At 39.0% G+C, this 72,089-nt stretch overlaps 1 protein-coding gene across 1 annotated transcript; it reads left to right on the top strand.

Moving 5' to 3' along the window:
• The first annotated feature begins 14,332 nt into the window (after positions 1–14,332).
• Positions 14,333–48,626, top strand: TRHR (thyrotropin releasing hormone receptor). The gene is made up of 2 exons (XM_046641620.1): positions 14,333–15,121; positions 48,219–48,626. Exons 1-2 carry the CDS (start codon positions 14,333–14,335, stop codon positions 48,624–48,626), a joined length of 1,197 nt encoding a protein of 398 aa, XP_046497576.1.
• The last annotated feature ends 23,463 nt before the right edge of the window (positions 48,627–72,089 follow it).

Raw genomic sequence — 72,089 nt, 5'->3', positions numbered from 1 at the left:
AAGTGTTGTCAGTGGGCTTCATTACAAAATTCTCCAATTTGACACCTGGCTTTCCCTAAGTTAGACAGAATATTCGGTGCAGCATTCCTTCTTGTGGCTTGTATCCTCAAAATAAAATGGATTAAGATTTTGATTTGGCCTCCCTTGAGAAAACTGATTTGAAAGATTTGAAATCAATCATCAAAAAAGCAAGCAAATTATCAAGAAGATAACCTCTAGATATTTTCAAAATTCCTCCAAGGAAGCACATGTATTCTATATCCTCCACACTTTCCCTCAAAAAAATGCTCCTCAGCTCTAATCTCCCCTAAATGACCAGGAACCGGAAGTAAATGGGAACAGTTAAATGAGGAGAGAAAACAACAAGCATCATAAAGAGCTTTGCATTTTCGCAGACAGCTCTGGGAGGGCAGTTCTCTGCTGCTCAACAGCTGCGTAATGTTCAGCAAAAATTTGCCTCTCTGGATTTATGAGGTATAAAAAATGGCCATCATAAGATGTGAAAATGATGAGACCAGTCCTGAAACCACTGTGTCAACACGTAGAAAGTGCAGTGGAAGGCAAATAAAAATGATTAAGTTTTGTATGACAGAAGGTGGCAGCGCACAGAGCACAAGTACCATTTCCGTGGGGAAACATTTGTCATAAGCGGAACATAGGTGGTGGTCGGGAGCAGGAAGCCAGGGGCAGGTGGGCGAAAGGCAGCCTCTATTGCTTTGGTGACTGCAAAAGGAAGGAAGCAGGGTATATTCACTCTAAGTCACACTGGCTTTTTCCATGGATATCAAATCTTGCTACCGTAGTCCGATCCCATGACTACAGAGCATCTCCCGCAGTGCTCTGAGGCCCTCTGTGGATGGTAATTACTCCTATTAGTGAGCACTTACTATTTAAACCTTAAAAACTCCCTGAGTAGGTACTATTACAAACTTCGCTGTACACATGAGGAAATCAACTCACAGAGAAATTAATTGCCCAGGGTAAAACAGATAGAAAGGAAGAATCCAGAATTCAGGGAGAGACAATCTCAGCACAGATTCCATCCTCTTAACATTCTCTGCCAGAGGTCAGCAAACAGCAGCCTGCTGGCCAGACCAGCCCACTGACTGTTAATTTAATGGCTCATGAACCAAGAATAGTTTTTACATTTTTAAATGGTTGGGGAAAAAAAAAATCAAAAGAAGAGTAATATTTTGTGACAAATGAAAATGACATGAGATTCAGATTTCATTGTTTATAAACAAAGTGTGACGGGAACCCAGCCATGCTTTATTCGTTTCCATATTGTCTATGACTGCTTTTGTGCTGCAACGGCGAGAGGGAGCAGTTACAACAGAGGTGGTGTGGCCTGAAAGCCAAGAAGATTTCTTCTTTGGCTTATTACGAAAAAGTTTCCTGGTGTCTGGTCCATGCAATACTGAGCAAGAGCTGAGGAAGGTTCTCCAAATTTGCTGCACCCCAGTGATGATCTGTCCTTACACTGTTGTCCAGGCAAACCTTCCATTCCACCCACCCCCACCATTTTCATTCTCATATCTTTGCTCCTGTGTGTGAACGTGACACAGTAGCAAATTTCTGACCTACCACCAATAGGTTAGTTATTTTGTCTTGAAAGGGGTGGATCAAAATTTAAGTATGCTAGACCAGCAAATGTGGATAAGGGCATTCTACAAAATGGAACTAGAAACAAAACCAAATTTCCAAAGTATAGTTATTGTGATTTTTAAAATATTTGGGAGGCCGGCCCGGTGGCACAGTGGTTAAGTTCACATGCTCTGCTATGGCAGCCCCGGATTTGTGGGTTCAGATCCTGGGCGTGGACCTACCCATCGCTCAGTAAGCCATGTTGTAGCAGCATCCAACATATAAATAGAGGAAGATTCACACAGATGTTAGCTCAGGGCCAATCTTCCTGACTAAAAAATTACATATATGTTTGGAGCAGTGTTTAAGTGGCAGGGGAAAGAAGTATTTAAAATCTCTTTTTAATTAGACTGCTCCCATCAAAGAAGAGAAGGTTAAGCTGTTGCCCAGTCTCTTCAGCGGATCCAGTCACTTAACTGCCTTCAGTGCGTGGCTTGGCAATTCTCACCCGAGAATAAGAAAATGCAAGTGAGTCACCCTTGCTGAAGGGTGGAAACAGCAATCAACAAGGAAAAGGCAAAGGTAATTGGGAAAGTAGTGCTTCAGCCTCCCTTATCACTGGATTTCAAATATTTTAATAAATGAATTAAAATCCACTTTTAATTTAAACATTAGTTTGATAAAAATTTCACCTGAATGCTTCATGCCTGGCTTTTATCACTCAGGAATCGCTATAGCAACAGCACAGGAGCAGGATTTGTCATTTCCTTAACCACAGGTAAGGGCGTAACTAATGAAAGAACAAAAGAACCATAGAATATACATCATTAGACCAGTAGGACTCTGGTTTTCCCTTGCATTAATATGCATTCCATAAGAACAGAAAGCAAGAAGGGAAATACAATTATCTCCAGAGAGGAGATAATACCCTGCTCTCTCAAGGAGACTCATCTGCATATGTACAGTGGGTTTAAAGGCCCTCGAGAGCTTGATTCTTTGACATCATGTGGGTTTCTCTGCTCTGTTCCCTTACGCAGCTCTTAGCCTCCACAGGCTCTGGGAGCTAATGGTGTTAAGTCTGTGATGCGCAAGAGCTTTGGGCCTTTTCCACGCTGCAGGTAAACCAACACAGGAGAGCAAAAGAGCAGCCTTGTAGGCTGTCAGTAAATGTAGGCGGTGTGGTTTCACAGGTGTGATGAAATCCCAGAGGTATAACCAGAGGGTCCCATTCCCACCGTAGGTCCAGAAGACAGTTTTGTTCACCTTCAGAGGAAACAGACTTCTTCAATGTTGGTTCCCTCGAGATGCTGGGGTAGGAGAGATGCTATGGCATGGCTCTGTACTACCTGAATCTTAAACACCTTTTCTCTTGTTTCTCAAGAAGAGCCTAAAATACTCTCAAAATCAAACATTTAAAACCAGAACATGTCAATTATCCCAACACTCTCATTTTATAGATGAGGAAACTGAGGCTCAGAGAATTGAAGCAAGTTCTTGCCCAAGGTCATCCAGCTAATTTATGGGATATTCAAGTCTTTTATATGTCACATACACATTGGCTCCATGCTCTTCCAAGAATGGAACTAATTATTTTAAAAAATGACACTCGGGGACAGCCCAGTGGTGTAGTGATTAAGTTCGTGAGTTCCGCTTCTGCGGTCCAGGGTTCACCAGTTCAGATCCTGGGTGAGGACCTCATCAAGCCTTGCTGTGGTGTCATCCCACATAGAAGAACTAGAAGGACTTACAACTAGGATATATAGGATATAAAACTATGTACTGGGATTTGGGGGAGGAAAAAAAAAACACAAGAGGAAGATTGGCAACAGATGTTAGCTCAGGGCCAATCTTCCTCACCAAAAAAAAAAGCATACTAAAAAAAATAACACTAGATCACTACACATTATAGTGAACTCTGGGTTGTCAAAAGCTAATGTTGCTTGTTGAAACACGTTGTTAAAAGCATGTGTCTAGAATGAGGAGAAGATATTCTCATGGCTTGCTCTGCCCTGGAGAGGTGGTGAACACTTGAACTTGACATAATCTAATTGAGACAAGCAAGGAAAGTTTAAAGTTGCTGCCTGCAGCATCTCCCCTGAAAAGCAGTCAATCCATCAATAGAAAGTGTTTTGATCTTTGAAGTACAGTAACCCCTTAGGTAAGCCGATTCCACCAGAATTTATTAGGGACAAGCATAAGATTGTAGAAATTTTCTTTTTCCAGCTGCACTAGTATTCAATTACACGTACTCAATAGAGCCTAGGAGAATGCAGCTATTTTGGCAAGGTTCAGCATTTCTTCGGTTATTAAGATGTTGTAGAGAAATACAGAATGTTTATTTCCAAAGATATTCCCATTACTAGGAAATGTGGCAGTGAGTAAGTTGGAACAACCCATAGATCCATAAACATGCTCACCCTCCCACTCCTTCACTTTATTACATGCATTCTTCCCTCAGCCTGAAATACCTGCTCCTCTCTCTACTCTCAAGATTCAGGTCAAGGACTAGCTCCTCCTCGAGTTTTTTTGATCCTCTAGGCCAAGTTGGTGGCCACTCTTACTTACAACTGAGGAGCTCACTGCATGTCTTCACATTTCTATCATTGAACCTACGAGGTCATATTGTAACTCATAGTTTGTGTTTGCTTGTTTCTCCCATTGGACTGTTAGCTATCTGAGAACAAGGGATCCTGTTTTATCTTTGCTCCTCACAATACTTGGAATATGTAGGTGCACAGTATTTATTTTCTGAAATGATGTTTTGTGAGTGATACTAGCTGAAGTTTTTATGAACTGTACATTCCAGGAGTTCACCATTTTCTCTTCCTAAAAGCATGCCCTTGAAGACTTTGACATCTTACTCTTTCACATACACTTTCATTCCTCTTTTATTCTTAAATTGATTAAGTCACTTGGCGAAAACTCAGAAGTAACTTGAACATTAACACAGCTGTGATTGCCAACACAGTGGAATGTCTGCAAAGAAAGTTCACTTGCTTAGAGATGTTGGGATGGTGGGAGTTGCACATCTTCTCTTCATCAAAGTGGCTTTCAAATTCTTTTGACCCAGACCCATAGTAAAATGCACACTTTATATTATAACCACATATGTCATAGCTTATAGAGCCAGACTTCCAGGTGTGCACCCTGGCTCTACAATAGATCAACTCTGTCCTTGTAAGCTGTTTAACCCCTGGGTTTCCTCATCTGCAAGATGGAGCTGGTAATAAGCTCTATCTCCTAGGATTGTTGTGAGAGTTAGCTGAGTTACTACACATAAAGCTCTTAGGACAGTGTAAGGCACCACAGCAATGTCAGCCCTTATATTGTTACTTATAAGAGTTAAATGAAACTGGGAATTTATGAAATAATACTTACCCATATTATCTGCAATCTAAAAAAGCATTTGTCATGAAATTTTAATTTGATTTCAAAACCCAATATTGGGTCTGAATCTGCAGTTGGAAAATAACAATGCTTAGCTTTCATTCTCTTTTTGAAATATTCCTTTACTGGAGTTTGATAAATACGAGTTGCTTTTGGAAATCCCTATAAAACAGGCGGAAGGACTAGAAAGCTTCAATCAGAAGAAGTCGTAAGAACGGGCACTCCAGTCTGCCTAATGCACTGCAAGAATTTATTCAGCAAAAAAAGACCTACACTATCCATTCCTTTCATCATTAAATAGATTTGAATCCTGTCTTCTCTCTGTTAATTCTCTGCAATACCGATGAGCATCCAGCTTCCAGAGATGGCCCTGCCACTTCTTGAAACCGGTAAGCAGTTAGCTTGGTACAACCTCAGAAGCCCATGCCTCAAAAATCAGCAGAATTAGAAAACAATCTTTTCTTCTACTCTAAGTATGGTAACTGTTAACATTTTTTCAGTCCAAGCTTTGTGGGGACATAAATCTAATAATTTTAACGTATTATTTCATTTAATCCTAAAAAAAGACTCACAACCCTATGAGATAGCTACTATTATTATTCCTACTTTACAAAGGAAGATATTGAGGTGCAGAAAAGTTAAACAACTTGCCAAAGTCACACAGGCAGTAGGTGAGCTGGGACTGAAGACCCGTCAGTCAGAGTCAAGGACCACGGGTTTAGGATATGCCTTTGCGATAGGGCCCCTCATCCAAGGATGGGGGAGTCAGGCGCTGCGTGGGTTATGGAGCAATGGTCACCACTGGGCAGCCTCAGAGAGAGAAGAGGCACCTAGTGCTACTCTCCACTGAGAGAATTTGTTATGTACACAATTATGGTAAATGAACAAATGCTTGGATTTTTGTTAATTAGTTAAAATGACTGAGGCATGGAAACATTTAATGTTATACTCAGTTCTAGAAGAGTGATATGACACTAGGATCTCCATAAAGATATATCTCCAAACCACTAAATAACTCCATTGGATACAGCAAGACATATTTCATAACTTAGATATTTAAAGGTAGTTACATGGAGTTTTAGCAAGTTTAATAATATCAGTTTTATATTTGATAAACACATTTTGTTTGGAGAATAGTGAAGATAAACTTTTATTATGTGCCAAGCACTGAACTGAGAGCTTGATCTGTATTGTGTCACTTACCCATCACATCTATCCTATGAATTATATTTCCAGTCAATCATTTGGGGAAATTAACTCACACATTTCTAGAACAAATTTGTATTTTACACAAACTACACAAACTGCCTTCTCTGTGTACTCTGTATTCTGTCTGCTGCCTGCTGGGGAACACAAAAATTCTTAAAGTAGAGTTCACCCTAAACATATGCGGTTACTTTCTGCTTTGAATTTTCTGTATGTAGGCATTATGTAGATTTGTACGAAAACAAAATATTATGTAGATTTGTATGAAAATGGTGCAATCATTTTGGAAAACATTTTGCAGTTTCTTAAATATTTGTATACTAAATTTATGTCCCAATAATTTCACTCTTAGGTGATTTAGTAATTCTTACCCCAAGAAAAATGAGAAAATAGTTCCACAAACATTGTATTTGCATGCATATTAACAGAAGTTTTATTCATAATAGCCAAAACGTGAAAATAATTGAAATGTCCACCAATAGGTGAATGTATAAACAAAATATGATCTATCCATATATCTATGCAGTGGAATACTATGCAGCAATGAAAGAGAACAGACCACTGATTCATGTAGCAAAATGGATAAATATAAAAAACATTGTGCTGATTTAAAGAAGCCAGACATGTAAGAGCACATACGGTATGATTCCACTTCTATGAAACTCTTCACAAGATAAACATAATCTAGAGAAGGAGAGCTCGACAGCATTTACCCGAACACAGAATTGTTGGGGGATAGAGAATTGACTGGAAAGGAACATAGGGAACATTTGAAGATGATGGAAGTTGTCTGTATCTTAATTGTCCTGGTGGCTACAAAGTTTTATGTATTTGTAAAAATTCGTAAAACTCTACACTTAAGTGAAATCTTTTAAATTCACATGAGTGGTACCTCAATAAAATTAATTTTTAAAAAGATGATATATACATATCTGGGAAGCAGTGCTTTTGTTTGTTTGTTTGTTTTTTAAGGAAGATTAGCCCTGAGCTAACATCTGCTGCCAATCCTCCTCTTTTTTTTTTGCTGAGGAAGACTGGCCCTGAGCTAACATGCATGCCCATCTTCCTCTACTTTATATGTGGGACACCTACCACAGCATGGCTTGCCAAGTGGTGCTATGTCTGCACCCGGATCCGAACCAGCGGACCATGGGCTGCTGAAGCAGAATGTGTGCACTTTGCTGCTCCAACAGGCCAGCCCCTGGGAAGCAGTGTTATTTGTCTGCATTTGTGTGTATGACACAATAAAAAAAAAGAAGAACAGAAGAGGAACTGAAGGTCAAACACTAAGTTGATAGATTTAGTAAGCAAAAAAAACATTTTGTTGGTAAGGCCTTGCACAACTGTTCACGTAAGTATACATATTTGGATTTGAGATTCCTAGCATCCAGAGTAAAGAATAAAACATGATCAGTTTTGGGGGCTGGCCTGGTGGCATAGTGGTTGAGTTTGAGTACTACATTGCAGCGGCCCAGTGTTCACAGGTTCAGATCCCAGGTGCAGACATAGCACCACTCGTCAAGCCATGCTGTGGCAGCATCCCCCATAAAACAGAGGAAGATTGGCAACGGATATTAGCTCAGGGCCAATCTTCCTAAAAAAAACAAGAAAACATATACATGATCAGCTTACAAAATTAAATTTTAGAATAACTTAATTACAATAACATTTTTGGATTATATGATTTTTTAAAAATAAGTTTAGACAGTGTTTCCTAAAACATGCAATAAATCAAGATAAACCCAAGCTCAGAAGTGAGACGTTTTGATTAAAATTCCTGCTCTTTCATCTTTTGTGTAGATCTTGTCCAGTTACACTTTGGGGAAACTTTTGTAAATGGTGTTAACCCTTGTGGGACGTGTTTCACCTGACCAGATAACAGACGGGACCAACTGCAGAGGGGGAGGAGCTGTGTGTGTGTTTATACTTTTTCATTTTTAAATATTTTGAGGTAGAGTTCTACTGCACTTTGTTTTTAAATCTAAGATCCTATTTTCTCCACAAAAGTGGACACCAGGAAATATAAAAGGATATACAGTAGAGAAATAGGAAGGAAGGGCAGCTTGTACCCAAAATACACAATATTACTGTATGGCTTATTTTACCTTTCAGAGTAAACAAGATTTCATGCCTTTTCCAATAAGCACAAATACAACTTCATAATCCCATTACATAAAGTATTTTCCTTTGTTGATCAACAGCCAACAATTTTCTCTAGCTGTAAATTACAGCAAAAATGGACTTTGACATTTTTTCTATAAAGTTTGCCAAATGCCGCATTCTACTCCAGGCTCTGTGATGAAATTTACACCTGAACAGAGGAAATTGAAGGATCTTGAGCTCAGTATCTTGGTGACTCAGCATCAAATGCATTGACTTTGTTTTCTTCTTCCAGAACCCAGACCATATATCCCAATTGCAGTGACCAAGTCTTCGCCATAGTTTCTGAGTCTGAATCTTAACTGATAGATGACACCACACTCAGCAATTCAAAACCTAGAAACCTGCGTAGTTATACAACTTCTCTCAACAACAGAGTCTTATGCCAGCTTTCGGTTGCCAAAGTTTTCTGATGTTGTCACCTTTCTGAATCTTTCCAGGTTACTTGCATCCAGTTTATTTCACCTCCTTGGCCTTTCTGCTGCCTGGGCTACCACATATCACCAATCCCTCATTTCTAGAGACCAGCATTTGTTGGTGTAGCTCAGTGGTTCTTGACCATCATCGTACCTACCAAAGCTTAGGCTTCACTTCTTGACTAATTAAATAAGAATACCTGGGAGAGAGACCTAAGTATCTGTATTTTTAGAATCTCTCTGGATGATTCTGAAATTCAGCCAGGGATGAGAAGGCAGGGAATAGGGTGAGGCAAGGGAGGGTACAAAATTTAAGGGGCTCCAAAAAACCAGTAATCAAGACACAACATTAATGTACTATTTTTAAAAAATCAAATCGAATGCAAAATAATCCATAATAAGCAAAATATCAAAATTTTAAATAAAGGATCAGTACTTGGAGCCTGAGAAAATGGAAAATTCATAATATTGCTATTGTCTTTATTTAAAATTTTGATAGTTTATTCATCAAAGACTTTTTGCATTAACTTTAATTTTTTAAAAATACTGCATTATATATTGATTACATTAATCGCTGAGGTTTTTTGGTGCCTCCTTAAATTTTGCCCTCTCCTCACCCTGGTCTGGATCCTGCAAACCACTGCGTCCTAGCTGGATGCTCTACACTTTCTCTGACCCTAGTGCTGCTTGCCTGTAGGGAGCATAGATATTCTCTTTCCCAACAATGCCCCAGCTGCCAAGCCAAGCTCCAGTTATGACAGCACAAGATAGAGAGTGATATACACTTAGGAGAAGAACAAGTCAATTGCTTTTATCGAGGGTCCCAATTTCTTTCTCAAGCCCTAGTCCAATCCTAGGAAACACACTGAAACCCAAAATATCTAGAAGGGCTAAACTAGCATGTACATTTTTGAAACTCTCTCTAGGTGATTCATCATTGCTCCCCACCTCCCACACCAAAACCATTGAACTAGATCATATCGTATAGTGTTACTCAAAGCATTGTCCACAAGCCAGGAGCATCAGCACTGCCAGGAGTTTACAGGAAATGCATAGACTCAGGTCCATCCAAGTGCTACCAAAACAGCAATTTGAGGACAGTTTTATCAAGGTTTTAACAAGCTCTCCAGGAGAATTAGATGCATGCTAAAGTTTGAGAAATGCTGATAGCATAAATAATCATCTGTCTACTGTGTCCATGAAAACCACTGGACAGCCACCTACTACCTAGTAGCTAAGATTCTCTAGAGATAAGGGTAGGGCTTGCCTGAATTCCTCTTGTGTAGAGACAGGCAGGCCCAGCAGGTGGCTATCATGTCAGCCACTGTGTCCCAGTGACAGAGACTTGGCCAAGCGCATGGTTTCCTGGGGTAGCCAGGGAAGGGAAAGCCAGATACTGAGAGCATGCCATCTGATTGGGAATGCAAAGGCAGGGAAGCAGAAGTGCCAAATCTTCCCACCAGCTCAAGGGGCAAATCTGAGGCCAGACCCAAAAAAACAGTCTCAGCTAAGAGTCCAAGGACATTCTTATAAAGGAGCCTGTGAAGTCTGATGCTCGTTTTTATTGATGCTAGCCAAGTGGCACATAGTGAGAAGGCCTGGCTGTAGGCATAAAGTCAGAGGAAACAGGGCAAGACTGAAGGTGGGCAAGAGAAGTGTGTGCAGCGTTTGGGGTTTGCCGTCTACACTGCCGTGGCCATGACTTACCAACCTTTTTTCAAAACGATGCCACTGGACTTTCGCAAAGGCTGCATTTGTCCCAGTGAAAGGTAGTCAAAAGATATAAAAGCCGCAGTTGGTTAGAACTTAAGATACTGTGAGAAAAAAATCTCAACCCAAATGTAAAGTTTATTCTAATTATACTCTATTTTTGTGCAGTTCTTTACACATAGGGAGCATTTATTAGATATTATCTGATTGAGGCTTACAAGTTAAAAAAAAATCTTACCTTATGAAATCATAGTTATTTTGAAAACATAATTTTGCAAAATGCATGAATTTGACTGAGAACAGATAAGACCATAGTGAACAGGCAAGTCTGAGATAATGAAGTCAGAAGTTGGGACTCTCCCGGGGGAGAGGAGGAGGAATCAAGGATGGTCTGAGTCAGAGCAGAAGGGAGGGCTCCTTACTAGAAAAGCTGCCTGGTGGTCATCAGTAGTTGTCTCAACAGCTCAAACTCCTCGTGGCCAAAGCAGGACCATAAAATTGCTCGCTTGCCCCCCAAAATCCTTGCCATTTTACACAGTTGGGCTTTATATATCCTATCATCTCCAGTCAGAATATATTCACTCTTGCCACGTACCAAAAGGAAACTACTTTTCTTCAAGACTATTCTAAGAGGTCAGCTTGCCTCTGAAGCCCTCCCTGGTCCCTCAGTCCATTGCCCCCACCACCCATGAATGCCTTCCCCTCCACAACCTACAGCCTCTCAACATACATTTTTAGTGCATATCTCCATGTAACTGTTTATAACTGCTTCTCCCAATAGATCATAACCTATGTGAAGATAAAAATGAAATTGTATATACTAGGCGCCTGGTACATAGTAGAAGCTTAACAATTGTGTGCTAAAAGAATGCATAGAGACACAAAAAGGAGACTAAGGATGATGACCTCGCATAGTAATGCTGAAGAAGGTGATAAGAAAACATTTGTCATGGAGGTGGAATTGCCAGAGCAGATAACATTCTGGATGTTCTCTCCCCTCATCTTTACTACCCAAGTAGAAGACTTGAAGTAACGTCTTTTTAGGAGGCCTGAAAGCTAAAATCCTGGAGAGAATTAGAGGTTAAAGGGCCGTTATGAAGTATGACTTTTCAAGAGGTATTTTTGGTTGGAGGTGGTGGGGTTGAGATGGAGTAGGGAGGCAATGCCTTTACCTTAGAAAGCATTTTTCATTCCAAAATAAAGAAAACTAGGCAAGAAATGAGGTGTTCAGAGTAATCTCTGTCATGTAGGCCAGCAAGAGATGTAAAGTGGGCATCGATTGCCCAGTCTGCTAAACCATTTGGGAGAACAAAATAGAACAGGGGCAGAAATCCTACTCAGGGTAAAAGAATTTGCACTTCGCTGCTACCCTCCATTGTCTCTCTCAGGAACTCTCGTGTGATACAGAGGTCAAAACTCAAATGGCTACAGAGGCCAGGTATGTACAATTACTGAGTGAACTTGGCACGTGTGACAGATGAGAGGGAGGTAACATGGAGTGAGGAAAGTAAGAGAGGGCCCATCCTGTATCAAGGACCCTCACAAACTGCTACCTACAACCACTACTCAGCTTCGGATGGTAATTTCTAGGCAGGAATATGGGTCCATGATTGCCAGACCTTTCTAATTTTTATGAGAGGCAGAAATCCAGGTTTAGTATATAATTTCTCAATTTTGAAAGGTAGACAATAATCAAACTGTTTTAAATCACACTTGAGCCTACATTGTGCAGATCAAACAATACATGTCTGAAAGCTGAATCTGGGTCATAGCTCATCAATTTCTAACTTCAGATGATTTGGAAGAAGTAGATATTCAATTAGCCCTCCATGGTTCAGAGGGTAGAGTTCTCCAATATGATCCAGAACTTTGCCTTCGTCTCATTGTTATCCAGCCTTGAACATGGTTTTGATACCTCCAAGGTCCTGTAACTTCTCAAAATCTATTCTTTCACTGACATCTTGTAGAAGGATGAACATCTAACTTTCTTAAAATAGAGAAGTAACCAGTTCACCTTATAGGGAATTCAGTGAAGGGCTGGTTTTCTTTGTCATTTAGTAAAATACAAGTGGACAAACATTAACATTCGGTGGAGTCGGTTAGCGTCTGGAGAAAGGAGACATGTTTTCTGAGTTTCCATAAAAAAAGTATAAAGATTTGCCTACAGGCTCCTTTAGAGAATTAAAAATCAAGGTGAAGTGCACTTTTCTAAAAAAAAAAAAGATGGGTCTATAAAGTTTTGTTTTGGAGATGTGGTACCAGAACGGCACTGGCCTAGACTTCCACTGGATGAGTTTTCACCTAGAAATAAATCGACAAGAACAATTGCTGGGCGGTACGTGTGGCTGGTGGTCCAGAAGATGGACGAAGAGGGAAGAGGCACCCAGAGCAGCCGGAGAAGCTCTATAAAGTGGTGCAGAGCCAGAGCTGAAAAGCAAACTTAACAGATCATACGCAGGTTTAAACTGATGTTCTTAGCTCAGACAGTTTTTTAAAAAAAATAATAATAATAATATCTTTATAAGCCTCAGAAGATTGCAGCTGAAATAGTTTCAAATCAATTTTAACTCATTTTCTCTTCATGTAATATGAAAAGAGGGAGCCACTTTTACTGATTTGCTGGAGAAGTGGCTCGGGGTTTCCATAGTAGAGAAAGAAGTTGATTTCAGCTCAGACAGATATTTCAAGCTTCAAGGGACTGGAAGTCTGGACTGAGAAGGATTTACTCTCCCCAAAGTCCTATTAAACAGGGAGTGGACCTATATTTCAGGGTCCCTCAATACTGGGGTTCCTGCAGAACTTACACTATAAGCACCTGCAAGACCAGCTGCCTCTGGACCTCTTGCCTGTGATTTTCAGCCTTCCAGATTGAGGGCTGTATCATCAGCACCTTTAAAAGTCAATCCTTCAAGGGGAGAGAATTAAGCATCAGTGAAGACTGGCATTTGTGAGTGTGAGCGTGCGTGAATATGTGTCTGTGTGTGAGAGAGCGAGCGAGCCAGAGCGCGCGTGTTCTCATTAGGGGACGATCTATGATTTGACAGCCTCACGGCTGCTGCTCCTGCTGCTGCTGCTGCGGCTGTATGGTTTGTCATCAGTTGCAAAGGGCTGCGAGGGTTTAGAGGAACTGCAGCTCTGAAGGCTGAGCACTGCTCAGTGGCCTCGCTCTTAAGTTAAGTGGAGGAGATTTTCTCCAGGATTGGAAACTTGGACTTACTACTGCTTCATCTACCCGGAAAAGCAGGCAGCGCTACAGAGGAAAGGTAAGAGGCGAAATGGCTCTCTATAGAGCTTGTAGGGCAGGGGGCACGGGGAGAGGCAGCAAAGGGATCTCCCCCTCTGGAAACAAAGGTGGCAAAGGCTAAATGCCTACCCAGCTGGATCTTTGAGCCTCTTGGCTTTTCCCCTGGTGCCTTTTCTTCTTTATCATACTTTTCCCAAGCTTCTGAGAGATTTCTTTGTATTTATTTTTCAGTTAGCAGTTATGGTTTAGTTTTTCCCATTGGACACTCTTTCAAAACAGGGAGCTTTTTCTGTTTCTCTTTTCTTAAGCGTTTTTCTCCATTAAGAGGAAACGGGTCCCTCTTATCATAAGCTAGTCAAAACAGTTACTCCATCCCACACTAGAACTGCAATAAAAGGAGTTTTCAGAAGTACTTGTGAGCCCTAGTACTGCAGAAAACTAGGAGGTGAAAGGAGAGGATGTGAGAATTACCTGTAAGTGACTGTGAGTTGATCTGAAATGGTGACACTGTGAATGAACGTGGACTGTACCTCTTCACAGGGAGACAGAAGCACTGTGATAAAGGCAGGGCACTGGAAAGAAGATGTTCTAAGAAGTGTTTTAGAGAAACTTCAAGCCCCTGAAGATGGAAAACGAGACAGTAAGTGAACTGAACCAAACCCAGCTCCAGCCACGGGCAGTCGTGGCCCTAGAATACCAAGTGGTCACCATCCTACTTGTGCTCATTATTTGTGGTCTGGGCATCGTGGGCAACATCATGGTGGTCCTGGTGGTCATGAGAACCAAGCACATGAGGACACCCACAAACTGCTACCTGGTGAGTCTGGCAGTAGCCGATCTCATGGTCCTGGTGGCTGCAGGCCTCCCCAACATAACAGACAGTATCTACGGTTCCTGGGTCTATGGCTATGTTGGATGCCTCTGCATTACTTACCTCCAGTACTTGGGCATCAATGCATCCTCTTGTTCAATCACAGCCTTTACCATTGAGAGGTACATAGCGATCTGTCACCCCATCAAAGCCCAGTTTCTCTGCACATTTTCCAGAGCCAAAAAGATCATCATCTTTGTCTGGGCTTTCACATCCATTTACTGTATGCTCTGGTTCTTCTTGCTGGATCTCAATATTAGCACCTACAAAGATGCTATTGTGGTGTCCTGTGGCTACAAGATCTCCAGGAATTACTACTCACCTATTTACCTAATGGATTTTGGTGTCTTTTATGTTGTGCCGATGATCCTGGCCACTGTCCTCTATGGGTTCATAGCTAGGATCCTCTTCTTAAACCCCATTCCTTCAGATCCTAAAGAAAACTCTAAGACATGGAAAAATGACTCAACCCATAAGAACAAGAATTTGAATTCAAAAACCTCTAATAGAGGTTTCAACAGCACAGTATCTTCAAGGAAGCAGGTAAGCAAATCTGAACCTCCAAGTCCACAGAGGAAATGTGGGATAGAGCTCCTTGTGAGATGGGATCAGCTTTGCCCTGCTTAGCTGATGTCAAAACCAAAATACAATCGTGCAAATGTTTCACAGTATCAGCTTCTGCTTTACATATTAAATTCATCTCTAAAGCAACTGAAGATCTAAAAATAGCTGGGGAAAATTTGATGTCACATCATGGGCAGGTCCCGGTTCAGGTGCTATTAAGATGTAAGGAAATAGAAGCAGAAACTCTAGAAGTTCACTTTTATAATGTTTGTGCTTCTCTAGAAAATACTACCAAAATATTTAGACCATTTCTGGCTTCTGTAGGGAGCAGCTGGGTATCTTTAAGAGTTATATTGCATGAAAAAGATTTAACAAGGTAGTTTGAGAAAAGATGAGTCAAAACAATAATGAAACTTTTCTTACCATTCATCCTATAGTTGCTCACAACTGAGACACCTAACTGAGAGGCGTTCCTGGACTTAGTTTTTAAACTTAGTGGAGAAAGATTCCACCACCCTCTCCCCCAGCTCTCTACACAGTGCCCCGCATGTAGAAGCTAAAAATGCACTGTGCTCAGGAAATGTTTTGACAAAAAGGCTAACAGCAAGCTCAATTTCTTACAAGAAATGATTGATTTTTTAAAATGCCTGTTTTTCCCGCTAAGCATAACTAAAACATCTCTTTATGCTTTCAGGTCACCTGAATATCCATGCAGTTACAGTTAAACAATGGTTTTCCTAGTAAATGAAGTGCAGCTTTGATACAGTAGATATGGTGTATAAGACAATATAGGAACAAAATATTTTTATATCAATATAAATTGTCGATATTTATACAATCTAAGTTGATCTAAGTTACTTATGAACTTAACTTTCAGTTCCTTTTCCTTCTTTGCTAAACAGAATAAACACACGGTAAACATTTATTCTCAAAGCTGAAAAAGAAAACTTGAAATCAATAATACTGGCTCTTTCAAATGAGTTGAAATTTCTTTTCTTTTTTTTTAACTACAGGGAATACAGTTATTCCTATGTGCATAAGTAGAAACTGAGTCTACTTTTTAAATTATGCATATGGACCATCCACGCTGTCCCTTCCTAAACTCTAGGTAGCTGATATGTGAAGAATTGTAATTGGACATTTAGCCACACAGTGAAATAAGCTACTAATCAATGTAGGCATTTTAGCTATGCATGAAATGAACAATGGACTGCAATGAAAAAGAAATATATATCTCATTTTAAATGATACTGTGATACTTGATTTATATAAGGTTTTCTACTAAAGATGCCTGGATGATAGAAAGGGAAGGTCTGAGCAAGTATTGCCAGCTCTTAGATTTCTGTGGATCTAGCAGTGCTACCTAATACAAGGCATATTTGGCCATCTATTACCCAGAACTTGGCTAAAGGAAATTTAGAGAGATCTATTGGCCATTTGCCAAGACAAACATTAACAAGTACAATAAGAGAGTAAAGAATGTATAGATCTCAATTAGAGCCCAAACATGGGTTAATGTCTGCAGCAAAGGTCAGCAAGTAAATTCATTCATTAGACTCCAATATAAATTCTTGTGATAAATTCTACAAACTTGTTTGTCTGGTCTAACGTGCTTCCTTTCAATTACAATCATTACTACCTATCAGCATTAATAATGTGCTTTAGACTGCTAATTGTGTTACATGTTCACAGTCATTTCAAAGCTGTTACAGATAGGCTGTCTTTATAGAGGCTGTGTAGTAAAAGAAAAAGCCAAAGATTTGGCTCCAAACAACCCTGGGCTTTTAAATGCCTGGGTTCAAATCAAGCTTTGGATAAGCAGAACTCTCTGAGCCTCAGTTTCCCCATCTATATGAAGATAAATATCAAATCCAGGGTTGGTGTGAAGGTTCAATGAAATATCTTATGAAAGACACCTAAAATGGCGTGGTGATTAACACTTGAGTGTTAATTAATCTCTTTCTTAGTTTTTTAATATGTCGACAAGTGTAAGGGAAATACAGATTTATCTTTAAAATATACATTCACCATTTAAACGAAGATTATTTGCTGAACAGGTGTGTATATGGTATAGCAACTTCTCCAAGGAACTTTTTAATCATTAGGGCAATTGTAAATGTATATTCAGAGCATTTGGGGCCATCACTGTCAGTTAGCAGCAGGAACCAGGGATGCCAAATGTCCTGAAATGTGCAAGACAGTCCTGCACAATGAATGCCCTGTTACAAATGCCAATAACACCCTCATCGAGAAACATGAGATGACACATAATTCAGTAAGAGTGCATTTAAGTAATATGTCATGTAATTCAGTCTTGATTATAGATAGAATGAGACTTCAGAGAAAAGAAAGGACATTATGGGGCTAGAGGGATCAAAGAAGGCTTCGTGGAAGAGGTGGTATTTGAGAAGGCTCTGGAAAGATGGGGATAATTTGGAAAGTAAAAGTCAAGAGGGACAGAACTTCACACAGAAAAGATGTGGCTGGAATGAGAATGGTAAGGGGTTGTAGAGAAGGCAAGGAGGGGCACGTAGAGTGGGGTTTTTATGTGTGTGTGTGTGTGTGTGAGAGAGAGAGAGAGAGAGAGAGAGAGAGAGAGAGAGAGAGAAATAGAGAAAGGGCCGTGGAGGAATCCAACTATGAGGCAGAACTTAGTGTGGAAGCAACAGAGACAGTGAGTGGTGAGCAGGGAGCAGCAATGAGCAATGTGGTGTTTCGGTAACAAATCCGACAGTTGTGGAGAAGGCAGATTTGGAGGGTGAGGGACTGGTGGCAGAAAGACCACTTTGGAAGTTGTTGGTAGTGATTCAGACATAAGGTATTAACATTCCTAGCAGGAGAATTTAAAGTAAGGTGTGAATCAGAGAGATGTTTCAAATAAAGGGTGAGATATGAACAGATTCGAGACAAAGGATGAAGAGAGGACAATTCAGCGTGGCACATGTGTTCTCAGTCTAGAAGAACAGTAGTGCCCTTGATGAATGGGAATTATAGACATAAAGGGGAGCCAAGCTCATCCCAAATCAGAGGCGCTAGATCTGGCTTTTTCCTCTTCTGAGATAGTTCTTTTCTTAAATCTTCTAAAGGTTCAAACTTCCACTTCCTATAACCCAAAGACTTCTCTGTTAATGTTTTCTCTGCATTCTTTTTCTTTCAGGCAAGTTTAATTTACATTTTAATAAATATTCTGTCTGAGCCAGGACTTTCTAACCAAGTTTTTAAAGTCAAGTGTGCATAGCCTAAAAGAACTACATTTAAAAAGGAAATACAAGAGCATTTGTATGTAAGGGACAAATTATTTTTGTCCCTTTTTTGTTTGTTTGTTTTTAACTTTTATCCCCTTTTCAGAAAATCCAGGCCAGAATCTTTTTCTTCCTATGATTCAGAGATTCAATTGTATTTTAGGAAGCCAACTAAATATTTGGTAAATTCAATGAAATAAATTACTCAAACTAATGGCTTGGAATTGTGTAGACAAAAGAATTATCTGATTGACTGAATCTTTTGCTTTACAATTGATTATTTTGATATTGAGGAGACACCATTTAAATTGTCACCTTTGTCACTTTCAGCTCTGTCTACACAGTGCCAAAAGATTCTCTCAGTTCCATCAATTCAGGTGTTCAGCATTGTGTAGATAAAATCTCTCTACTATTGATTGTAGATTTCAAAGGAATTGATTGGATTTTTTGGTATTTTGGGGGCACAGAAACATCTTGGTAAAAGACTAGAATGTGAACAAACACATTCAATTCAAATATTTGCTTTCTGCAGGATGCAGGGTGTGCAAAATATTTTACAGATCAGGCTACCAGTTTTGCTTTCAGTTGAGTCACACTCTAATGTACTTTTCTTTTCTTACAGTATAACTGGTGGCAAAATTGTGGGACATAGTCCAAATCAAAGCACCAAAAGTTTATGGCAAAATTTTCATTATGGGTTTTATTTGACCAAACAAGCCTTTAAAATACCAAACAGTCTTTGTTTCCATAAACGTCTAAAAGCCTTCTACCTTACTAGAGGAATGTTGGCAGCCCAGGAAACAATAGCAGTTTTCCTTTTTAAAGCCATACACGCCTTTTGTTGTTGTTGCTATTGACAATATGAAAGTAATCATGCGTATTATGGAAAACACAGAAAACTAGGAATAAGAAAAAAGGCATCCCTTACCCCACCTGTCAAAATCACAATTTATTATCATTTAGTTATATTCTTTTTCTTATGTTTTCACTTAATCTTTTGTATATAATTATAGTCAAATATATATGTAATTTTATATCCTGCTTTCACACAAAATGTTGAAATTAATATTCTCGAGAAGAATAGCACAAACCAAAAGAAAATGGATAAGATTGTGAGTCAGTTTCTCTCACCCTCAGTTTTCTCATCAATAAAATGGGAATAACAATTACGCATAGAGTTGTTGTTCAAATCGAATGAGACACACTAGACAAAATTCATCTTTTCTCTCCTCCCACCTGTTCCATCAGCTGCGCTACCCTCACTCCTATCCTTCTCAGAGATCTCCATCCCCCTAGGCCACCTCCTATCTCTCTCTTAAGCAATCTCCGGTAATATGACGTGCTCATGAAAATCAAGAACATGGATAAAGAAAAGGCTTAAATGTGTCTTTTCTCTTCTCCTCCTGCCTCCCTCCAACTCCTGCTTCAAATGCTATTTACTTTGCAATGAAGAAATCGTGAACAAGGAAAAACCTTTAAGACACGAAAGAAAGGAGGCATAATGGTGGAATGTCAGACAGCAGGGCTGATATTTAGGAGCATGAGTCCCTTAAGTTGTGTGCGTAGCTGAATCAGTGATTAACCTTACAAGGCAAATTAATGATACTAAACTTTTCAGCATTAGACCCAAATCAGAGGTTTCTCAAGTTCACTGGGACTGTTTACATAGTGTTCTCACAGGCTCATCTTCCATTTCTAATTGTTTTATTTGTTATACTTGTCTGGGTTCAACCATATCCTTAATAGTATAAAGTCCTCTAAGTTGGAAAAAAAGTACAATTCTTGTCACTTAGCACACAGATGTCTAAGTGCACCATCATATTTTTATCATTAAAGAATAGCTTTCCATTTTCCAATCTGCATCCTGTATAAGGAAAGACTACACATCCCATAAATTGACTAAGTGACAATCCTCTGCAGTTAAGTGCTTTGTGTCCTTTAGTTAGATGAACACACATTGTTCATTTTCAATTATATACTTTCAGCTTTGAGCCATAATTTTGCCAGTAGAGAAAAATAAAGTTTTTATACGTCTCCACTCCTATAGAATTCTCAATTTGGCCACACAAAAAAAGACCTTAAAGTCACTTCAGCTTGAATGACAAACTATTTTATACTTTTTCATAGTGCCTCTTCTGAATTCTTCAAACTGCAAACAGATATTCCCAGTTGCAGACAGGTGAAGGCTGGGCTGTAACTATGCTCTCAGTCACCTTTATTCTTTTTTTATAAGTTTGGGGTAAAGCTAGAGCTAGGTCAACATTAAACAAAATTTTGCAGTCAGTCATTTTATAATCAATATCCTCCTCGATTTAATGAAACATTCACTCATAGTCCAAAAACAGCTAGCACTGTCCTAGGTGTGGAGGCTACAGGGATATAGAAAGATAAACTCTGTGTCTTCAAGGAGCTCACTGTCGGCCATGTACACAAACAATCCTGAGCAGACCATTATGTTCCATATAGAGGACATAGCATCAGTGAGGAGAGAAGCAAAATGGGGGAGATGAAGGAAGGCTTTGTGGAGTACATGGGCCTGTAAATGTCGGCATAATGTCTAAGAGCCACAATAAGGACACAGGGAGAAAAGGAAGAAAGACAGTTCAACACAAAGAGAGGATAGGAGATGACTGGGCACAAACAGGGAGAGAAGAGTCTAGCATTGCAGAAGTGGGGTGACGGAAGGAAACTGTCAAGTGACTGTAGTCCTACTACCTCTAACTCCTGTCTCTCCTCCTCAGCCCTGCCCTTTGTCATTCTATCTACTTTTATCCATACCCATGGTTACAGCTACCACCTGTGAGTCTCCAGTACACAGCTCTAGCTAAGACATTTCCTTATCCATAGACTTAGTTGAGTTCGGACATCATATAAGAACATCAAATCCGATATGTGTACAATTAAACCCCATATTTTCCCTCATAAACCTCTACCTCATTTTTCCCTCCTATTTTAGGTTCCCAAACCGGAAATCTGAGGGGCCTTCTAAGTGCCTAGCTGTACTACACACCCACCCCCAAAACCTCAGCATTAGCCAAATCCTAGTGCTTCTAGCTCATAACTCTCATATCTGACCTACTCCACTCACACCACATTGTCCTTGTCCACCGTTGCTCACCTGCTCTATTTGAGTACACAGCTCACCAACTGCTCCAACTCCCATTGTACTCGCCCCCAAATCATTCTGCACATTGCTTAGTAAGAGATCTCTCTAACTCACAGATATGTTGTCAAGATGATGTTTATAGTTCCCTGAGGCCTAGCATTCAAACTCTTTGGCATAACAAACAAGATCCTGGCTCCTTCCTATGTTTTCAGCTCATCTCTTGTGGCTCTCCTAAGTTATACTTGATGCTCCAGTAATACTGAATTATGTGTAGTTCTCTGAACTTGCTGTGTTATCTCAGCTAGAACACCCTTCATTTGGCAAACTCCCAATTATCTTCCAAGTCTGAGAACAAACGATGCTCCCACAAACTGCATCAAGCCTTCCCTGAACTTCTCAGGCAGATTCATATAGCTGAATGCCTACCTATAACTATGTATGTTAGGTGTTCTATCTATGTTTCCATAGTACTTTGCATATACGTCTGGTTTAGTCGTTCTTAAGTATCGTGATTGCTAGCCTGTCTGCCTTCCCACTACCACCAACATCCTTAAGAGTAGGGCCCTGTATGCCCAGTGCCCTCAGCACCACATCTAGCATATAGCAGCCTCCCAAAAGTGTGTGTATGCAGTCACGTGTTAGAGCCAAATGGTACAGGCTTTGCAAGAGCAGGTTATTAGAATCTCTTCCCAATTCTGCATTCAGTGACATCACATTGGTTGCTTAAAATTGGCATGGTTGGAGTTTCTGACGCCACAGAAATCAGCAAATATGACAATTCAGTCCTTCCACCATTTTCGTGGAGAGCCAACTGTTAAATATTTATCAGCACACTTCTGTGTATGTGTGTGTGTGTATCATATATAATTTTACACATAAAAAATGAAAGTCTAAAAGAATACATGCATGCACACTTCAGGGGCTCAGTCAATTCCAACACTCTATTTTGCTCCTTGAAAAATTATTGTTTATTTATGCCATATCCTTCTCCAATTTTAATTAAAATTTCCTTGTCTTTTATTGGATCTCTTTTGAATTCCTAAGTAGCCAAACCAGCCACTAGCTAGTATGATGGTAAGTTTGTTAGTAGATGAGACATTTTAGGAAGATTTCTTCCTTCCTGACGGGACAGGCTGACTTAAAAACAATAGCAGACTCAAATAACAATTTGTCTTTATACAAAATCCTGTTGGCTCTCCAACGAGCCTTTAAAATGCCATCCACAATGAGAGAACTTCGTTAGACAGAACGGGCAGAGATGGCAACTCAGGGAAGGAAAACAATGTGAGAAGAGATGAGAGTAAATGTACTTGAGTGCTCCTATGTGACCAATTTTCCTAAAACAATTTGCACACAGCATCTTCTTTCAAAAAGATGTATCTCCAATCTCCTCTTACTGGTTTTCAAAACCCTCTAAAATCTGACCTTTTCATCATTTTTCTGGCTTTGCTCATCCATTATTTCTTTAATTCAATAAACAATTATTCAGCACCAATTTCATGCCAGGCATTGCTCTGGAGAACCAACAATAGCCACTATCTTATGGAACTTTCAGTAAAATACAACAGATGGCTATTAAAAAGCAATTGGAAAATCCAAGGTTAGACTGTACATTGTGCAGAAGAGGCAACAAGGAAGGAGTAAACACTGTACTTAAGGCTGGAGATCAAGTCCCCAGCAGAGTAAGAGTCACTTCCACTCTTAAACAATGAGTAGGCATTCACCAGGCCATCATGAAAAACAGGTAGTCATTTATGTAACCAAGTCGAACCCAGGGTAAAACCATGGAAGGCCCTGCATGTCATCTGAGGGCATCTGAACTTGATTCTGAGGCACCAGAAAACCATTGAAGGTTTCTAACAATGAGAGTGGCAAATAGGGTTTGACTTTGGGAACTTTGCTCATAAAATTGCACAATGAAGCCAGCCCAGAACCAGGGAAACAGAAATGAGTCCACTGCGACCCAGGTAAGAAGCAGAGATGGCTTGAGTTAGGAGATAACAGGAGGGAAGACTGGGAAGGGATATATATATGAGTTAAATCAGTGAGATTTAACTACCACTTTGGCAGATAAAGAAGAGAGAAGTTCCTAAAGGGAGTCTCAGATTCTGAGCTGGGGTGACTGGACAGGCAGTGGTGTTATTAAGCATGGCACAGAATACAAGAGGAAGAGCAGTCTCATCTATATTTATTCCTGGCCCATAGATTCAGGTGTTTTGCACCAGATTCTCCCACACATACCAAGCTCATTTATACTTTGCAACCCTGCTTATGCAATTTTTTCCCACATGTAAAACCCTCGTCACTCTTGACACTTCTCCACCAACAAGCAAAGCTCAAACTCCCAATTCAGGCTGCAGTTAGATCAACAGGTCCCATATGTTGAACATATGCTGGAAGGCAGATGAGCATGAGCTCTAGAGTCGAGAAAACATAAGTTCAAATCCCAGCTCTTCTACTTATTATCTCTATAACTCCGGATAAGTTATTTTACTTCTTGATACTTCCATTTGTTCATATGTAAAATGGGATACTAATGATACCCACTCATAGGGTTGCCGTGAGGGAATGCCTACTATATAATAAGTACTCAATAATTCTTATTTACTATATTTAAATTATATATTAGGGGCTGGCCCGGTGGCACAGTCGTTAAGTTCGCAAGTTCTGCTTCTCTGAGGCCCGGGGTGCGCTGGTTCGGATCCCGGGTGCGGATATGGCACTGCTTGGCACGCCATGCTGTGGTAGGTGTCCCACATATAAAGTAGAGGAAGATGGGAATGGATGTTAGCTCAGGGCCAGGCTTCCTCAGCAAAAAGAGGAGAACTGGCAGTAGTTAGCTCAGGGCTAATCTTCCTCAAAAGAAAAAATTATACATTATATTTAAAATGTCATTTTTTCCCTCCTTATGCATGAAATAGCAGAAACATAGAATAGTAATTCTTTGCTGAAGAAGACAAAGTTTAGAGGTTATAATAGAGGTAGATCTTCCAGGGTCATCTAAAAGCCTATTTGTAAGATCGAGTTAGTAAATACTTCTTGAGCTCATACTATGAGCTCGAGAAAAATACCATAAGTACAAAACAAAATCACACACATAACAGAAGCTAAGTGTTATTGACTTTTTATTATGTGGTCTGTACTGTTCTAAGCGTTTTACATGAACTAATTCAATAAACCCTCACAGCATTCATGGGAAGTAGGAACTAATTTAGAAGAGAATTTGGAAACTTAGGGATGCTAAGTGACCTCCTCTGTGTCACACAGTTAGGTGTAACAAAAAGAGGATTTGAACTCAACACTCCTGCTCCACAGTTTATATAATATCAACCACAAGGGCAAGAGAAAATCAAATAAAGGTGAAATTGGTGGAGGTTAAAGTAAGTTTCCTGGAGCTGGTAAGATGAAGAGGTCTAGATGTTTGGGGAGGGTTAGTTAGACAATGAGAGAAGACAGCTCATTCTAGATAAAGGAGGGTGAAGGGAAGGATTTATACAACAGAATTATCAACATGAGAAAAAAGGCCAGGGTTTAAAAGTCCATGTTCCGTCTGAGGAACAGTGATGAGATTAGCCAGATGTGAGCCAAAGGTTCATAGGAGGGAGACATGGGAAATAAATCTGAAGGAGATACAGGCTGGGGCTGGATCAATGAGGCTGGGAAACCAAGCACAGGATCACCACTACCACCTGTCTTCTCAGGTCCCTCATCATGCTATTGAGCAAAGCCAGGGAAAAGTCACATGCCATAGAGAGCACATACTTCACCCTTGGAGTTTCCATTCCAATGGGCCCTCAACGACATCTGTCTATCCATTTACAGGGCCATAATCACTTCTCCCTTTTCATGCCTTAAGTGCCTTTTTTGAAACTCCCTACTCTCCTCAAGTCTCTATACCTGGAATGTTTTTCCTCTGAAATCCCTCCCACATCCAACCTCTCCTTCCATTCTATTTCTTCTTCTCCAGTCTCATCCTTTCGTCTCTGCACTGTAGACAAAATCATATTCATGCATACTGGGACATTTATGATCTGCCCCCTGCTTACTTTCCCAAACTCATCTTCTCCCTGTCCCCAACATACCATTCTACAAGCAGTTTCCTCAACTGGCCACATCCTATCACGCCTCCAAGCCAGCGGGCATGCTCCCCCAGCCTCAAGCAGTCTGCAGACCCTCATTTGACGTGTTACTTCTAATCTACCCTGTCTGGGTCACCCCTGAGAGCAGGCCTTCCTGACCTCCACTGGCAGGGTGTGGTGTTTCTCCCTTCCCTTTGTAGCACTTTGTTCTTGCATCTATACAGCATACCATGTTGCTGTAGTCACACGTAGACATTGTGCAAATGTCTCTCCTATCAGATGCTGCATCCCACAATGGCAGAAACGTTATCCTGCTCATTTTTGTGTCCACAGTGTCATGGTGCCTAGGGACATGTTGATAAATGACCAAACTAATAAAGACAGGATACAAAGGAAGAGGCAGGAGGAAAGGATCAAATATGACTCTAAAGTTTTTTTCAGGAGATTGAAAATGGTGGAATTGTTCAAAGACATGTTGAGGGAGAGATCTTAAACTGTCAGAAATCTTCAGTTAAGAAGAGGATTTGGAAATTTTAGATGGTAAGTGAGTGGTCCCGATCAGATATGTGAATCTGGGAATCATTAAAATAATAGAAAGGTGTGACCAAGGTTGAATTTAAAAAGAGGGAAGGACAGACCAGCAAATACTGAGTTCTGGAGGAATCTTTACATTTAGGAGGCTAGAAGAAGACTGGAGTCTTTGCTAGAGATAAAGACCTATTTACCTCTCTTGGAACATGGCCAGAGGGCCAAAGACAGAGTTTCAGTGAATGCTCCCAGTTGGAAGGGAAAGTAAAGAAAGAAGAATGAGCAAGGAGAGAGAGAAGGCTCAGTTAAAAGAATAAGAGGATTGAATATATTCCTTGATGAGTATGTTCATCCATCATTCAACAAATACATTCTGTGTTAAACTTTAACAGCAAATAACTCTACAAACAGAAAATATGAAAAAAGCAAAAATGCTTATATGTAAGCCATTAAAATCTGTTTTCTTTTCAAAGTGAAAAAAATAATAAGTGGGTTTATGTAAAACTGAGAAGACATAGCCTTGCCTCTAGAGTGAAACAGCTCTTCAGAGCTGCATGGGAGGCACAGGAGAACTTGGACAAACTAAAAATTAAATTAGCTCTGAAAATTAAATGAGGCTGAATACATGCGCACATGAAATAGGATGAATAATGTAAAATATATGACAGTCATATTTAGTTGAAATAAAAGCAGGTAACATTCTTTTGGAAAAGAAAATACTGCGACCTTTCATAATAACACTGGGGACTTTTGACCATACCCCTTGGATAGATTGCCTGAACATAATTGTATAGTAGCTGTAAGTAAGTAAAGCATCTTATGCCTCTCCATGCTGTACCTTTGTTGTTTGAGTTTTATGGGGATTTATGACTGTGGAAGAATTCAGCATATTTTCTGCAGGCAGCAGCTCTTAGCTTAGAAAATAAAAAAAATGACTCAGTGACTGAGGTGGCAACATCGGGGGAGCGAGAGAGGACAGAGGCAGGGTAAATGCAGAGTACTCCGTGAATTTTTAAAGATCATTTATAAAGTCAAGTGACTCAAACCCCCAGCAACGTGCAGGACTGACACCTCGTGATGTTTCCTCTGATACGAGTTGGGATTTGTGACTGATTCGAACTTGGCAAACATTTGAAAGATTATGCACACAGAAAATCTGGGTGGGAGAGGGTGGGAGAAAAGAGTGCACTGAGATATTTTCTGCTCTACCAGGAAAAATAGGAATAGCCTCAGGTTCAGAGTGAATCTACAGGAGAAATATTTAACTAGAGATTATAAAATGCTAGGATGGACCTCCAGGCATTTGTTTATGAATCGATTAGACAGCTCTCTGAATAAGTTAAGAGCAACCAAGTCAGTACTTTTGTATAAACAACTGCTGTGCACATTGCAGTTGCTATCATGGAATTAAAGATGGCCTTGCTAAGTTATTACAGTCCATTCCAGTGCATTATCATATGGAATGGGAAAATAGTGAAAGTAAGGATGGATTTGCACCTACTCATCTATGTTTTCATTGGAAACCTCTATATATGAGGCACTGCGTTAGACAGTAGGACACACAGATGAACAAGACAAAGTACTTGCTCACAAATTAGACTGATTACAGTCTAATCAGAAAAACAGGAAAATAAGCTAATAATTAAAGCTGTAAAGAAATGAGTTATTGTGGGAAAAAGCACAGATTAGTGTTACCTGACCTAGATGGCTTGGGAAGAGGTGAGGACCAGAAAGGCCTTCTGGAAAAGAGGACTCCTAAACTAAGCCTTGCAAATTAATAGAAGTTTTGTAGGTGAGGAAGGAAAGGAAGAGGGTTTGTGCAGTGGGAACTATACAGGTGAAGGCCAGGAGTCCAGAAAGAACACGATCAGTCCAGAGACCTGCAAGTGGCTCAGTAAGGCTGAGCAACAAAAGATGAGACGAAGGAGGTAAGCAGGGACGAGGAAAGAAAGTCTTAATCTAGGATATCGTGGGATTTGGACAATATTCTAAAGGCTATGGAAGTCATTAGTAGATTGCAAGGCAAGGTATATCGTAATCAGATTTATGCTTGAGGAAGATGACTGTTTTCAATGTAGGCAAAGGATTGGACCAAAGTCAAGGACTTTAGTTAGGAGAGTGATGCAACAATATGGGCAAGATAATCTGAATAATTCTGCAAAGGCCTAACATGATAAGGTAAATAGCAATAAGAATAGAAAGAAATAGATAAGTTTGGGATAGAATCAATAGACTTGGTGTGAGTAGATGGATGTGCAGAAAGGGGGAGAGAAAGGAGTCAAAGGTAACTCACTAGAACCATTGAGATAGGGGTGTGAGAATTGAGAGCCTGCATTCTGGAATCTCATGCCCTGAGGTGAGAGCCAGTGTTGGCCACTGAATATGTGATGTGAGCATGTTAATTTGACTCAGTTTGCAAAAAGGATGCTGTAAAAAGGATGCTAATAATAGTATCAATCTCTCAAGGTGGTTATTAGGATTTAAAACAAAAATCCATACAGAGTACTGTGCATGGTGCCTGGAACATGGAAATAATCAATGTTAGCTATTTTTATTATTATTGGATAGTGTAATTTGCCTAAATGAGGACAATTAGTGGAGGAAGACATTTCAGTAGGGTGAGCATGTTAAGGTCAGTTTTGCCCATGTTGTATCTGAAGTGTCTATAGAACACAAGGGTACAGTTAGAAATATAGAATTCGAGCTCAGAAGAAACATCTGGCCTGGAGAAACAGATGTGGGAGCAGTCAGTATACAAATGGTTTGTTGAAGACTCTGGAGTAGACTGATTATTGAAGGAAATTTTGTGGCATAGAAAAGAAACACTGAAGTAGGTATAATTCTGGGGAGAATGGGATGAAGAGCTTGCAAAATAAACAGAAAGAACTGCCAGAGAGGGAGGGGGGAAACTAGGAGAGAGTAGAGACACAAAAACCAAAGGAAAACTTTCAATAGTGGTCAATAGAAAGAGGTAAAGATAAGAACTGAAAAAGCACCCCAAACAGGCATTGGTAACCTTGAGTGCAGTTTCCCTAAAGTGTTGGAGGGAATAGATTGGATTTTATGGAGCTGGAGGATAAATTGATGGGGGGAATACTGGAAAGCAAGTAAGAGTAGAAAGTTGTTTCTACAAACTTGATTATGAGAGAGAGAGAACAGTAATGACAGGGAGAAATAAAGCAGAGTATTTTTGTTGTTTTATTTTGTTTTACTTCTTAAGACAGAAGAAACCCAAGCCTGTTTAAATCCTGATGGGAAAGAGCTAGGAGAGTGGGAGGAATTACTAGTAGATACACAAGCAAGACTCAGTACTGATAGGGCACTGTTCCCGAGGAGGCAAGAAGCAATACCATCATGAGCATAGGCAAAGTGAGGACCTTGGAAAGGAAAAGGAGCATCTTTCTTTTCTTGCCAGCAGGGGTTGTGTGTTTCACTGATCCATTTGCAGCACCTGGCACTGTAACTGGCACATAAAAGTATCCAATAAAGGTCAAATAAATAAATGAATTAAAGAAGGAGTAAGATACAAGGAAAAGAGATAAGGATGATCACGGTTGCAGACCAATTTTAGGTTATGAGGCAGGAAGCAGTGAGCTCTCACAAGCTGGTCTCTATTTTCTCAGTGAAATAGAATGGAAAGTCATAGAATGAGAATGAGGAGGGCATGGCAGAGAGAAGGGACACAAATAGAAGCATGACAGTTCATTATGGGAAATGGGAAAGGTAGATGACAGGTAGAATGATAACAGGATTAAGTCCCATTCATGTTTAGAAAAGATGAACTGGTGCAGTATTACAAGTGATCTGAATTTCTTAGTGACATCTAAACACTTTGCAGTGGGCTTGTTCTGGGACTTATTCCCAATAAACATCTTTTCAAGCCAATTAGGAAAATGTATCCCTTTGTTTGAAGAATCAGAGGGACTGATCCCGAAGGTCTTTACACATGGTGTCCTATTTAGACGAGCCATTGCATTGTCCTCAAGCTTGTTTCTTTTTCTCTTGCAGCAGCTGACACACCCATAAACAGTACAATTTCACATTTAGCACTTCTTTCTCCTTCTCTGAGTCAAGGATCTTATGATAAAAGGCCAGACTGGATCCAATTTGATGCATTACCACAGGGCAGAGATTTCTACATTTGCCAAAAAGTTCCCTCTGAACCCTGCCTCCAAAGCAATGAAGCCAGGTGCCTCAGTAAATTCCTTACTCAAAAACATTGTGAACTAGACCAGTTTATGGGCAATCACTCTGTCCTCACCATCTTGAGCCCAGCCTCTCTTTTTTCAGCATCTCCAGTTGATACGTTTGGTGTTAACAGTCTGTTTTTCCTTCCCCCAAACATCTTGGCTTTTTCCACTTTATCTTTGAAAGATTCTGGAAACACACGTGAAAGCAATTAGTCTTGTGACAAAAGCAACACACTCCTTTTTGTACGCAGTTCTTGAGTTGACTTTGCTACTGACTATCTCAAAGAAAAATGGTATCATGAGATAGAAATATTATTAACAAACAGGGATTGACACAGTCAAGGGTGCTTGACTCTTCTCATTCGTATACAAGCATACTGGGGTTTTGTGCCTCCCCAAGACCCTTGAGAAATAAAGGCAAAAGCCAGAGAGGCTCCACGTAATAACATTTTCTTATCAGTGCACCACTCTTCACCCTTCAGCATCACACAAAATGTTTGTTTATTCTTTAGGGAGCTCTCCCAACTCAAGGAGTCTGTGCCAGGCACTTAAAATCCAATGCAGACCCAAAATTCAGACAGGTGGAAAACAGCTATTATTGAGCATGGCTTTTAAGCTAATGAATAACAATTTCTGTTGTTGGCCCCTCCCCAACTCCACCCATTTCCTCGGAATAGCTAATCAAGAGAGCTTATTAAACCACATCAGGCTTATTGTCCCCATCTTAAACATGTTTCAAAATCATTTAAAATAGACAGTTATCCAGGCATTTACCACAAGTAGAAAAAGCAGTCTTGAATTTTTTTTTTAAATCATGAAGACAGAGGCACCAAAAAAAAAAACTCATGTTCCTATTACCCCCAGTTAGTCAAAAGACAGAAACTTCTGAGCTGTGACAGTATGAATTATTTTCTCAAATGATTTTGAATAGTCATTAAGAGTTCTTGGTAGAATTTAAGGAAGGTACACTAATTTTTACAAACTGATACCTAAACATAAGCCCACATTCAGACAATGCTGCTGTCTTTTAAAGAGTTACAGAGTAAAGCTATTATAATTAGAATCTTATTTATTTGGTAAGGTCACCTTTCTGCTTCAGCTAAACTGACCCAATGTGGTCTCAATATTAAGGATAGAATCAAGGTATTCAGTAACACTGAGGAATACAAAGTATTCTCTCAAAAACACCAATAATTTATCATAAAGATAACTTGAAGTACAATGATTAACAAGGATAAAATTCACAAAACCATTTTTCCCTAAAGAGAAACAGAAGTGTCTGCTTTCGGAAGTAAAGCATCTTGGTAACTGTTGTACAGTAGTGCGAGGGGAAATGCTCTGCACCAGAGCCTCTGGAACAAGTCATGATTTCCTTATACACTAACTAGCCAGTATTTCGTATAGATGCCACATTTATGGTCATCATAAAGGCTTAACATATTATATCTTAGTAATGTAATGTGAATTTATCAACTTTCATTTCACTCCAAACTCCCTGAGGAGTGAGACCATTTCCCCTCGAGTAGCAGAAGCACATTCCAACACAAATTCTACAGGGGAGGCAACACTGCCCATTCTCCAGAAGTATGGAGAGTTTTCAAAATTCCAAGAGATTCTTACAACCCTCTTCAAAGCCCCTGCCCCCCTTCCCAGTTCAAGTCACTGTTGAAATATTCTAACTTAGATCCTTCAGTTGATATCATGCACCAGTCAGGCTGCTTGTCTGGTTTTCATCCTACCAATGCAACCTGGAAAATTGTCTGTCCCACTTGCACAGGTGTCAGTCGTGTATTAACCTTTCTGATAGGTAATCTTATTGAGCTCTTACTATGCGCCAGGCATAGTGCTCTGGGATTTTCACACATCATCTCATTTGCACCGATGACATAGGAATGCTTTGTCATCTCAGTTTTAAAGATGAGGAGTTTGAGATTTAGCAACATGAAGCTCAAGGTCACCCAATCAAAAAATGGAAGAGCAAGGAGTCTAATCCTAGCATCTAATGCAAAGCCTCTGACAGCAACACGACACTCTACATCCTCATACACTTGACCATGGTACTCATGTCTCGGAGATGAGGTACGATATTATCTCAGAGTGGCTGTATCTGACTAAGAAAAAGGGAACTTCTTCCTGTGTATGTGACAATCAAATAGATTCGTTCATTCCACAAAATGTGTTGAACACCTGCTTCAGTGTTCTGAGCACTGCTTTAGACCCTGGGAACACAGTCATGAACAAATATGACAAAAACCCCTGCCCTGTGGAGCTTACATTCTAAGGAGGAGGCAGAAACAGGGAATAAATGCACACGGTATATGAACAGATACACATAGTAGATCAGGTTGTGACTTCTCAGATTGTGGAGAAAAATTAAGCAATAAGAAGGATGTGAAATGCTGGGGTAGGATGAGTACAATTTTAAATAGAGTAGTCAGAAATATCAAATAAATAGCCCATTTTCCGAGTGCAGAGGTATTTTGATTCTATATGCAGGCACTAGCAAACGTCATTTGTAAGTCAATGCGTAACACAACAGGATTTTTCCCATTGAGGAAATGTTAAAACATCAGGCTTGCCTACATAAGTCATTTGGCTTTCAACACAGGAAGTATAGCATTAGTGTCAAAATTCAATTATATTTCATAAATGTTTATAAGACTTATTCTAAAAGAAAATACACTCTACGTTCTAATTCAGAGCTGAAACCTTTCCCAGTGGCAGGAATAGGGACCTCGAGGTAGGTCAGAGATTGAGAGAGGATTGTGACAAATGTTCCCTTACCCAAATACAGAGTTAGCTCTCTTCATTTTGTAAGAGAAAGCATGACCATCTCTCCCTAGGTCTTCACTCCTGGGGAATAAGAAACACTTGCTTTTTTAGGGACAGATGAGACAAGAGACTTCCATCTTTTCAGTGGCAGCCAGAGTGCTTAAAGCACAGACTGGGGCAAACTGCCTGGATCAAATCCATTTTACCACTTGGAGGTGGAATATGGGTTCCTTCAAGTGTAAAATGGCAATATCGATAGTACCTTCCTCACGAAGCTATTGTCGAGATAAACTGAGCTAATATGTAAATGAAGCACTTAGAACAGGGCTTGGTGCACAGTGAGCAATGAGTGTTTTCTATTATTAGTTTGAAAATAGCTTTCGCTTTTCTAGAACTCACTATACTCCAAGCACTTGCATAAGCACTTCATATACATCATCTCATTTATCCACACAGCCACCCTGGAAGATAGGTAGGATTCCTTTTACCATTGTACTGAAGAGGAAACTGAGACTCAGAAATAGTAACTGGTCCAAAGTCCAACAGCTGGTAAGTGCTGGAACCAGGATACCACACAGAGTGACTGCTGTAAAGACGAGTCTCTGACATTGGTAAATTGGAAGAAATTACCAAAAGCAAGAAAGTTCAAGCTTATCACAAGCAACCTAAACTAATAGCTAGTGTAGCCCCTGCCTTCATCTTGACTCTATATCCCCTAAAGAAAATTATATGAGAGAATCCTTGATTTCAGTGGGCTCCGAAAGTACAAATTTAAGATGCAGAGCAACATCTAGAGAAATGGTTTTCTGCAGTGCTGTGAGTCATAGAGAAGCCACAGATAATTAAATGTGACAGCAGACAGATAGGAAGGATGCCTGTCAAAAGTGAGGTTTGTGTCTGTTGGACGCTAACCCGACCTTACGTCGGTCTATATTAACATAGTGTCAATCAACATCCAGCACTGGGAAATGAACTCAGCATAAACTATATTGAATTAGCATCTTCTTAGCTCTTTACATTTCCTAAGTTCTTCGTAAGAATATATGAAAGAATTCTTTACTTCTACAGAATAACAGACTGTTCCCCAGAAAGTTTTCTTCACCATAATTCCAGTCTGATCTATCATGCCCCTTTTTAAGATTGAATCTTAACACACTGATTTTAATTTTTAACTTGAGGTATTTTTTGATGCCAAACTCTGTTTCAGGGGCTAGTGATAAAAATATGCATACACATTACTCCTGCCATCAAGGTCTTACATATCAGAAAAGAAATCAGACCCAAAATAACAATGGCATTTGTGATTAGGGTTGGAAGTATCAAGCAAGCACACGGAACTACACAGCGGAAGCAAAATTTAGAACAACATTATTGAATGGTTTCTTTATTCAATCATTCATTCATTTATGCATTTTGTGAATATTCATTGCACCCACCAGATGCCAGGCCTACATGTTGCTCCTTGCACGCAGGGTAGGGCAAGGATCGTCAAGGAGTCATCACTCTAGGGATGAAAGAGAGACAATAACAGGTAAACAAACGAAGCAACAAGATCCTTTCAGAATGTGACCATTAGTACAAACAAAACATATAGAGAGACATGAGAGAAAGTAACTTGGGGAAGAGTTAGTACCCATCACTCTCTCTAGAATGTTAACTCCTCTGGGGCTCTTTCTCTTAGCCTATTAAATGAAGAACATACCTACTTCATAAATACTGTAAAAATTAAATAATTCAATAAAGTCCCTAGTACTATGTTTAAGACATATGAAGTGTTCAATAAGGTATTATTGTTATTATTGTCAAAGGCTTCCCTGTCATTTGGTTAAATCCTCCACATTTTCCCACAGGATGGGAAACCTTACCACTCTAAATGTAAAATCAGCTGTCGTTTATTGAAGACTATACTCTATGCTGGTGCTTTACATAACTTACCCCATTTATTTTTTATGCTTGCTCCTACTTCACAGATGAATATACTGAGACTTAGAAGGGCGAGATGTCTTGCCCAATGCCATGCAGCTAGTAAGAGGCAGCATCAACATTAGAATCCAGCTATGTCTGGCTCCATAGTCTGTTCCCTTATCCGCTATACTAATACTACAAAGCAACCTGGACAGTATCATCAAAAAGAGACTCTGGTGACTTAATAATCTGTGGTGAAATCACAGGCCTCATAGCAAAGGGCCAGCATGCCATGGTTTACATCACACACCTTGTAGATTCATATAGGTTTCTAGTCAAACAGGTGAAAAACAGATAAATGTGGGGACCAGCCCAGTGGCATAGGGGTTAAGTTTGTGTGCTCTGCTTTGGCGGCCCGGGGTTCACAGTTTCGAATCCTAGGCATGGATCTACACACCACTCATCAAGCCATGCTGTGGCAGTGTCCCGCATACAAAGTAGAAGAGAACTGGCACAGATGTTAGCTCAGCAACAATCTTCCTCAAGCAAAAAGAGGAAGATGAATAACACATGTTAGCTTGGGGCCAATCTTCCTCACCGAGAAAAAAAAGCAGATAAATGCAAAGAAGCTTGATTCAATCTGTTGGATTAACACAGGGATATAAACACTCCTTACCAAGGATGCAGATTTCAAGACAGGATAAGGAATAAAACATCCCCTTATATTAGAAAGGTATAGCGTGTGTTACAACATGCTTTCACGTCTTCCTTTCAATTAATCTTCAAACATATTTTTTTCCCATATTACACACAGACACCAAGGCTCAGAAGGCTTTGAGTGGTAATGAGTGGTAAAATTGAGATTTCAGATCAAGTCTTCTGATTCTGAGTCCCATGTTTAGCACATTGGAAAGCTTAAATCAGTGAAAGATGCTGAATTTATGGCTTGCTGAAGGAAAGAAACATATCTTCTCCATTTGGGCTGTCTCTGTGAGTTCTTTGGGGACAGCTAGAAAATCAGCTCTGTAACTCCAGACAGACCCCAGCGTGGAACAGGCCATCTCTCCTGGGAGAGACACAGGTCAGGAAGGAGTTGGCTGCATCTCAGGTGCTCTCAGCCCCATGAGAAGGGAATTTGTCCAAGACATTTAGAAGCAAGGCAACTAAATGCCAAGGAAAAATTTGGCAGCCCTGAGAGCTTGGACTTCTATTTAGAGATGACCTCCCCACTCCTCCATCATTCACATTTTACATTTTAAAATATTCTCATTGATTTCCCATCTCCTGCTGCGTGAGCAGCTGAGGGATCACTCATCTGTATGACAGTCTACAACGTCACCCTTACCGAGCTGTGTAGCCAGAGAAGCACAGTGGAGAGAGGAGATTGGGGAACACCTCCCTCAGAAAGGATCAAGGTCTTCATACAAGTGTTACAGCTAGCAACTGGATTCCCAGCCAAGATGCTTCATTCACAATTTCCGAAGCCTGGTTCTAAATAGAAAAACGACCAGGAGAAGTAAACATAACCTAGAAAGCAAAGATAATAAAACTAAAGCCAGAAGTGTTAGGTAAGCTTTTCCACATGCTTAGCTATTCACCAATAATTTACCTGGAAGAGAGAACACTAAGAAAAGGCTAAATAGCTCACTCAACCCACGGCAGATGAACTATAGCATTGTTCCAGCATGGCTCATGAAAGAATTTAGAATGACATTTTGTTTTCTAAATTGAGATGTTGTTAGAATTTGAATCCCAATTCTGCCAGCTGAGTTTTTCCCTTCCCAGCATGTTTCCAAATATTCTCCTCCTGTGAACAAGAAAACATCATCCAAGCAACAGGAGGAAGCCAGCCTTTCATCAGGCAGCATTATCAGACTCTGCGATCAATACCAAAAACTCCACACCACAATAGTTTCCAGTGTTGTGGAAAGTTTTGCATCTAATCCTCAAGTCTAGCTGCAAATATTACCCAGCACACAATTGTTTTGCACTCTTAGCAGAACAACCCTGAAATCAGAAACATTCAAAAGATTTGTTCCATCAGGACTTAGTATCAGAGTGTGAACAGAAATATCTTTGTTAGGTGCGGAGGCAGAAACCCTTGGGTAGAAACAAGAATTGTTTTTTCATTATCTCTGCTCCACTCTCAAAAACAGCCTTCACCAATTCCAACCTTTAAACCCAAGTTTTGTTTTTTGGTTTTGCAAACTTCAGAAAAAATATTTCTTCCCCAAATTCATTTATTATAGTAAAGAGCATAAGAAGACTTTGGAGACAAGTATATACATCCTTTAAGCGAGGATTTCATTTATTAGCATATAACTTTTCTCAGCCTCAGTCTTTGCCTCATAAAATGTAGATAAAGTAGGGCTGTCCTGAAGAAAATACAAAGTGCATTGCCTAGTGCATAGTAGACAGTTCATATATCCATCGTAATTCTCTTCCTCTCTTTCACCTGTTAATTCTGATTGCTAGATTGGAATACATTCCATTTGCATCCCATTTTCCTCATTCTATATTGAAACACATTATGAAATACTGCACAGTCCCCATCTAACATAGACTCTCAGAGATTCTCAGATAGTAAGACTTACAACCACTCAGAGCCTCTCCTACTTTGGGAGGTTTTGGTATATTGATCCCTGATCTCTAGTTCCACTAACCAGGAGAGTTCACTGTTCCATCATTTTTTTTTTTAACTCTTCATGTGTTGGTGACTCTCTCTAACTTTACTCTTGAAAGAAAGTACAGGCTTTGAGGGCTCATCCCAGATCAGACTTGGAGGCAGAGCTCTGTCCATTTTCCACAAGAAGTGCCTCACATTTAGTATTTGGTGATGCTTAGTAATTTTACTGGAATAATTTACTGGAGTAATTTTACTAGAGGCATCACAGAGGAAGGGTCACATCGTGTTCTACACAGATGTGTCATCCTGTAACTCCAGCTCTCATCTCTGCTCTTGTATGTTACCAACAGCAGTGCCAACTCGTGATTCTATTGGCACATGCAGCCCTCTTGGGATATAGAGTCCAGTTTCTTGTCCCCACAAATATCTCACTCAGGAAACTGCTTTGCTTGGCAAGTCTATCTTCCTCAGACTTGTGGAGAATTGTGGAGAAAAGTTTTTTGGCAATTTCACTGGATACACCACACTTAAAAATTTACACTTACAAAATCTTTTCTCACTGTTGTTTCTCTTAATCCCTACTTTTCTCTTAATCACTACTTCTCTCCCAAGTATCATCAAATACAACAAAAGCTTCTCTACTGTGAGTCTCTGCTAATATTTTCATGGACATTTTTAATTAGAGTGGAGCCCCGACAACACTCAGTAATCCTTGCTGGAATGGCTATTCTGAAAGGAGCATTGAGACATAGCACTTCACAGGTGGAGTCAAGAACCCATCTACTAGCATCCCTGGGTGGCCTCTTGTCAAGAAATTTATAAGCAATCCACAGGCAAGCTGTGACAGCTCGTGATCTCTTCACCATGAATCACCACTCAGACTTTATTCACTTTTAATATACTTTAACTGACTTTGAGTTGATTCCAAGCCCTTTTCCAGCCCCATCTTTCAATTTAAATCCCACCAATGATCTCACTCCAAGATGTAAAGCACCTCACCTTGATTATAACTGTCTTTTAATAACAGTATGTCCAGACACTTAGTCAAAATAAAGCAGAACAATCTGCAAGAGGAAAATCCCAGAGCCCCCAGTCAGTGTAGAAGCTCGGCTAAATTCAGATTTATAGAATTGTCTAGTCAAGTTTATCCTTCAATTGGCTCAATCAATGTAACAAAATGAAAAGGATCATTGATCACTTTGCCGAAGGCCATCTGAGAGCAAAATATTTTCAGTAACAGAACACTTTGTTAATTTGCTGCAAGGCAGGAGAACATGAACAGGCTCCAAACAGAACGTACTGTTACCCTTCAAAGAATCGTGTTTGAATATTAAAGGATAACCGTTTTATATTCATTAACCAAGAAAAAGTGCCCAGAAGGAAGTACACTTCTGAAAATGGGAATATTTCAGCCAAGAAGTACAAGAACTAGAGCACTTTGCTAATTTAAATGGCCCTAAACCCATACATACCCCCACAATTATATTTTAACACTTGCAAAAAATAAGTGTTTACTCAATAATAATTCAACTGTGCATTGAGCATTTATTACATGACAGGATATGTACTAAGGATTTTTCCCAACTTACTGTGCAGTAGAGGTCCAATAAAAGTTGATTGTTGACGTACGTTGTTCGTGAAGCCAAACAGAGAGCTTTGGCATTATAGAATGTGAGATCCAAAATTGCCCAAGAGCCTATTCACAAGTTAAAGTTACTCACTAGGATGCTCTTGAAGACCATTCATTATAAAAGTGGTAGATGTTCTTCAAATACCAGTTTACTGATGAGTCTGTCACCTCCTGTTTTATGGCTTTGCCTTTTTAGTCCTAAGAAAGCTTTTTCAGTATTTAAAATTGCCCTGAAATTTAGATATTCTGCTATTAAATGACAGCCATACATTTGAATGAGCCCTGGTATATTTTATTAAATAATTTTTGTCTGACCATTCCTTTTAAAACATCTGTAGATTCGGTCTTTAAATTGACAGTGTTCCTTAAAAAGGATTCAATTATTTGCTTTCTTCTCTAAATGATACCTCTATACCTTTCTATAACTCCATTTCTTCAAAACAACATTTCAGTTATAATGAACTTTAAAAGAGAAAATAATAGCAGGTCGAGAAGCCAGGTCCGGGGTCTAGAGATGGACCATGTTCTTAGTTAGATACAGAAAATTAAACTGAATTCTAGTAATGTCTTCAGCACTTCAGAAAAATGCATCCCCTCTGTGAATGCAGAAATTAAGATAATTACTGACAATCACTGGGATTAGGAACCAAATCTATTTCTCTAGTTTATGAGCACCTTGAGCGATACGTATTCTGCAGGTACTATTTCTCTTTGCCTGGCCTTGTAACCCCCAAGTAACAAAATCCACTTATGTGAAAATGATCACAAACATGTCTGAATATTGTGTTATCCTTAGTAACATACAAGTTAGATGTTCTCAGAATGCTCAAACTGAAGAGACTTTTGAAAGGAATCCAGATGGTGCATTTACTGACTATGGAAAATGAGGTTCAGACATAAGTCATGTGACCCGCCCAATTTGCTCAGAGTCAGAGATGGATTGTGAAACCACTAGGCTGGACACCAATTCCAGCTCTTTCTTCTCTAGCCGCCACACTTTGCCATTCACTGACATATAGAAGCTCTATGCCACAATTTTTATTTCCCAAGGAAGAATGCCCAGAAAATAGCAAGACACATGACAGTGCACAGAATTTTTTCTGAATCATACATAAAATCAAAAATCAGAATTTTCTTCTGAATCAGTACAAGAACTCCAACTAAGTCTCTCAGAGAACTGAGGTATCAATCAACTCCCTACGACCTGCTAGGCAGACTAATAAACTAATTTGTGATAATTAATCAAAATGTCCCCAGATCTCATGTAACCAGATATTCATAAATGACATGCTATTCACTGGGCTGTGATCCAAAAAACAGAAGTTTCCATTGTCTCTTTTTATTCCATTTTATTACTTTTGCATTTTTAATTTTCTTTATTTTTCCCTAGCAAATAGATTGGTGTGAAGGATTCCTATCTGCCTTGTTATGACAACTTTCTTCTCCCTAGACAGTACTTTCTAAATGTAGCACTCCAATTTGGGGCAAAAAATACCACATGTGATTCCAGGGCTACCAATGTTTCCTGCCAACAATATTATCCTTTCCAAATATTTCATAAACTTTATTTATAGCAATTAGAAGTCTTTAACTCACTATGTATGTTGAGTTTTGCAATTATCCAGAAAGAAAACTAGATTTAGAGTCAAGTGACCTTAGTTCAATAACTACTTTGCTAGTAACATACGAGCTGTATGACTTTATTTCTCTGCTTCTCTGAGCTCAGTTTCCATTTCCTCATCAATGAAATGGAAAGAAGAATAATACCTGTCCCACAGATGTCACATGGCTATGAACACAAAATGATTTGATGACAATGAAAGTACCAATGTAATGAAAGTCCAAGGAATTAAGCAATTACCTGCTATTGGGACTCCATTCAGGATTCAGGATATTGACCCAAAAAGAGGCATTTTTCTCCTGCATTGTCTTGAGCTCTTAGATCAAGTATGGCTAAGAAAAAAGGGGCAGATATGGAAAAAGTAATTCTGTGCATACGCTTATGAAGAGGCCAACTCGCCCACTTGTGCACTGGATGCTGTTCCCTAGCCAAGAACATAGTTCCTCCAATTGTCTCCTTCCTGTCTCTCCTGGATCATAAATTTCCCCCTCTCGATAGGATTATTTCCTAAGCAAACAAAGATGCTGTTATATCGTCCATCTTTAAAAAAAATAGACTCTTCATCCCCATCTGGCAATCCTTCTATCTTACTACTTCTTTTTCCAGCCAAACTCTCAAAAGACATATCTGTAATTGCTATCCACTTCTATTTCTCTTACATTCATTCCAAAGAGGCTTACCCAATAAACGAAAGTTTTATTGGTACAAATAAATAATAATTTTCCCCCAAAATACCTGTTTCCTCTTACTTATGTTTTTCAGCCTTGTAGTTATTCTCCAGTTTTCAAGAGCAGCCTAAGAATGTGTTTCAACTCTTTTAGTTTTGTCTTTATTCTGTATCTTTCTTGAGTCCTAATATGCCTATAAAATCAGTTGGCGCTTTTTACTAGGTATTATAGTAATAATTGTCTCTCCGAATTGTTCCAGATTAAATGCTTAATATTCTTGAATGCTTTGTAACTTAAAAAGCAATATGCAACTCAGCAATTCCATTCCCAGGTGTATACTCAAGAAAAATAAAAACATGCATTCACATAAATGTTCAGAGCAGTATTATTCATTATAGGCAAAAAGTGGAAGCCACTCAAATAAATAGATAAGTAAAATATGGTATGTACATAGGATGAAATATTACTCAGCAATAAAAAGAAATGAAGTACTGATACATGCCACAACATGGATGAAGCTTAAAAACATTATGCTAAGTGAAAGAAGCCAGTCATACACAAAAGAATGCATGATTCCATTCATATGAGGTGTTCAGAACAGACAGATCTATGGAGAAATAAAGTAGACTAGTGGCTGCCTAGGGCTAGGGAAGGTGGGGAGAAGGGAGAAAGTGATTGTTAATGGGCATGGAGTTTCTTTTCAGGATGATGAAAATGTTCTAAAATTAAGTTGTGATAAGGGTTGCACAACTCTGTGAATATACTAAAACCCTTGAACTGTACACTTTAAGTTGATGAATTTAATTATATGTAAATTATATCTCAATAAAGCAATATACGAGGTTAACATCATTAGTCATAAGTCAAGTTGATAGAATGCACTCTTGATAGATTGTTTTGAGAATGACATTCACCTCTGAGGCCTTTCTCCCCCAAATCCACAACTTCATTCTAACCATGAGAAAAGCATCACCTACATTCAAATTAAGGGATATTCTATAAAATATCTAACCAGTACTCCTGAAATCTATCAAGGCCATCAAAAAATAAGGAAAGTTAGAGAAATTCTCACAGCCCAGAGAAATATAGCAAGATGTGATTACTAAATATAATGTGGTACTTTGGCTGGGACCCTGGAGCAGTAAAAGGAAATTAGGAAAAAACTAATGAAATCTGAATAAAGAATGGAGTTAACTAACTCTATATAAAAATTATCAATATTGGTTCATTAATCAGGACAAATGCACCGTACTAATGTAAGATGTTAATAACGGGGACTTTGGTGTTGGATAGATAGAAACTTTCGGTGTTATCTTTGCAACTTTTCTATAAATCTAACACTATTTTTTTAAAAAAGCAATGTACAAACATTAGTTAGTTTTAGAACTTGTAGTAAAAGTCATAGTGCTAGTAACATCGATAATAGTTAGTGGTACAAGGTTCCTCAGCAGGCCAGAATAGAGAACCTAATTAACCTCTCTTTTTTCACATGCAGCACACACAGACAGAGCTGAGCTTGCGCTCACTCAAGGAACCATAATCTCAACTTTAACAATCACATAGAAATCTATCCAGTTCACATTTTGAAAAGGGGGGAAGAAAAGAAATCCCTGAATAGGGTCTTTGTCTAGAGGTTTCACAAAGATTATGAAAGGAGGTGTTGAGAAGGACTGAATCCAAACTCTCTTATGAGAGCTATATGCCACTTGTTCCACATAATTAAATACAGTGAAGAGTAAAATATATATGGTGGGGCATGATTTAAAAAGTTTAAGCTGATCTTCATGAAAAAGATAACCTTTCACCATGTTGGCCAAAGACAGAGCTTAGACCCTGCTGTTCCAACCCTGCTCTTCCCCTCAAACCATCTTTGCATGAATTCTCTTTAAACACTAAATTTTAATCAACTGATTTTTACAGCCTCCTTTCCTTGCCCTCAATGCAAAATTGGCTGCCTACTTCCTCATTGACTAAAACGGCCCCACGGAACTGACGTTTTCAGAACTCAACACTCTGTATCTCCTTTGGCAGCTCCATCCCTCCTTCTGTCCTAGCAATGGCAAGCCAAGCATCTCACAGAGTGTGACATCACCTCATCATAGTCATACAAAAATGATGACTTTTATAAAATGGTTTTCACAAGCTTCCTAGAGAAAGAGATCACTCCACTTCTCTACATGGTCTGCAACCAGAACTTGCATACTTCTGGTCCCCATGATATGCCCCTCTATCTCATGCCTCTAGATCATTACACACACCTAATCTCTGCAGGAGTACACATCCTGCCTCTCTACCGTCAGATTTTCACTTAGATGCCACAGAGACCAAAAAGTCCTCACTAACTCACCCTCAATACCAAGTCCAGTTCAGGTGCTCTCATAGAACCAAAACTTTACTCTGTCTTAGCATTTATCACATTGTATTATAACTTCCCATCGGATTCTAAGATACATGAAGACATTGGCAATGTCTCTCTGGATCAGTGCCAAATACTCAAGAGCCAGGACATTGACTGGTGCACAGTAGGATTGCAAATGAATCTCCTAAAATGAATGAATAGATTCTTTCCCAATCAAAAATATATTGTGAGATCATTTTCTCCTGAAGATTGTGTCAGGCTCTTTTTTAAGGACGTTTACATCCTGGGGCAGAGGCTTCTGTAAAGAAGCAATCTTTCATCTCATTTCATATTCCACGCCTTGCCTCAGCAAAAATGCCAATGCTTAAAAACAATGGCTCAAAGATATTTTCAAGTTTGCATTTTTGTCATTTTATTTGGGATAGAAATAACAGAAATAAAACATCGGCAACCACAGTGAAATTAATTGGGTATGAAAGACAATCTCCAGGACGTTTCCTTTCCAGGTGTTTGCTCCTATATTAAGAGTTGTTAAAATCCAAGCTATGGCTACACTAAAAACTTGTGAACATTTTAGAAAGTGATTAAGCTCCATCAAAGATATTTGGAATTAACCAAAAATAATTATGAGTGGGATTAAATGTATTCTCTATCATCCCACTAGAGATATATTTTCCTCTGGGTCAGTCTTAGAAACAGCATTATATTTCTTTCATTTCACTCCTCCTTCAAATGTTTAAAATATACTTCAAACAAAAAGCTGAAATGTGTTAAGGATTCACTTCACTAATTAACCAACCTTCATTTAAAAAGAATTTTTTAGTATTAAAAAATAAAATGTTTGCAGAAATATTCAAACAGTAGATTGGAGTATTAAAATCCAGAAAAGGATCATGGTTACATATTTGGAAATAATTCTTCCCATTCCTGAATTTATTCAACATTTATTGAAGGCTATCTTATGTCACATTCTGTACTAAACACCTGATGACAGAGAAATGGACAAACTTACACATGCCCTGAAGAAGCTCACCATCTATTGGAGAAATGGACAAATGTAGCTTATTGCAATAAAAAGCTTTGGGATTGACGTCAAAGTATGCCCAGGGGCTGTGGAAGTACATGGCAGAGATAGTAACCTCCAAACAGTAACCTTGAAACAAGTTGCTTTTCTTTAAGGCAATGAAAGCTGCTCCCTCACTGACATTAAGTGAAAGAGGTAGGTAGATATTAAATGTGGATTCAATGTTTCATGTGACAATTGTAGAGAAAAACATAAAGATAGATGAAATTCAACCTTAAGTTCAGAAATTTAGCAGTGATAAGTGTTTTGGATTTATACTCAGGAGGAGTTAAATTTTTGGTGACCATAATGGGGATAACGCAGTAGAAATCTCATCCTTGAAAATGCAAAAGACTTTCATAGAGAGCAAAGTAGCTTTAAGTAGCCTTAAGTTGAATCATGGCTCTGTCACTGACTACCTATGTGTCTTTTATACAAATCAAGTACACTCTCTAAACCCCAATTTCTTCATGTGCAAAACAGACCATAACTAGCTTACACAGGGGGCTCTTATGATCATTAAATAAGATAATGTTGACATATCTTCGTGATGGGCCATCATAAAGGACTCAGGTGTGATGGTAATGACCTAATTGTAAATCAAGCCAGGGATTCATTGTAGGATGCTTAGTCCTTGGCAGGGAGTGGGAGGATGTTGGCAAGTATGAAGCAGTAACCTGACGTCAGAGAAGCTGGAGTACTAGGCAGGGGACGAAGGCAAGGATATGAGTGATGATGATGACGATAAAGATGATAATTACTATAGCTCCTTCCAAAGCTCAGAATATTTATCACTGAATTAAGCCTTTGATTTCCTAGTACCAATTAGAGTCTGCTTAGGAAAAATCAGACTTCAGCTAACATCTCAACTGAGTAGATCCTCCTTATCTCTGAAAGAAGTCAGAATCTCTGGAATGTTCCACCTGGTATTGCATGAACCAATGTGAAAATCACACCTTCCCACTGAACAACTTCTCTACCCCAGGGAGCAAAATACAAAGTGTAACTAATCCTATATGCACTGAGTTAGCAGAGAAGTTCAGGGAACAGTGAGTGAGGCACACAGGAGGGCTTGGGGCACATTCTTGGAGGGCAGGGAGAGCTTCAAGCACGTGATAAAATGGCCCTGGGAGCAGAGGAAACCAGTAACTGGAGAGTAGGTGGATTGCTCAGATGTGCCACTGCAAGGAAGTAATGGGGTCATTTAAAAAGACATAGTAGCGGCTCAAAGATAGATGAGAAATCTTAAAGCACATGATATTTGGAAAGCCAAGGAAGGAGGCAATTACTATAGATAGCAAGAGGGTAGCATCATTCCCACAATGCGGAAGTCATGGGGAGTTCCTAGTTGGGGTGGAAGAGATGTGATTAAGCATAAAACAGAGCTCTAGGATCAGAAGACTAGGAGAGCTAAGGAAAAAAGGGAAGTATTCTAGCACAGGAGACCAAGACGCATTCTATTACCAGAATCAAGTAGAAGGTTGGGAGCTGAATTTATAGTAAATACTAATGACAGAGTAGGTGTCTAGATGTGGAATCTTTATTTCTACACTAAACAACATTAAAAAGCTCTCTCTAAAAACAGGATCCCCTTGGATGCCAGAACAAGATAGAGACTGCTGGTGGGGACTTCAGTGAAACAGCTGGGAGGTCAAGAGGGATGAGGGAGGAAGAATCAGTTCCTTCTGTTTTGGGTGGTTTTCAAGCTCAGAACATTTAGAAAGTCTAGGCTGAGGAAACAGATTTCCCAAACTCTGTGAGAGACTAAAGATAACTGAAAACTTATTTTTCAATGTGTAAAGTGTTGCTTTGAAGAGAAGCAATCACTTGTTATGTCCCCAACCCAAAGATAATCACTGCTACAATTTTAACACACCCTTCGTATAGCTGAAATATTGTGGTCTGTTTATATTGTCATAATCAAAGTGTAATATTTCCATAATGCTTTAATGTTTCAAAGTCCTTATTACATTTGTTATTTCAGTTTATTTTCTCAGTATCTTTATTATGATCAGGAGTATTTTCAGATGTAGAAATGAAAGTATAGATGAATGACTTCATCATGGCCTTAAAGCCACTTATAGAGTCAAAGCCAGATGATAGAACTGAGTTCAAGTCAATCCCCAGCATCCTACCGAGCACAGAGATGAGTGAGAGAAGAATTGGCTAGGTTATGCTCTTTGATAATCTTGTCCCTGGACAATCTTGGGTATTAATTTCATCCTACCTATTGTCCCACCTCCTGTACATTGCTTGTACTTAGGAGTAGGGTCAGCTCTGCGTAAAATTCCAGAGTGTGTTTTCCCTGTCCTCCATCTCCCTTTACCCTGAAGGAAAGCTGTGTGTTGGGAAGGGCAAAAGCTTTGGATTCAGGTGACAATCTCAGCTCTAAGACTCTACAACTGCCACCACCGTACTTAGCAGCATCCATATATCAGTTTTCTAATTTGAAAAATGGAGGATACAATACCTATTTTGGAGGATTTTAACTTGTTTAAATGTGATAACATACGTAAAACACCTAGTATAGAGTCTGACATGCAGTAGACGTTCAATAACCATTGGCTTTTTAGCTTAAGATGCTATATCCTTTTCAAACTATGTCACCACATTTGATTTAGTGGAGCAATATCGGCTCAATTTTACAGACAAGCTTTTAGAAAGATTAAGATCATTTATCAAGGCCACACACAAGGTGAGTAAAGATGAGATTAGACTCTAGGTCTCCTAATGCTGTCACAGACACTTTTGGTGCCCTGTGTCACATACTCTTAACCTGACTCTGATTTCAGCCATGGCTATGATGGATGGTTCCTGATTGCAAAGAACATATCACTTCAGGCATCCACTGTCCCCTGCTGTCTCTCCTCTTCTCTGCCGCGAGGTTCTCTCTGAAGCCCCCAGGAGTTTCCAGGCAGGAGAATTCTGGAAGTGCAGGGCCCTTAAAGCCCCTAAGGGCACCCTTCAACAAAGGGAGATGGCAGCCAGTGGGTAAATGCCCCATCCTCTCTTCCTCTGGACAGATAAGCCTGAGTGTAGTTGCCCACAGTGAGAGCCGTCTCAGTAATACATCTATTTGGGCTCTTCCTCCTATGGTGCACTCTCCTCTGTACACTTCATCCTGCTTCCTAGGATCATTTCCCAAATAAACTGGCTGCGCTTAAGTCCATGTCTCCGACTACCTCTTGGGAACTAAAGATTGGAAGGTGCTAGGGAGGGAAGTGTTTTGATTTCATTGTTCTGTTTTTATCTGTGTCTGCACTGCATTTCTCTCTATTTCTCCACAGGTCACCAAGATGCTGGCAGTGGTTGTAGTTCTGTTTGCCCTTTTATGGATGCCCTACAGAACTCTTGTGGTTGTCAACTCATTTCTCTCCAGCCCTTTCCAAGAAAATTGGTTCTTGCTCTTTTGCAGAATTTGCATTTATCTCAACAGTGCCATCAACCCAGTGATTTACAATCTCATGTCCCAGAAATTCCGTGCAGCCTTCAGAAAGCTCTGCAATTGCAAGCAGAAGCCGACAGAGAAACCCGCTAACTACAGTGTGGCCCTGAATTACAGCGTCATCAAGGAGTCCGATCACTTCAGCACAGAGCTCGATGATATCACTGTCACTGACACTTATTTGTCTGCCGCGAAAGTGTCTTTTAATGACACCTGCTTGGCTTCTGAAATAACCTTCAGCCAAAGCTGATTCATGAATTAAAAGAAAATGGACCACACAGTAAATGAGAATCTGTGCGGTGATCAACCCAAGAGAGGAGACAGCCAAGACTCGTATGTGACGACAGAGCCCATAAAGTCTTCACCAATGCTCCAACAAATCCTTGCCCAAAATACCTTAACCCATGAGAATGACTCAAATTTCCCTTCTACTATCACAAAAATGGAGCAGATCTGTGAACTAGCCAAACAGTGGAAACTGAAAATGTAGCCCTTTCCATTAAATTTGAGAAATTCACCATATTTTCTGGGGCTTTGAAGTTTAGATGAAATGAGACATCAATTACATTGTTCATAATAACTTTATCAAATGTGATTTCTCAACCCTTCCCTCCAAAATTATTTATACGTTTGATAATTTTGCACTTTGCAAATGTTTAAATGTTTGCATTTAGTATTTCATTTTAACAAAGTTATAGTGCTGTTTCATGAACATCTGAAACCAGAGGGAAAAATAGAAAAAACATTTCATTTATTGAGTAAAATGAGATTTCAAACAAATATGTTCACTGTTTTAAAAACAAACAAAGGCATCACAATGCTTATAAAATTCTAAGGTGACTTTTATATCTTACAAAATAGAAGATCGCTATTCAATTTTAATGTAAAATAAACCTCAAAATCGCCAAAATTATAAATTGTAAAGACATAGATTTGATTTTTACATAAAGCTGGCTCTTATCAACACTTTGAACCTCCTTAATGATGGGTGAGGCAGGAGAAATATCCAGATTAAATAACTGTGAAGATACAAACTAACATATAATTAATACTGAAAAGTATAGCCAAGACAAGACCAAGTATTTAAAATGAGATTTTACTTTTTCTCTGAAACTTTTAAAGAAGAAAATCTTTTTTGAGCACTCTTGTGTATAAACTACTGAGCCATGACAAGCGAATCCTTCTAGCTGAATCTAGCTTAAAAGTCTGAAAGTCTCAAAAGCTTAGTTACTGTTGTAAGGCAGCCAAAGCCTGACTATTACACTTCCAGATGAAGACTCCCCACTGAGCATTGTAGTCTACGGATTTTCACTTGTCTACAATTGTCTTTCCTCCTTGCCTGCTTGTCATTTGTAGGCTCTCATTTTTTTTTCAAATGCTAGTGATATTTTCGTTTACAGATTCTAAATCAAAGCAAAGCAAAATTCCTTTGGCTTTATTTTCAATAGAGCTAAAACTGATTTCATCTCGCTATCAATGTCTCTTTATAGTTATGACTTAGACCTGCTGTAAAATCTATTCCAGTGATTACTAGAGAGGTATGAATGTGAGTCTGCCCAGGACTAATGTCAGGTCCTTTGTCAATCCCTTTCAAATGACTCATCTACTGAGATTTGACCAGTCAGTATCTCCAAGTGTATAAATTGCCCTTGGTGATGGCTCAGTAATAGCTGACTTTTAATGAAAGAGTCAAAAAGTACTGGATACCTTTAGGGGTCCCATAGACTGGCATTTTCCCTTGCCAGCCAATATTCCTATTTTGTGGATTTTTCTGAAACTTTTGCTAATGGTAATTACCCCTCCTCACCTCCTTTATGAAGAATGTATCATTCTATTTTGAAAACTTCAGTCTTAAAATGCTGTTTCATGGAGACTTTACCATCTAGAACCTCAGACCAGAATATGCTTTTGTGAAAACTGGCATCGTCTACTCCAGGAAGACATTCTTATCCTGTCTCTGTATCAGTAAACAAATGTAAGCAAATATTTATAGGAAATATCCTAAAAGTCTATCTGCATGACACTAGGAAATCTATTTTAACTGACTTTTCATCCTGGATTAAATATTAATGTTACAATCATATAGATAGAGCATCAGATTGATCTAATCCCAAATCACACAAGCACATGTGCAAGTGCATACAAACACGTACCCACATGTGCACAAATTGCTTAATGAAGGGGACTGGAATATATTGGATGTTTTCATTAGGGAAAAGAACCCGTATCATTGAACATCTACCATGTCTCAGGCACGCTGGTAGGTACTTAATCAACACTGTCTTCCTCATAGTCTTATTATAGCTGGAGTTCTCTGAAGATAAGACCAGGAATCAGGGATCAATGCAGCTTCCCTAAATTGTGTAGATGCTGGAGAGAGAAAATATGTCTTTCTTTTGTCTTTTTCTTTTTTTTAAGCCAGTATGCTGATGACCTGGGACCTTTTTTTTTAAGCCAACATGCTGGTGACATCTTGTGACATGATGGCCTAAATAATTAAAAATATATATGGTTTGCAGAGTGGTAATATCAGATATAGAAAAAAATTACAATCAGTTTTACGTGTTTTACACAGAACATAATACACTCTTCCCACCTTTGGAAATTTAATATATGGGCTCAGTTTTTCCATTTTAATTTTTTAAAAGTTATTTGCTAAGAATCTGTTAGTTTTAGACCACAAGGGAAATTCAGAAGAGCACAGTTCATAGTGTTTCAACTCTAAAGCAAATGCCGTTATGAAATTAAATGTTCTCATTCAATGTCCAGTAGATATTTGGGTTCACACAGAAGAGACATAAAGTATTCTTTATCACACTGTACTAACTCATAAAATATTTCCACAAATAATCAAAACTTAATATACTATCAAATGAAAGATAAAGAACTAGATTAAAAATTGCTGATGGAGTGAAGTAATATTACTAAGGGCCTCCCTTAATAAAATTTATCGAGTTATTTTATTACTTCTGCTTTCATTAATTGCTGAGTGTCTTTGGTTAGATCTTGCACCTGAGGTAATTAGGTAAAGGGCACAGATTATGAGTAAAACAAGCAAACATTAATTCCCTCTAAGACTTCTCCATCAGCATTGTGAGTTTATTTCTAGAGCTTTACTCTATCACAGGTATTCTAAATGCTAAAGAGAAATGGGAAAAGTCCAAACTATATTCATTCTTAAACAGGTTAGATGTACAGAACAATATGCTTTGATAATATTTCAAAACAAATGGCTGGTTTGAGCTAAACAATGTGTAAAGTCAAAGGAAAACTATAGCCATAAAACTTAGGTTAACATAACTAGGTCTTTGGTGGATACCTGAATTGTTTCATTGTCAGAAGAATGTGTTGGAATTATAAGGACAATATATGTTGATAAAGCTGGGTCCACACGGTTTTGGTCTTCTCTTAAAGAATAAAAGAGTGACCTCATTCTAAACTATGTTAAATCTGTAAACATTATGGAAGAGAGAAAATATTAACCTTTTTTGGAGGAAAGGGAGATTTTAAGTAATTTACCATGATTCTATGAATTCTACAAATATTCTATTCAATATTATTTTTGCCTCTCAACTGCAACTCACAAAAGGATTGGAATATTTGTGTGTGGAATAAGGAGATTAGATGTAAATGAGAGAGCATCCAGAAAAAACTAGTCAGTCCCAGGTTCAAAAACAATTTTTTTCAAAAGTTTGGAATCACTTGTTCCCTTTGGACTAAGCACAGGATGAAAATCTCCAGCAATTTGTTTTCTGTTTATCTTTAGCTGTCTCCAGGAACTAACCATCAAAACCAAGATTTGGCTGAGCAAATATAACTTTTTAGAGTTATACACACGAAGAAGTCCTACAGAGCTCTGTAGTGACAAATATATTTTTTGCTCCTTCACCTCCTCTACTATTAAACTCTTATCCCTCCACAAACATTTCTGGCCTCAGAGCGGGCAATTTCATCTGACTACAATAAAGACTTAACCCGGACAGGAAATATCTTAAGCAAAAGTATAAACATTCTTCCAAATATGTGTATTTATAAGAAAATGTCTTGTTCTGAACATTTTCATGCTTTCATAAAATCATATTTAAATTATGGAAAAATGGATGCTTCTATAATTTCTGTTTAACTTTTGTCCCCAGTTTCATGGTGGGAGTCTTGTCTAGAGCAGAGCTGCTCAATACGGCTTTTTTCCTCACAGAATAAAGAAGAGGTTTGGGATTTCAGAGGCTTCAGTGAGAAATCAATAAAAGAACACTCCATATGTGAAAAACCACTGCAGAAAACAGAGGTTCTTCCCATTCTTAAGGAGCTCACAGTCCAATGAAGAAAAGCAAGACAATATGGTATCATCTCAAGACATAACTGTTTGGCAATATTTAGAATACAAATTAGACATGTGAGAAATGTTTCAAAGAAGCCATTGTTAAAAGTCTATTTGGAAATGCCTTAAGATGGCTTTTAATATAAAGATCATTTGCAGTTTGTGATTCTATTTTATGAACTATAATAAGAAATATCAATTAGTTTAATTCTGACCTTCATTGATTACACAGGGAGAAAAGAATGGTCAAATAAGATCCTGTAATATTTTTGTTTATATGTTTGGTCTATAAGTATAGTCTCAAATCACTCAGCAGAAAATCTCATTTACAAGAGTTGCCCATTGGAGAATAGTTTTGTTACTGAGATGATTAACTCCAAATGTACTATGGTGATGTAAACTAGATATATGTGGTTCTAATTTTAATAGTCAAATAATTTCATTTGAACAGAATGGCCATGAACATTTGTATACATTGTTGTCAAGCCTGTTTCCATTTTTCTACACCAAGCACATTCGTGGTAAATCCAATATGAGGTGATTGATTTATGCTTTAGAAATTACATCTAGAAAAATAAAGGCGCTGGGTTAAATAGTACAGCTGGGACAGCAGATCGTCAGAATTGTCAAATGTGGATCCAGCAAGAACAAAAGACAGTTTTATGGCCAATAAACAGCAAATCCACATAATGACTGCCTGTATGTCCTCACGGAGAAGCAGCATTTGGGTCAAGTCCTTACTACAAGCTCTCAACTGGAGTGTTGGAAATGAAAGCACTTTGAAAATTATAAAAGTTAAAAAGGATGGGATAAACAATGGAGTTGGCTAGAGCTCCTACAACTTCTTTGAGCCCTGAAGCAACAATCATGAGTGATTATTGCATTCCTCACAAAATAACGGACTTAATTTTTTTACATTTGGCTTTCTCTGGCTTGTAAAAAAGAGAGAGTATGAACTTTCTCAAGAAGGTTATAGACTGATATTGATAAAGATGGAGACTTTCCAGAAAAGAAAAACAAGTACAACATAGCAGTAGAATAAGACTCCACCTAACCTAACTCAGAAGTCAATAAGAACATTCTCTGTATTCCTAAAATGGCACAAAATGCCTCAGTAAGGAGGCTAAATGTCTACTCCCTAGCCAGGAACAATAAACCACTCCCACTTTGGTATGCATAAGAATTATCTGGGAGCTAATCTTAAAATGCACTTTATTTGGCCCCACCCCAAGAGATTCTCATTTATTAGGTAATTTTAATGCCTGTAGTCCTCTGACCACACCTTGAAAACTACTGAGTACTGGTCCCCTATGTAGAACCTTCAAGTCTCTTATTTGTTGCATAATTTTTAAAAAACAAACTACACGGAAAACTCCTTGAGGGTAAGACTATTTCATCTTTGTATACCACAAATTATCTGAACTTGGATGATGTCCCTAAATATCTGTTATATGAATGAATAAATCAACAAATCCTAAAGTAAGGAATACATTTTTAAATCTTCTGATAGTGCCCAATTTGCCTGTAGATGTGTCCTCACAATAAGTTAACTACTTTTATTTGCTTTTTTATCTTTTAAACAGTTCTCCTGGCTCAGAGAAAGGCACTGCATTAAGCATCTAGATCACAGTCAGAACAATCCCTTATGTATGCATAATGCTTGACAATTTCAATTGCACTTTCACATCCTAATTTAATAATCCACTTAATTTAATAATGAGAAATAAAGAAGACTAATGCATTGTCGATCAGCCCTCAAGGAGATTACAATTTAGTGACAACATACTAACACGGAAACATATAAGAAATACAACATACATAATTGGAAGCCAAATAGTGTGATTTCAGACTACAAACTGAGCTTTTCAGAAGAAAATTGGAGTCAGTACGACCTGGAGTCAATAAGGAGGACTTTGTAGACAAGATAGGACTTCTTTCATGGATAGCTTTGATTCAGATAGTTAAAAGAAAGACGATCCATGTAGGAAAAATAAGACAAGTGAGGGCAAGGAGACACAAATAAACCTTACGGCAAGGCTCTGGGCATTAAAGACATGTGCCCAATCAAGTCCATTTCACGAGGGGTTGATTGAGAAAGGTATCTAGTCTTTTAGTATTTGCCATCACCAATAAAGCTTCAAGTAAAGGAAGTCAAGGACCTATCTGTACTTTTGTTCGATAAGGAAATATTCACCCATACACTAGAATATAGAGTCAAAAACGCATAGGCCAACTATGTTTCTTTTCTAAAGTTGTGAATTTCATTTATTATATATAGAAAATGTAGTACATTATTTTTCTTACAAGTGCTATAATTCTAAAAGTATTCTTATGGTCTTAATTTTCCAAGTGAAAAATATGTATGTATATATATATACATATGTATATCTTTCTTTCTATATTATATTGTCACCATATATTTAAAAATATTTATACCTGTGTATATTATTCAAGGGTCCTTAACAACTGTGGATTTATCCAATTATGTTAAATTTACAGATCAGAGCTAGCTCAGGGACCTAGGCCTTTCATGAACTTAAGCTTCAAGACTAAACATGAAATTGAAAAGCACGTAGTGATTAGCTTAAGACTACTCGTGACAACATCGTGGACTTGCATGTTGCTTATGATGTGCTTCTGAATGTGTTGGCTTCCTTCTATCAGTTTCAGAAAGTTTTATGCTGACTTACTTCATCACTTGGAATTAATTGTTGTGTCCTTGTAGGACAAAGACTCTTCTTTAAGAAAGTACGGTGTTATGTGTTCTGCTGTGGGAAACGGTGTGTGTGTTCCAACATATGTTTTGTGAACAATAAAGCTTCAAACTGAAAGATCTGGCTTTTTAGCTTTCTTTTTCTTCTAAATTGTTTCATTCTTAGTGTAACTTGACCCTAAACCACTTTCCCAGAAGAATTTCATTTTAATCCAGTGACACCCAACAGGTACCACTCTAATTTTTTGAGATGATTATAAGTAATGCACACTTAGACATTTTCCATTTTAATAATAAATTTAATATGTATTGGAGAAAATACAACTAGCTCATCAAATTCATGATGTCAATGATGTTAATGAGCTCACTTAATGTTGATATTAAATAAGATAAAAACCATGAGGGTTGAACAAGTGGCTGAAGTTTGAGCAACGCTGAAGTAATTGTTTCAAAGGTTTCTAAGCGTCCCTTTTTGAACAATAGCCAAGTAAACTCAAATATTTGTGTATTATTATAAAGCAGATTGCTCTATTACCTTTGTAATTCCATCTCCAACTTACTAGAATAGGCAGGGCAAAAATACATGAACTATAAAGTTTAGCTCTGTGTAGAAGTGGGTTTGGCTAGTCTCTGGGGCCACTGTTCTAGAAAACAGCCTCCATTTGATAAAATTCCTTTTGGTATGTAAAAGGAAATACTTGCTTAAATGAATCTCAAGCTGTGCTCAAACGACCTCATTCTTTCACACTTGGAGAACATGGGAAAAATAAAATTAAAAATACATTGGAAACACTGTAGCATTCAGTGAAGAAGAAAGGATTCTTTCAATTCCTTTCAAAGCATTTTTTCCTATATTGTGACATGTAGCACCTCCACCTTTGTAAATTTTCTTCAATTCCCCAAGGTAATTAGTTTAGTGGGATTTTACCCAATTAGCATATTCCTCTTTCCCAGATCTCCTGAAAATGCTATAAAAACCAACGAAGACTCGTTTTTGCTCATCATGGTCAGTAAAGTACAGTGACTAGCTCAATATCTGGCACATAGTGTACCATCCAGAAATATCTGTTAATGGTTGTAAATGAAGGTGTTTATTAAAGAATTAAACTTAATAAACAGGATGCATCCTATACCACAGATAATAACTACTAAGAGTATAGATTGCATGGAGATACTAAAAGTCTCAAGTGTTCTCGGTCTCAAACACCATCCACTTATTCCTAACCTTAAAATATGTTCAGCTTAATGATTCAATACAGTTTCCTCTGACATGATAATCCACTAAATGTGATCACTCCATTCACTCCACAAAACTGCCAACTCTGCTGAGAGATTTGTTATAAAAGGTGAGATAATGTAGATAAGTCCATGCAAATAAACCAGTGGTAGCAGCCACTTGTGAAGCCTTGTGTCACATCTCCTCTTTGGAGCCCATGATTTCAGCACGGCTGTGGTGGACAGTTCCACACACATTGCCACTCTCCCATTTCCAGCAAACCAAGGTGACTCTGCTTTTTAGCTTTCTCCAAAGCTATGGAAAGCCACTCACCTTCAGCATAGGTAGCCAAAGATTTCAAAGGATTGAATTCCCCTGAGGACAACACTGAAACAGCAAGGGATGAAAACAGATGGACAATGCTCCTTCCTCTCATTTTCTAGTGAAACATTTCTGAGGCATCTTTAAAGTGGTTGTTTAAAAGGTCTTCAACATGATTGAGCCCCCACTCTCCATATTAGTAACAAGATCAAAAACACAGCCTTCATTGTCTTTTTTTCCTTCCTTGTCACACTCTCCCTACCTGCTCACTTCTGCTTCCTGAGGTCACCTCCAAAATGTAACATTTGCACCCAAATCCCTGTTTGAGGCTCTGCTTTAGGGTTCCATCAGTGCTACAATTTTTTAAGTGGATGTCTAATGAGTAGTGGATCAGAAATGTCATCATCATAAAGTGACACTGAGAATAGATCTCATTATATTTCCAACCAAAGATTGCCCTCTAAAATCTTGAAGAGCTGACATTGCCTATGTATATCAGTCATTACACTTCAAATGTAGCACAAATTTTATGAATCACAGGGAAAAAAGTTGTTTTTCTATACTGTTGAACCATAAAGGATCTTGTCATTTTAATTTATCTTTGTTCCCTTCAATCTCTCTTATGTAATTTATAGTATTTGGCTCAGCATATAATCATTGCATCTGTAAAATGGAGAAAGAAACATCTAATTCACACATTAACTGTGACAATTAAATTAAATTATGCATAAAAGTAGTTATAAGATATATGGTCCATGGTATGCACTCAAAATTTCCTAACTATTACTAATCAGACACAAGACAAGGAATTGTAAACATATCAAGTCACAAATATTCACTGAGAAATGCTGTGTACAAGACACTTTCCTAGGTTGCTGGGATAAGACAGAAGACAACAAGAATTGCCCTCAAGAACCTTACTATCTGGCTGAAGATACAAAAAGCAAACATTTAAAATTTAGGGAACTGTACATGACTTAACTAGCAGTTCAAGATGCCAAGAGAATAAAAAAGGATGTACATGGTGAATTCCTCAATTATTAACACAGACAACAATTGCCAGGAAAGTTCAGAAAAGAGAGAAATTACTGCAGGCTATGCTAGCAAGAGGAGACCTTGAAGAAACCATGGGATATGAGCTGAATGGTAGTAAGATATGAAAGAGCAGAGAAGGTGTGGGGTAGAGTAGACAGAAAGGGGGGCATTTTAAAAATGCCTCAGCAAATGAGAAGGGATAAGTTGATGAGATGGAGGAGTGTGATAGAAACTATGGAAAATTAGCTTGTTTACAATAGAATATCAGAGCAGAATAGCAGTCTAAAGGTGGGTAGGGCTCATTCCAAGGGAATTGAGTTGGGCTCTGTTTTACTTTCAAAGTAATAAATTTTTCCTGAAAATGTCAAGCATGAAAGATAACACTGCCATTATGGATTGAACGTTTGTGTCCCCTTGAAATTCGCATGTTGAAATCCTAACCCCCAAAGTGGGCCTGTGGGAGGTTATTAGGTCATAAGAGCAGAGCCCTCATAAATGGGATTAGTCCCCTTGTAAAAAGAGACCCCAGAAGCTCCCTCGCTTTTTCTGTCATGTGAGGACACAGCAAGAAGACTATCCTGTATACACCAGACACTGAATCTGTTGGCACCTTGATCTTGGACTTCCCTGACTCCAGAACTGTATGAAATAAATTTCTTTTTTATAAGCCACCCAATTTTGCTATAGCACCCAAACAGACTAAGACAAATACCATTTTGCTTAGCTTGTTTCTGTTTTATAATAAATGAAATGTAAGTCGAATGGTAGTAGTATCTTTGCTTCTGTCTGTAAATCTAAATTATTCCAAAATAGTAGGTTTACTAAAAAAAATAATAAATGTTGGTATTGAAAGTCCAGGAGGAAAGCAGTTTTATCTAGTATGTTTCCCCTATAAACCCCAGAATTATTTTGACATTAAGATAGTTTTTTTTAAAAAATTACTCAGATGGCAAAATTAGGCAAACTTTCATACAAAAATCTCTAGCAAAGTTCATGACTGTCAAATTATAATTCAAGAATAGTAGGGATTTTTCACAAGGAGCTTTTTAAATATCTCTCACTTGAGTCAGTTAGCTTCATATTTTGTTGTATAGCAGCATAAGACAGAAAAGCTGGAATTTAACTCCAAATAAACACACATACACACAAACACACTCCCAGATTACAGAATTTGCAGAAGTATGAAATAATAGGAAGCCCAGAGTGACCACAGACATCTTTCTCTCTTCACTTCATCTACATAACTATTCATCAGCTAAAATATACTATGCATCCACTGTATGACTTCGGTTGTTCTCAGGTATCATAAAATGGACCCTAGTTGACTCCAAGGAGTTTTCAATGACTCTGCCTTTGCCAAGTTACCCTCAGAAAAACTCCAGCATTCATGATTAAAATGGTGTTTCAACTCCCCCCACACACTCTAGACCTTGAATATCACAAGTCTTGTGTCTGCGGCTATTATGGCAGGTGACATGGTTGTGGCAACTTCCAAAGTCTAGGAAAGAATAACTCAGGCTAAAGAAAGAAGCCCCTAAAAAGTAGGTGACAATAGCAACAATTAGAGTATTTGTTTGTTTGCTTGTCTTCTTAGTCCTGTTAGCTATGATTGGACAGAAGTGCTCAGAAATATCTTGAGACGTTATCCTAACCATCAAATGAAGGGAAGCAACAAGAACAAAAAAAAAAAAGGATTAATGAAATAACTCTTCTAAATAGCATATTCTGTGTTAGATTTATTGGAGAAAAAAATTCTTTCAGAGTTTAGCGTTCAATTTTTAATATGAGCACTGTTATTTGATTCACAGTCAGTCATTTTCTCTGGGAAGAATGTAAGTAGCTACCAGAAGGATTGGAGACTGCTGAAAGAATCAGCGCCCTTGCTCGGAACATTGAACACACTCTTCTTAATGCCAAGATGCAAAGGATGTGGAAACACTGATTTCTATGGCCATATGAAAACTACATTTTCCACTCGAGTATGTGCTAAGTTTACCCACATCAGATATTGTTCATCTAGGCTATCCCTCATACTGTACCTCTGCTTGCTGATCAAAAATAGCAATGGACATGATTAGTATGAGTTACTGTCCTGTAATTTCTTTTCTTATGTCAGTTACATTTGTTTGGAATTTTTATAAAAATTAATATTACCATGTCTTATGACTAGCATGATATAGTCAAATAGAGTGACACTTAGAAGACCCAGAGGGATTGGGACCCAGCATTAAAACCACTCCCTGTGTGTAGCAAGCTCTGAGAAGGAAGCTGAGGTGAGAGTCCATCTATCTATGGAATCAGAGAGGGAATCCAGTCCATTAGGAAAAACGGCATCCACATAATTCAATTTAAGGCAACCAATGGGTAGCAAGCATCTACAATGTGCCAACACTACGACTGGTAGCATACAACATACCCTACATAGACTAGATGTTGGGAAGTCCAGTGTAGGAATTATTTATTGACTTAAAAGGCAAGTAGAGCACCTGAAAGAAATTAGTGATATTCAGAGACCTAACTAGGCAGATATCAATGTAAAGCGTGGGTGACAATGCTGTGCAGAGCAGTAACAAGCTATAACTGCTTACATAGACCCAAATGAGGTCATAGCTTATTTGAAAGCCTGGAATGGGACTGGGCCTGCAAGGTGAGGGCAAGTGACCCCAGCCCTGGAATGGAGACTGCAGAGACCCAAAGACCAGGCAACCTTGACCAAAGTTAGGCTCCTATTTTCTCACCTATTTGAACACTGTGATTACTATTCAGACGAAGGACAATTTCAGTCTGTTTTTTCAGGGATGGGATGAGCAGAAACACTTGCTTCCCCTACTATTGCTTATGTATTTGCCAGAGAAAAGCAGGTACATGTATGAAGAATTTGATGATCAACATGTTAGACATTTTAAATAAAAAGCTTTTATTGTGAAGAGAAAGAATATGTTACTGGTTTTAAAACTCTGATTAACCACCAAACTAGGAATGAAGAATGTTCCAGAAAGCAATAAGAGTTATTAAGATCTCATGTGTGTGTGTGTGTGTGTGTGTGTGTGCGTGTACTTTCATACCAAAATCTATCCCAAGTAGTAGTCTAGATTTCAGTATGTGGGATCACAGTAGTGCCCTATGCAGTTAAGAATAACCAAAAGGATTACTTTGTTTCAGGACATTTTTCCTTTTTTTCTTCTTCTTTTTTTTTTGGTGAGGAAGATTGGCCCTGAGCTAACATCCATTGCCAATCTTCCTCTTTTTGTTTGAGGAAGACTAGCCATGAACTAATATCTGTGCCAATCTTCCTCTATTTTGTATGTGAGACACCACCACAGCATGGTTTGACCAGCGGTGTGTAGGTCCACACCTGGGATCCAAACCTGCAAACCCCAGGCCACTGGAAGCAGAGTGAGTGAATTTAACCACTACGCACTGGGCCAGCCCCTGTTTCAGGACATTTTATATGCTGAGATTTATACAGAGTTTTCAAAAGAAAAAAATGTTTTGGTCATTATGGTGATAGAGAACAACCCAGGCCTCTAATATAGTCCTCCAATAGAGGAGTGTGTCAGGAATCTAACTCTCCAGGAAATGACTCTCCAGTCGTTTAGAATCCCAGTCAGTGGGAGAAAGGAATCAACTCAAAGGAAGCTGTCTCAATTTCATCAGTTGCTATAGAAAATGATCATTTCAATTTTGGTAAATACCAAATCATAACGGGAAATTTCTCTGAAGATTTTGAGACTTTAGAGTAAAGCAGATCTAGGCTGAAATCCCAGCTCTACATCTATCAGCTAAGTGATCTCAGAGTGGCTATATAATCTCCTTGAGCATCTATAAAATGACCAAACAAAGAGTTAGGTAAGGATGGGGGAGAAATGGGTGCAAAGTGTCTGACACAGTGATACACACATTAGGCACTAAATAAGGACAGATAATAAGAGACACAGTTGTGAGAAATTTTTAAGAATTGCAAGGGAATTGGAGCCATCATGTCTCATAAAGTTATCTGAGGGGTGGGCCTGGAGGTGCAGCAAAGTTCACACGTTCCGCTTCAGTGGCCTGGGGTTCACCGGTTCAGATCCCGGTGCGGACCTACGCAACGCCGGTCAAGCCATGCTGTGGCAGGTGTCCCACATATAAAGTAGAGGAAGATGAGCACAGATGTTGGGGCCAGTCGATCTCAGCAAAAAGAGGAGGGTTGGCAGCAGATGTTAGCTCAGGGCTAATCTTCCTAAAAAAAAAAAGTTATCTGAGCATTGTATAAAGCATTTACATTTCTAGCTCTTCCTCAACATGGACACAAGGAAGACCACATGTCCCAGCTCCTCTGCAATTGGGTGGTGTCATGTGACCAGTTGTGGCTAAATGAGAAAATATGCAAGCTAACCCGTGTCACTTCTAGGTTGAAGTATTTAAGATACACTGCATGATTCTCCCTGCTGGCAAAATGGTAACATACATATTTTGACAGAGGTGACACAAATCAAAAAGCTTGGCTCACTGACCCATTAGAGGGATGACAACTACCCGAGAGAGTCACCCAGACTTACAGGAGACAACAAATGAGCAACTGACTTCTGTGTGTCAGGCCAGTGAGATGTTAGGTTGTTCCGGACTGCAAGATAACCTCACCTATCCTGACTGATACCAGCATTTAAAGGGGACAATGATAAACTATAGACATAAGAGGGACATAGAGCACACATGTGCAAAGCGTCTGGGCATTTGTCTTAGTCCCTTCGGGATGCTATGACAAAATACATACAATACGACTGGATGGCTTATTAACAATGAACATTTATTTCTCACAGTTCTGGAGGCTGGGAAGTCCAAAATCAAGGCACCAGCAGATCCAGTGATGAGAGCCCGCTTCCTGGTTCATAGACAACAGGGTCCTCACATGGCAGAGGGAACAAAGGATCTCCCTGGGACCTCTTTTATAAGGGCAGTAATTCCATTCATGAGGGCTCCACCCTCACGACCAAAGGCCCCACCTTCTAATATCATCACCTTAGGGGTTAGGATTTCAACGTGGGAATTTTGGGGAAACACAAACGTTCAATCTATAGCAGAGTTAGAGTCAGACTTGGGTTTGAATTTCCCCTCTGTCACCTATTACAGTAAGAGTCCTTGGTAATTTACTGAGCTCAGTTTTCTTATTTATAAAAGGCAGATTATAATATCTATTCTTCAGAGTTGCTGTGAAGAGTGGAGATAATCTATGTAAAGTACCTGGTACAAGGTAAGCCATCACTGTCATCACCATCATTGTTACAATTAACACTTGTAAATAAAATGAGCAGTCATCTCTCCCATTGCTTTCTGCTTTTCCTGGTTTTTAAGGATCTCCTGACCTTTTGGGGAGATTTACACAGCTGGTCAGATAAGGCGGGCAGCACTCATTGGTGGAAAATGGTCATTACTTCAGGGGAAGAGGAATTGGATGAACAGATATGAGGCGCTTCAAGTTGGCTCTCAAATGAAAATTCATTGATATTCATTTGGAAACTTTCTTTCACCAACAATGTTTTCATGAATTAGATCATCTCTTTTTTCCAAATCAGAAATTTGTGAAAATCTTTCTTTGCCTTCTACAGGCACACTACCCAAAAGAGGCTTCCCTGTTTTAAGAACGTGCAGTAATAAGAATCAATAACATCTACTGAGTATCTATTATATCCCAGGCATCATACCAAGTGTTTTATATGCATTATCTCCTATAATTCTTACAAGATCCCCAAGAGATATGAACTGTATATTTCCTTTTATAAATGAAGAAATTCCACCATAGGAAGAATTGAGAACATATCATGTGCCAGGCCCTGTGCTTAGAGCTTTGTACCGATTGTCTCATTTGATCCCCATACCATTCCATGAAGTCTTATAATTATCCCTCATTTATAGGTGAGGAAATTGAGGCTCAGAGAGATGGATACATTTCTTAAGTCACACAGCTTGCAGAGAGCTCACTATCGCTTACATCCAGACAGTCTGACTTCAGAATCCTGTTCAGGAGCCCATGCCATGCTGCCATGCACCCAAGGGCTCTGGGGACACAAGTAGAGAGGGAGACCTAACCAAGCCTAACGGGACTCCAGACTCCAGGGTCACATTGCAACCTTTAGCAACTCTGAGCACTAAAGTATATAGTTTCCCCCACATGTACATATATGTCACTCAAAATTAAAACCACTCTAAATTATAAAACCAAACCTACATGTATGCTGAAGTTAAAATAATTTCTTCCTACATTTTCCGATGTCAAAAACCTATTTCGGGGTGTATAAAATAAACTTTTTTTTATGTTTGAGCACATGCTTAACTAACTTAGTTTGAAGTCCAACACGGGTCTAACAGTTATCTGTCTCACTTCTTTAGCGCGATCCAGCTAACCCTTCCCACCGTCTATTGGTTCCTCCGCCCCTCCACGGAACACCTTGAGGTACCCTTTAACACAGTCATCGTGACATGGCTTCTGCTTTGACTGCATCCACAAGAAAAGAACTCTCCCATAACACAACATTACTGCTGTATTAGTACGCAACAACAGCAACCACTACTCCCACCATTTCTACTACTTCTACTACTACTATTCTTCTACTACTGTGTAACATGCATAAAAGAAAGCCCCGACCCCAATTTCACAACCACAGAATTTTCAATCCTCATATTTTTAAAAATGTCTGTATTATTGGAACTTTTCGTTGGATTATATTAATTTTCCTCATCAAAAGAAATAAAAAAATCAATTTTCAAAAGTATATTAATCTGTAAGAGTACATTTTTTTCCACAAAATAACCATTATGAAAGGTTCTAATGATATTAAATATGTAGTGAGATGAGGCTTTCTTCCTATTGCCTACCTGTCCATCTCTCATTGCCTGATAAACACCCATCCCAGTCTTTTGGTGTGACACTTTATTGAGGCAAAGGTCACAAAACAGGCCATCTGATAACATTACTCAAGACAGAGCAAGACAACAAAAAATATTCAGCCTCATATCACCAGGAGATATGTGAATAAAACGTTTATCTTCACAACATTGAAGTCTGATTGCCTTGCAGGTCAACCTCTAGTGAGATCAAGCCTTCCACCTTGTCTCCCTTTGAGGCAGCACATCCACAGTGGAACCGGGGGCTGAGAAAAAGAAAAGACAAAAGGAACTGAATGGTTGACAAGAGTATAGTATTTTCAAAATGGGGAGGTAGTTTCGGTTCTTTAGTGCACCCAAGAGGGATAATTGTGATATCCCAAGAGCTGAGATCAAATGACTCATGCCCTTTTGAAACTGGGTGATGACAAAGAGAAACCACACTTGAAATCCTCATACGTTTGTAGACTACATATGGATTAGAAGATACAATTTTAATATGATGTCAAGAACTCTTATAAATTCATCTAGATGTTGGTAGATGCTGGTAATGATTACCTCACCTCTCTCATCAACTAGTAAGGATAGAGCCCTAGAATAAGAAATATAATGCATGCACATTATTTAAGAATTGTTAAGATATTTAGTTGATGATTTCCCATATAGTTTAGAAATAATAAAAAGAGCTATATTGAAGTCCAGTATCTTTCTTTCTCCCACCCTCCTCTCTCAGTGTCTAATATATGACCAGTAACTTAAGATTAGCATAACTAAAAAGCCTACAAATAGTAGGATTGTCTCCACCATCTAACTAGATTATCAAATACAAAATTTAAAATTCTGGTTACTATTAATCTTTTCATTGGTTGTAAGTAAATGAGTATGACCAGTACAACAATTGTTGATGTAAATAACCAATAACTATTCTATAGATAAGAGAGATAAGGCGACCCTCCCTTGAGCCAGGGCGAAGACTATAATCTGGGAAGGCAGTCTCCACAAAGGAAGAAAGCGTTCCAGAGAAGCATGGTTTTCAGTACAGTTTCATACCTTTCAGAACAAAGAACATACATCAAACATGCCCAGGGTACATACTCATCAAAGTTTCAAATAAGTATTCAGTTGCAAATTAGCAGGCCAACATGACCCTGATGTCCGGGAAAAGGGACTTATCTTCAGGAGTACTGATACGGGCTTATCCATACTGGCAGCGTTGTAAGAAGGGAAGTATGCATTCTTATCTTCAAAGAGCATGTTCTTTTACTTTGAGATAATGTTTAATGCATCCTTATCTTTAATGGTTAAAGCAGATGTACAATGTATGTTTGATAGGCCATAAGTCAGGCTTCTTCAGTTCAAGCCGAATCAGTTTTAAACCAGAGTACCTACCTCATATACCTCAACATGTGAAAATTTCTTGTCACAATAAAACATTTTGACATAGAGACCATTTATGATTACAACAAATTTTCTGTGGCTGAGCAGCATCTTTGCTTGGAACGATTGATGATGCATTCTGAGAATAGCAAATCAGAAAGCATTTCTCTCTTGGTGTTATGTGCCTTGTCTAGAGGTGGTGGCTAACGTCCACCTTCTTCCTTTCCTCGGCGCTGAGTTTCACTCTCCTCTTGCAAACCATCCCAACCCTCTCCTCACGCCCAATACACAACTCATGAGATGAAACTCAAAGATGGGGGCCAGGACGTTTGTTTCATACATTGCTTGGTAATAAAAATTACTGGTTATTTAATGATTTTTTTTCCTGCCTCAGACTGAGTCAAAATGTGACTCTCCAAAACCACTGGGACAAGCTGCTACATCAAAATACCCCAGGATCTATAAGCCTGTTTAAAACGACTGCCTCGAGGAAGCTTCAAAATAGTTTGCAATCTTCCTTCTCATCATCTTTCTCCTCCTTCTTCTCTACATCCTTTTCTACCATCTCTTTCTCTTCTTCAGTCTCATTTTCTCTATTCATTCTCCTCCTGGTCCTTCCCGGAGCATTATTAAGATCAGGCTGCTAAAACATCAGCATGGAGCAAAGGAGTTCATTGTTAGAGACTCTTCTTACTCTGATTAGGGATATTTCCCAGAAAAGATCCTAAAAGTTTATTCAATTTACCTCTGCTTTGACCCCCAAAAAAGCAATATAACCCAGAAATTAAATATACAATTTTTAACATCAAAACAAGTAAATGTAAAGCTACAATTTCTTTTTCTGGCACTATAAATTGAAGAAAAGATGCTTATTCTATTAAAGATTGACATATATGATAGATACATACATACATAGATACATAGACACATACATAGATACAAAGCTGCATACATAGATAGACAGATGTCCCAGACAGACAGATAGGCAGCTATGTGAATATTTAAATTGCTGAAAGATTACTTAAATTCTTTATTTAAATGCTTTCTTTAATGGTTACTCTTGGCACAGTTCTTCCTCCTACTATTCTTATTGCAAGTTCACTTTCTAGAAGTCTCATCAAAACTCCTTCTATGGGTCACCCTTCTTACATCCCTCATCCTCATTCTCACCTCTCTGTTAAAAAGGCAACTAAGTCACTCTACACGGTATCCTCTGCCAAGAGGCAGTTTTTACATTTGTTTGTATCAACTCAAGGAAGATACCGCTTTCCACAACCTCCTATTTTTGATACAACACAGAAAGAATAGAAAAGTCTTTCTCATCAGATTTTAGAAAAAGACATCAGGTGCAAGTATGCTAAAATAATGGAAATGCAGCAAAAAGGATGATCTCTGCTAATAATTTGACATTAACTCAAAGTGCCCTCAGGCAAGAGTGCAATGTCTCTGTTTCCAAATGGATTGAAATCCAAGGTCTCAAATAGGTTTTTGTGCTGTCTAAAATAGAAGCAAATATATTCTGCATTCTGGCTTCACCAGTCTGTGGACACAAATGAAGTCACATAAACATGAGTACACAATTTCACCAGCTGGTCAACCTACCAGCGTAACCAGAGGGCGTCAGCCTCCCCCTCAGTTATTTCCTGAAAACTTGGCAAATGTATCGCATTGCTCAGGACCTGTTTTGTCTTGGTCTTCAACCTCAGCCGCCTCAGTGGTGTGAAACTACCAGAGGATGGCATCTCCTAACTGCCGTGGCTGCCGGCTCTCACCATGATAATGTAGCTTTGCCAAGGAACTATCTCTTTTGACTTCAAAAGTTGCAAAGCTTTGAGTTGCCAAAAAGAACTGCATCTCTTTCCCTGGTCCGTGTAAAATACCCCTCTCTCCTTTACTTTGCATGATCTTTTGTAATAATCTTGGTTCACACCACTGCTAATGTTCTGTGTGTGGCAATGATTCCTATGAAAATGGGCTCTCAGCTTCCACCTGCAAATGTTCTCTTGCTAGAAGATCAGATCCAGCCTGGTGCAAGGCTGAGGAAAAACATCATACTGTCCTCTGCCTCCCCTCATCTCTGCTCTCAGACACTCATCACAGAACTTCAGCCTCTGGGATCTTTTTCTCCTTTAATATAAATCAATTCATGAATGCAGATAATGAAGGGCACTGGCCCACCAGAGCAGAAGACTGAATTCCAGTTCTGGTTCAGTGAAAATTACAGTTGTATGAAGACAGATTAAGTAAGGAACAAATTAAACATGCTAGTTTACTTCTTTCTGGGACTTGGAAAAAGCAAATGTTAAAGGCAAAAAACCTCAAAGGATCCCTAGCTTACTTCTAATCTGAGTTCTACCCCACCCCAGCAGGAACTAATACCAACTTCAGACATGATCATTCAGGGCTTCAGACTCGCAATCAGCGGTAGCCTCAAGCATTCAGATGGCATCAGTGAGGGGCAGAGCCAGAATGAAACGTATTTGGCTGTCATTAAACTGTAAATGACTAGAAAGAAGAAAATCTGCTTAGTTTGACCAGCTGATATCTGGGAAAAGTGGAATTTTGAAATCAAACAAGGAGATTTGGCTGTTAAGATGATAAAAGCAAATATCTTCAGTGGTATTTACTCTCCTTTCAGCTGTTCTTCTGGAATCATATAGACTGGACTGAGCTCACAAGGCATTCAGCCCAACAAACCTAGACAGGTTCAATTTCTTCAGTGAATTAGGAGGGAGGCCACAGAGTCTATGCTGTAATTTTCCCCACAATCCATTAACTGTTAACTGATGGATTCACAGAATTCAATTTTATGGTGAAAGGCTGCAGCCTTTCTTCATGTTCTAGAGACCATCAAATTATTCATCCCCTCCTTTCACAGTGATCTCAAGGGAGTGAGGTCTAAATCTTCACCTGCAGGTAAATACAAAACAGAACTTTCATTAGCAAATGAAGAATGCAAACCAGAAGCTTAATTTTGGTTTGTCCATGCAAATCACAAAGCAACAGCTCAGCCGGTCCCCAGGAACCCAATAAGACTAGAGTCAAATAAGCATTCTTTAAATGAAATCCTGGAAGTCATTTCCCTTTTTGCACATTAACTCTCCTAGAGAAAGTTCCCCAGCAATTAAAAGTGTTGAATTCATGCAGAGTGCCTGTTACACAGATGAAACCACACACAGAAAATTGGGAGACACATCGCAGCATCAAGTACTGTAATTAAGAAAATTGTCTTCATGCTTTTTTATGAATATGAATGACTGAATATATGACTGAGCAACACAGCCTCTTCATTACCAAGAGAGCTGGATGCAGGAGAGGCACCTGGGTCTCCAGGAGATCCAAGAAGGGATAGAAGGAGGAATAGAGTCCGAAGCTAGAGCATCTCAGTAAAATGTAGAAGCCCAGATGCTTGCAAATAGAAGATAAAAATGAGTGAACCTCGGGGCCAGCCTGGTGGTGCAGTGGTTAAGTGTGCATGTTCCGCTTCAGCGGCCCGGGGTTCACCGGTTCGGATCCTGGGTATGGACATGGCACCGCTTGGCACACCATGCTGTGGTAAGCATCCCATATATAAAAAAAAAGTAGAGGAAGATGGGCACAGATGTTAGCTCAGGGCCAGTCTTCCTCAGCAAAAAAAGAGGAGAATTGGCAGCAGATGTTAGCTCGGGGCTAATCTTCCAAAAAAAAAAAAAAATGAGTGAACCTTGCAGCTTAGGTGCAGTCACTGAAACATTAGTCTGGGTCAGAAAGGGGAAGCAGAATGTCATGGCTAAATGCACTTAGGAAAAATGTGGGATCTGTGCTCTGAAAGTGGGTTTTCCCTAAGTTTTCACATTCCAGGCCTCAGCACTGCTCTTCATCCTTCCCGTAACTCCTGCCCTACTCTGAACACTTTAAAGGCCTCGTGTGTTCACCTCTTTATGCTTCACCGCAGAACAGGGCTGGTGCAAGCTGTCAATTCTAAAGAAGGCTGAGGAAGGAAGCAGAAGGGCACTGGGCTGGGCTCTTAGAAGCACCCCAGTGCCTGGTCGGCAGAAACTGAGCAAGGCCTTGGTCAAGGATCACCTTGGGGAAAGCAAGGAGGAGACAGACACAAAAGACTGAGGAAGTTAATGTGGGGGGCAAATGGAGTCCAACATGATGGGGCAAAGAAACAGTCAAGGAAGAGGAGTTAGGGTCCATTCTTTGGGGAGTACTTGCACTGAAAAGAAACAGCTATATGGTTCTCACTCATAATCTTATCGGTAGACTTAGTGCCACTTTCCAAAGCAGCCCCCAAATTCATTCTACAGTGATCCCAGATTTCCCCGAGTTCAGTCTTGAAGTTTGAAAAAGCCTTTTATTTATTTATTTTTTATATTTGAAATTTTTGTTGCAAAATACACATAACATAAAATTTATCATTTTAACCATTTTTAAGTGCACAATTTAGTGGCATGAAGAACATTCATAATGTTGTACGACCATCCCCACTATCCAATTCCAGAACTTTTTCATCCTGAGCAAACTCTGTACAAATCTAACTCCATTAAAACCTAACTCCTATTTCCTCCTCCCCCTCAGCCCCTGGTAACCTCCATTCTACTTTCTGTTTCTGTGAATTGGCCTTTTCCAGGAACTTCATGTAAGAAGAATGATACACAATTGTAAAAGACCTTTTAAAATGGTACAGAAACATTAAACTTATGCATCTTGGGTTTATTGTAAGGAAATATTTGTAATAGAGAAAAATTAGAAATAATCTAAAAGTTCAACATTAGAAAATTAAGTAAATTATGGTATTCTTATAGATGGAATTCCATGGGACCATCAAAAAGATATAGATCAACATTGTGTAATGATCTGATTTTACATGCATATATATAATTTGAATATATATAAATTGTAACAATCCTTTATCTTTATCATGCAAAGAATCACTTGAGCAGCCCCCTTGTTTGTTCCAGTGTGGGAAAGTAAGCACGCTTAGGTTAGTGTAAAACCAAACCTTTCCAACTTGATCAGGTCATGATCTCAGAAGAACTACCTAGGGACCCAGAGGACTTCTGGGAGACAAAGATCGCAGCCCCAACTCTGTTCCCTGAATGAGAATTTAGGGAGAGCTGCTGGGACTTTCTAGAATTACTCCAATCAGGTTTCATGGGCAAGAAATCGCAATGGGGCACCCGAAATCCATTTATCTTGATGAAAAGGGTAGCTATCTAGGCTTCAGATCAAACCTTAACATCGGAACCTAAGAGTTTGTGTGGAAGGGCTGATTCTGACACTGCATCTGGCTGATTTTGGAAATTCCTCTGAAACCAGCCCCTTGGGGCATAGTGGTTGTGCACTGAGAAACAATGACTTCACTAAGAAAACACTAATCGTGGGAATCCGAGTGTGGAATTTGGATGAAGCAGAGTAGGGAAGACATGCACGCTCTCTGCTCTTTCAATTCAGAACTGGCTGGCTCCAGCACAGGCACCAATGGACCCAGTTCTGAGAGACTCCATGTCTACTGCTCAATGACTGCTTGATTCCAGTTGTGTAAAAAGTGCCCAGGATAGAGCCTGTTTCCAGTAAGTACTCAATAAACAGCAGTCCCTTTCCAACTGGAAACTGATTATTGATAACAAATTTATGTGGAGCTCCTTTTCTCAGACATTAGCAGAGTAGAAGAGTTCTATTCACAATTTGGAACCTCGTCTGCTTTTCATTGTTCCATGTCACCTTCTACCACCATCTCCCTGGCAAATGAGTCATTTGTGTGCATTGTTTATAATTTATATCTAATTAATGTGACATGATGATTATATAAATCACTAAATGAGTCAGGTTAACTTTAGGTTTTGTTTGAGTACAACACAATATTTTGTGTTCTCAGTCTTCA

Source organism: Equus quagga, chromosome 16, assembly GCF_021613505.1.
Source record: "Equus quagga isolate Etosha38 chromosome 16, UCLA_HA_Equagga_1.0, whole genome shotgun sequence".
In the NCBI taxonomy this organism is placed as follows: Eukaryota; Metazoa; Chordata; class Mammalia; order Perissodactyla; family Equidae; genus Equus; species Equus quagga.
Note: the sequence above shows the minus strand (reverse complement) of the source record. Positions and strands in the feature narration are given on the sequence as shown.

Excerpts from the sequence above, each read along its gene's own strand:
- TRHR (XM_046641620.1), top strand. The coding sequence starts at position 14,333 with ATGGAAAACGAGACAGTAAGTGAACTGAACCAAACCCAGCTCCAGCCA. Across the intron at positions 15,122-48,218 it reads CAGTATCTTCAAGGAAGCAG|GTCACCAAGATGCTGGCAGT; the intron begins GTAAGCAAATCT and ends ATTTCTCCACAG.